Source organism: Rutidosis leptorrhynchoides, chromosome 1 (assembly GCF_046630445.1).
Source record: "Rutidosis leptorrhynchoides isolate AG116_Rl617_1_P2 chromosome 1, CSIRO_AGI_Rlap_v1, whole genome shotgun sequence".
In the NCBI taxonomy this organism is placed as follows: domain Eukaryota; kingdom Viridiplantae; phylum Streptophyta; class Magnoliopsida; order Asterales; family Asteraceae; genus Rutidosis; species Rutidosis leptorrhynchoides.
This window is the reverse complement of record NC_092333.1, coordinates 438,848,482-438,920,570: the sequence shown is the minus strand read 5'-3', so window position 1 is coordinate 438,920,570 and position 72,089 is coordinate 438,848,482. Positions and strand designations below refer to the sequence as shown.

At 35.1% G+C, this 72,089-nt stretch overlaps 2 protein-coding genes across 2 annotated transcripts; both read left to right on the top strand.

Annotated features, from left to right (window-relative positions):
* The first annotated feature begins 28,963 nt into the window (after positions 1-28,963).
* On the top strand, positions 28,964-45,858 carry LOC139902666 (exportin-2-like). Its single transcript, XM_071885274.1, has 2 exons — positions 28,964-29,259; positions 44,457-45,858. Exons 1-2 carry the CDS (start codon positions 28,964-28,966, stop codon positions 45,856-45,858), a joined length of 1,698 nt encoding a protein of 565 aa, XP_071741375.1.
* Positions 45,859-45,890: 32 nt separating this feature from the next.
* Positions 45,891-50,115, top strand: LOC139872742 (exportin-2-like). Its single transcript, XM_071860668.1, has 2 exons — positions 45,891-47,060; positions 49,393-50,115. The coding sequence occupies exon 1, from the start codon at positions 45,933-45,935 to the stop codon at positions 47,040-47,042; it is 1,110 nt and encodes a 369-aa protein (XP_071716769.1). The 5' UTR covers positions 45,891-45,932; the 3' UTR covers positions 47,043-47,060; positions 49,393-50,115.
* The last annotated feature ends 21,974 nt before the right edge of the window (positions 50,116-72,089 follow it).

Sequence of the window (72,089 nt, the reverse complement as noted above, 5' to 3'; positions counted from 1 at the left end):
CTTCCGAAAAAGAAACGTGCTTCTTGATTTAGGTTATGAAGTTGTCGTCCAGACCAGCTGTAGTTTGACGAAAAATCTAGAAAAGTCATCACTAAAATCAGCAGGAAATCCACGGACCTCAGCATTAAACAGGGTCGCCAAGTGGTCAGATTTATCCTAACCATGAGAAGGATTTATCTCGTAAAATGGGGGGGCACCATGCAAATTAGCTGGATAAGACTAATGAATCAGATCCCCAGAAAGGATAATCTCCTTAAAAAGATCAAAAATCAGCTTTTAAGCCTGATATTACTCAATCCTTGAGATTGACCTTAAAGATTGAGAATTACAAACTCATGGAATTCAATGATATCTAAACTCGAGCTTGAACGAGAAAATATTTTGATCAAAATTACAAACCGATTTGTTTTCTGAAAACCCTATTTTCAATGCGTTCATTACCATTGAACGTAAAATCCTAGGAATTCACCTGGAATTCATTAGGTCACCTGAACCAAATCGGGTGTCAACCGTAAGAACGGTGGTTGCATAGCATGGTCAAAGACAGGACCTTGTGCCAGACTGAAAAATCATAAGGGTGAGCTTTACTATTGCTCCTACCAAGGATAGTAATTGCGTCCGACACGTTATAGACCATAATTAAAAGCATGTCAGGGGACATTGCCTTAACAGTTGCTTGTTCAACGCTTTCCTTTACAACCGGACGGTAGTTTACCGAAAGGTAATATACGGGACAAGTAAACTGGACGTGTTGCTTTCCAAATACAAGGTTAGCAAGTGGGTGACACAAAACCATAAGTTTTGAGCTAAAATTTTCAAATCTGAAACCCACCAAACCCACAAAAATATTTTGCAAACACCGGTAAAGGGTTATTCCGGAAAACTTATCTAGGGTAAAAACTAGATTTAATTTTCAAAAGATCAAATGTTTTCATAAAGATCCAATTTCCTTAATGGATCTAAATTTTTATAGTCATGTGGGACTGTAAACCATATCGTTACTACCATTGTTTATACCGCCGTATAGAAATCACTGATGTATAAAGTGTGAAGAACAAAGAAGTGATTCTAGTATTTCAAGACGATATTGCTTGAGGACAAGCAACGCTTAAGTGTGGGAATATTTGATAATGTTAAAAACGAACATATATTTCATAGCATTATTCCTCAAGAAATACAAGCTTTTAGTTGCAATTGTTCTATTTACAAGTAATATTCGTTTAAATAATAAAAGGTGAAGACAAAAGACAGATTCGATGAATTGAAGACGCAAACGACCAAAAAGCTCAAAAGTACAAAATACAATCAAAGAGGTTCCAATTATTGATAAGAAACGTCTCGAAATTACAAGAGTACAAGATTCAAAACGCAAAGTACAAGATATTAAATTGTACGCAAGGACGTTCGAAAATCCGGAACCGGGACCAGAGTCAACTCTCAACGCTCGACGCAACGGACTAAAAATTACAAGTCAACTATGCACATAAATATAATATAATATTTAAATAATTCTTATAATTATTTAATATATTATATTTATTTATAAAACCGTCGGTAAACAAAGAGCCAAACTCGTGTGAGCTGTAAAAGCAAACTCCGCGACTCGCAGAGTTTGAAGGCCAAAAGGGCCGCGAGTCACGGAACCCCAAATTCTGAAAGTCCCTATAAAGCTCGCGCATTCTGATCGTAAAAATCATCCTTTTTCTTCTTCTATCATAAAACGTATTATATATATATATATTATAATTTTAATTTTAATTTTAATTTTAATTCTAATAATAAGGGTATGTTAGCGAATATTGTAAAGGTGTAAGTTGAAATTCTGTCCGTGTAACGCTACGCTATTTTTAATCATTGTAAGTTATGTTCAACCTTTTTATATTAATGTCTCGTAGCTAAGTTATTATTATGCTTATTTAAAACGAAGTAATCATGATGTTGGGCTAATTACTAAAATTGGGTAATTGGGCTTTGTACCATAATTGGGGTTTGGACAAAAGAACGACACTTGTGGAAATTAGACTATGGGCTATTAATGGGTTTTATATTAACTAAACAATACCTTGTTAATTTAATATACAAACTTATAATTTGACGTATTTATATATAACCACATACGCTTGACTGGGTACGGTGGGCGGGATATTTATAAATACCAATAATTATTCATTTTACCGGACACGGAACTGGATTAATAGTTAATAGACTTGTTGAAACAGGGGTGAATTACATTCAAGGGTAATTGGTGTAATTGTTAACAAAGTAGTAAAACCTTGATTTACACGCAGTCGATAACCTGGTGTATTCATTAAACAAAGTATTAAAACCTTGTTACAATTCGAATCCCCAATTAGTTGGAATATTTGACTTCGGGAATAAGAATAATTTGACGAAGGCTTTCGCTCTTTATATTTATGACTGATGGACTATTATGGACAAATCCGTATGGACATATTAAATAATCCAGGACAAAGGACAATTAACCCATGGGCATAAAACTAAAATCAACACGTCAACCATCATGATTACGGAAGTTTAAATAAGCATAATTCTTTTATTTCATATTTAATTTCCTTTATTTTATATTTAATTGCACTTCTAATTATCGCATTTTTATTGTTATTGTATTTAATTGCACTTTTAATTATCGTACTTTTTAATTATCGCAAGTTTATTTTATCGCATTTTTATTATTCGCAATTTCATTATTGTTATTTACTTTACGCTTTAATTTAAGTCTTGTATTTATTATTTTACATTTGGTTTTAACTGCGACTAAAGTTTTAAAATCGACAAACCGGTCATTAAACGGTAAAAACCCCCCTTTATAATAATAATATTACTTATATATATATATATATATATATATATATATATATATATATATATATATATATATATATATATATATATATATATATATTTGTATTTTTATAAAAGTAAACAAATATAGCGTTAAGCTTTTTTTAAAAAGATTCCCTGTGAAACGAACCGGACTTACTAAAAACTACACTACTGTACGATTAGGTACACTGCCTATAAGTGTTGTAGCAAGGTTTAAGTATATCCATTCTCTAAATAAATAAATATCTTGTGTAAAAATGTATCGTATTTAATAGTTTTTCCTGTAAAAATATAAGCTATTTCGTATACTACTCTGCTAGAACATCAAGTATTTTTGGCGCCGCTGCCGGGGAACTCTTAAACGCCGGAAGCGCAACGCTAATATAAAAAAAAAAATTTAGTTTACTTTTATTAAAATTCGTTTTTATAAAAATACGTTTTAAATATTTGAAAATATTAAAAGAAAAACAAAAATATAAATATTTTTAGGAGTTTGATAAATATTTAAGTTTTATAAATTTTCTTTAGTTTGTAAAAATATAAGTTTTATTTAATTTATTTTATAAATATATTTTATAAATATAAAAAACCGAAAAAAAAATAATTATATATAAATCTATTTTTTAGATTGTTATTTATAAAATTATAAAGTATTTTATTTTTATCTTAGTTTTTAAGAAAAGTCTTATTTAACTTATATAAATATATTAATTAAATTAAAAACAGAAAATATAAAATAAATAAAAATAAATAAATAAAAACGCGTCGAATTTTAAACAAGCTGTCATTTGAATTTCTGAACCCCGCGACTCGCGGGGTTTGCTGCTTTAAATACCGCGACTCACGGAGAAACTCTGACACCGACAGAAACCCTAAACTGCATTAATTACGGAGTAATTATTAATTATTATTATTATAAACCCTAATTATTATTATTATTATAATTAGTTTTATTTTAAAGTTTTACTTTTTATTTAATTTATATAATTAGTTAAATTAGTTTAATTAAATTGTAAAATTAATAGTTTTAATAAATAAATAATATAAAAATAATATTTTTATAAAAATTGTATTTTTTTACAACTTTTTGTATATTTTTATATTTTGTCCCTTTTTAATTGTTTTAGCGTAATATTTGTATTTGTAGCTCATATTTAGTTTTAAACTTAGTTTTTGCCATAGTTATTTTTATTTCTAGATTTTTAGGCTTTGCCGTAGAATTCCTTAAGTGATTTTTCTTTAGACTAAGATTTAGGTGCTTTAGAATTTTGCGACGCCTTTTTAAATTTTAGTTTCTTTTTAAGTTATTTCCATTTGGGATTTAGTTTTTCTTGTAAGCTTTAATATTTTTAGACGACTTTTACCTATGTATCAATTATCATTCCAATTAGTAATCTCAATTTGCGATTATAATTTTAAGTTAGTTGTAGTAATAAGGTTAGGTTAGTCAAGTATTTTTAAGTTTTATAAGTTTCTTTTATTTTTCCGTCACCTTTTATTTTTCAACCATTTTTCTTTTTCGACCTTTTTCCGACGAACTCTTTTTCTTTCTTATTTCTCGCTATTCTAGTTTTAGGACATAGATTTTTATTCTACTTCTTATCTAAATTTCTTAAAATTACGAAAATTTATTTTAAGTGGTTAAATTGATAGACATCAAAATTTTCTGGTTCGTAGTAATAGTTGGATTTGTACGTGGACCGGGTTATTGGAGCCAAACAGTCCTCAATTATATTAAGACCAAACGAATCCTGCCCCTCTGCTGCATCTTTTGGCTATTCGAAACGTGGGCAAAATCAGAAAAGTCTATTGATTGGATAACTTATTATAATTTTTCTTTCCTTTTTAAAAACTAATAGGATATTCAGTGAATGCACCGAGCAAGACGTTCACCACCTTTTGTACGTTTACCACCTGTAACTAGATCAAGACATTTAGCAAATATTACTGCCGTTGATTTTTCTTTAGAATCGTCATCCAGTCGACCAAGTACTCCAGTTCAAATTTCCGATAATCCATTTTTTGAACCCGACCTCACAATTGAGAATCCGGAGAATATTCAGGAACAATTCGTAGATCCTGAACCACTAAACTTTCCTCCAGAATCACCAATCATTCAAACAGAGATTGTTGAGGAACGAACCATTAAATCAGAATCCTCTAGTGATTCCGATTCAACAAATTCAATTATGGAGAATCTGGAAGATGACGTTATGGAAGATGACGTTATGGTGACTGCAGTTTCCATTATTTTTGTTACATTATTTCAATATATACCAAACACCTTTTTGTCTAATGATGATGGATTAGTTGGTGTATTCGTTTAATCAAACAATGGGAATATTAAGTGGGCTCCTTTAAACTAAATTAAACTACTTTAACATACCAAAACCACGACTCCTTCTATTATTACTGCTGTTACAATGCTGTTACAGCTTCTGCTTGTCCCTACCTATTATTTCCTGTCACTAGCCTCTTTTTCGTTTTACTTTGTAATTTTTTTTATATATACAGACTCAAAACTCACTTGGGTCGTATTTGTTATTTTGGGCCGAAATACTCTTTCTGTTGGACCGAAGATACATGACAACGATTACAACCCCATCAGTTTTTCTATTTCCTATGAGACTATGAATGATATATAATGACGATGGTGATGTACTGATGATAATGATAAGGATGATGGTGATGATTAACGATAAAGAGGATGATTGTGATTCTGTGATGATAAGTAATGATAATGAAACACGATGAGATGAATGAAGGTGATTACGATGAAGATGACTGATGATACATGATGATACGATAAGGAGGATTAATGATGATGATGATTAATGTTACTGCAATTCTTTTCTTTCCTTTCATTTTGTTCGATCAAACATCCATCTTTACCACTAATTATCCTCGATAACTACTGCTTGAACCATTCCTTTTGCATATAAACCATCTGCTATGACTTCCTTTTAACAACTGAAACCCTATTATGCTACTGTACAACTTCTGCGTGCTTTGATGTTAAGGATTCAACCGAAATCCTTTTTGTGTTGTTAATGGGCTTATGGATACAATTAAAAACATACATGGACTGATTTCTGTGTTGGGCTTCTTTAATATAAATGGGTTTTAAATTGGGCTTTAAGCATCATAATATTAAAAGCATTAAACGTGTGCTTTTATTCAAAAACGAAATTATGGTGCATTGGTTTGGAAAGTGTTTGTCTAAGCAAGAGATTGTGGGTTCGAGCTCGGTCTCAGCCATTTTTTTTGGGGAAAATTCTTTAAGGTACTATTTTCTTATTTCATTATTATTATTATTATTAATATAAATATTATACTCATTATTATTATTATTATCATTAAAATGAGTATTAGGATTGTCATTACTTTTATATTATTATTAATAGTATTATTAAGTATTACCATTAAAACTATCATTTTTAAAATTATTGTTATTAACAAAATTGTTTTTATTAAAAATTAACATTTTTATGAAAATTATCATTTTTAGAATTTTTATTATTACCATTATTATTATTATTATTACTATTAGTATTAACGCCATATTTTAATTATTATTTTAAGCATTATTATTATTATTTTTATTATTATTATTATTTTTAAGCATTATTATTATTATTATTATTATTATTATTATTATTATTATTATTATTTTTTTTCTATTATTATAACTATTAGTTAAAAACAAATAAAATTATATAAAAATATACTTAATACATATAATATAACTATATTAATATTTCAATGAAACATATGATTTCTAAAAAGTTATCACTGATAAAAATATATATATAAATTTGTTCGATTACAATTATATATGTTAATATACATACAAATGATATAGGTTCGTGAATCCGAGATCAACCCTACACTTGTTAAATGACGTCATATGTATTTTTACTACAAAATACAGTATGGTGAGTTCATTTGATCCCTTTTACTCTTTACATTTTTGGGACAGAGAATACATGCGCTACTTTTACAGCTGCTTTATTAAATGCTTTTGAAATACATTTTGAACTGCGAATACATGAAATGCTTTTAGAAATGTTTGACAAGATAGACACAAGCAAAACATTCTTCGAATGAATTATGTGGACGTGATAATTTCCACAATTGATATGAATATTTTTCCCCTGTTTATTATTGCTTGGTAACCTAAGAATTAGGGAACATCACTAATTTTGAGAATTAGTGCACGCCTAATTGACGCGAATCCTAAAGGTAGCTATCGGGTTTAACACCCCCACCCAGAATGTTCACTAGATGGAATGGCTAGTGGGCGTGGTGTTTAGTACTTCGAAGATTAAATGATTATTATACAGACGAGATGTTCTGTTTTGGGGATATTATTTATGCGCATTATATGTTAAGGTCGGTTACCAAGCCAAGTTATGAAAGCAATGAAAAGTGAATGTTATGTATCGAGAGAATGATTTTATACACAGGTTATGTGTATTAGTTTTTGTGCACGAGATATGTGTACGGTTACTAAGACTTATGAAAAATGGATTTCGTACACGAGAAAGGTGTACTGTATTTAAAAGATATCGCATGTACATTACAGGTGGGTATAGGATTCGGGCCCATTTGTACCATGCAGCATTTAAATCTTGTGGTCTATGAAAATGATGAATTTTGTTATTTTATGATAAACTTATGAACTCACCAACCTTTTGGTTGACACTTTAAAGCATGTTTATTCTCAGGTATGAAAGAAATCTTCCGCTGTACATTTGATCACATTACATGGAGTCGTTCATGGCATATAGAGGTCAGAACCTCGGAATGGGACCAACTGTTGAAGACTTCGTCTAGATGGATTAGGACGGGTCACTACATTGGCCATGATTTAGGACTTGGAATTGGGTTTAATCATTAGGTTTGGTGATTATGGAAGTGTTGGAACCCATTTTAGTGTATTTGAAAGACTAATTTTGAATTGAGTCAAAATTAGGGTTAATGGGTGATTTTGAGAATGATAAGTGTTTAACACTTGTGTTTGGGTTTAATTGGCATATTAGGACCATTTTCACTTGTGTTAGTAATTATTGGTTAGTTTGGGCTCGTTTTGTGCTTGGAAGTGCAATTGGTCGAAATTGCACTAAGTGTCGTTTTGAGTTGGTTTGTAAATCCACTCTAAGTGTGTTACTTGTATTGTGATATTGAAATAGGTACATTCTATCGGCGAGTTGCGAATTATTTCGGTAGCATTCATCAAGACGACAAGGTGAGTGTTAATATCCTATGTGCATATGTATGTGTAGGATGGGTGCGGGTCGGGTGAAGTGGTTCTCGATTATAGAGCTCACTTCATATATAGGTGAATTTGATGGACTTGCGTATAGGTCCAATTGGCACGATTGTGCATTTTGGTTGACCACCTTTGGCGAGGTGCTCATTTTGTGTGTACGTTATCACATGTGCTTGTGATGTGGATTATATAACCCCAATGGCGAAGGGTTGGTATTGAGTTGTGATTGGAGAAGTGAATCACGTGTGGATGCGGATTCATGATGACGCCTGTAGTTTCGGTCATCTTATTGAGGTAGTGATCTTGTGTGGTTGCGGATTCACTAAGGCTCGTGTAGTTCGGCCAACCTCGATGTTGTTGTGGTAATGAAGATAGTAGTCTCATGTGGATGCGGATTTACTATGGCTCGTGTAGTTCGGCCAATCTTCATTGTGGTAATTGACTTTTGGTATTGAGTTAAGGGGTTAAACTTGGGCATTGTACGCTTTATTGTAATATAGATCGTTGTATCGTTGTGATGTAGCTAACCCTCCGGGTGTGGCTTGTTGGAGTGGTTCATATCGTCGTTGGTGAACTTACTTGTTGATTATTAGCTTGTTATATAGCGGTTGAATGGTATGCTTAGTTTGCCTTATACGTGGATGCTCCGGTATGTGTTATTTGATTATTTATGTGGCGTGTCCATTTTATGCATATATATGTATGTAGTATATTCTCACTCACTAAGCGTTAGCTTACCCTCTCGTTGTTTACATTTTTTAATAGATTTGCATGGAGGCGTTGGCTCGGGTAAGCGTGGGGACTAGTGGACTAGCGTAGTTGCTTTAGAAGACGTGCTTTTGGATTGATTAGGATTGGGTAGCGTATCCCCAATCGCCATGCTCGGTCTTTATTTTGTGTTAAAAATCATGTGGTCGAAAACTTGTATTTTTGGTACGAAAGTCGTAAAACGACCGATGTGGGCCCGGTGTCGTAAAACTCATTTTATCATTGGAACGTGTTAGTTTTAACTAATATTAAATGTTGTAAAAACCGTTTCGTCTAAAAGTGTCAGGAAGCGATAGATCTTTAACGCAAAAACGTAAAATCCGGACAGAAGCTAAATGGCCTTGTGCGCGCCGCGCACAAGGAGGGTTGCACGCCGCGCACCCTATCTGTATAAAAAAAAATTATTCCGCGTTTTTGGTTGGACAACGGGTTGGTTCGTTACAATTTCGTCGAGAGAAGTACCTGTAGAAACAATATGGTTCCAAACAGTAGCATGCGGGTTACTGCCACTAGAAACAAGGCCACCACATGGACCGTAAAGGCTTCGAATAACTCTCGTCCAAAGGGAATCGGTTTCGATTTTGAACCTCCACCACCATTTCCCTAAGAGAGCAATGTTTTTTCCTTTTAATGACCCAATATTTTAGCCCCCCCATTCCCATAAGTGTTCATAACGTTTTCCCACTTTACCCACGAAATTTTTGAACCCGAGCCCGACCGGCCCAAAAAAATACTCTCCTAAGACTCTCAAGAATTTTGATAACACTCGAAGGAGCACGGAAGAGCGAAAAATAGTACAACGGTAAACTAGATAGGATCGATTTAACTAAGACTAATCTTCCACCAAATGACAACGATCTCGTTTTCCAACCCTAAAGCCTAGCTTTGAATCTATCAATAACCGGGTTCCAATCTTTAACTTTATTCATCTTTGAGCCGATTGGAAGTCCAAGATAAATGAAAGGTAATCTCCCCACTTGACAACCCATACGAGTAGCCACTATATCTACCTCCATCGAATCGACCCCAATACCGAAAACGAAACTTTTTTGAAAATTCACTTTCAACCCCAAAGCATATTCAAAGCATTTAAGAAGGTTTTTTAGATTCATGGTTTTTAGACGACTCCATTCATCGAAGAAAATCGTGTCGTCCGCGTATTGTAGATGAGAGATTAGAATGTTATCCCTTCCTACTTCAATACCTTTGAACAAGCCTTTTCCAACCTCCGCTTTAGTGAGGATATTCAAACCTTTGGCCGCAAGAATAAAAAGAAATGGAGATAGGGGGTCTCCTTGTCTTACGCATCTACCTAACTTGAATTCGTTAGTAGGTGCACCATTGATTAAGATAGAGATGGAGGCCGAGGAGAGACATGCGTGTATCCATTTTCTCCACCTATCGCCAAAACCCATACTTTTCATTACTTCCATGAGGAAATTCCAATTGAGACTATCAAACGTCTTTTTAAAGTCGACTTTGAAAATAATACCTTCTTTGTTAGAGTTTTTTAGATGATCGATCGTTTCATTAACAATGAGAGTACCATCAAGAATAAGACGTCCCTTTAAGAATGCACTTTGCTCTATTCCAACAAGTGAAGGTAGAACTTTCCTCAGCCGGTTAGATAGGATTATGGCCACTATCTTGTAGTAGCTACCGATTAGGCTAATCGGTATATAGTCACCAAGACCCAATGGGCCAGTTTTCTTCGAAATTAGAGTCACGGAGGATGCATTACATCCTCTCGATATTTCGCCCGTCTCCCAAAACCACTTGATCTCCTCGACAAGTTCACTTTTGATCACGTCCCAAAACTTCTTAAAAAATCTCATGTTGAATCCGTCCGGACCGGGCGCTTTAGTACTACCACATTCGTTTAGAGCATTGTGAATTTCCTCTTCTGTAAATTGTACTTCAAGAGCACGGGCCTCTGCATCACTGATCGAAGGGTACACTAAGTCCACCATGGATGGACGCGATGTATCAGGTTCAGTAAACAGGTTTTTGAAGTGTTCGAATGCAGCACACTTAATATCATTTGGATCCTCGTTCCAACACCCATTAATATTGAGACCGCGTATATTATTTTTGTTGTAATTATTCCTTATGATCGAGTGAAAAAATTTAGTACTCTCGTCCCCTTCGATGTTCCACTTGATTCGAGCTTTTTGTTTTAACATACCGGCTTTTGCTCTTTCTCTCTCGATCCACTTTTTCCTCGTATTCTTCCATGTGTCGGCTTCTGTCTCACTTAACAAGGTAGTTTCTACCTTGAGTTGAAGTTTCATTGCCTTATCTTTAAGGACTATGATCTCTTTATCAAGGTTCCCAAACAATTGATTACTCCAAGATCTAAGTGCAGACTTCACGTTTTTTAGCTTGTTCATGAAAAGACAGTCCCTTCTCGCACCTGCAATGACTGGATCAGCCCATGCTTTACTAATGACCGTTTCTACCCCATCCACATCAAGCCATACGTCAAAAATTTTAAAAGGTTTGGGGTCGAAATTTTTCTTTTCATCTTTCAGTAGAATTGGGTAATGATCCGAAGTCAATCTACCTAGAGCAACCACCGAAATGTTACCCCAAGTACGATGGAAGGCATCAGTGACTAGAAATTGATCCAATTTGATATATTTTACCTCATCGTGTAATACCCCGTCAGAATCCACTAACGGAATATTAACTTCTGGTCCCACAGTTTAGCGGTCACGCCCTCTATATGAGACGTTTCCAAAATGTATTCACATTTACCATGAAAACAAAGTCATTTATTAAAGAAAATGTAACTGGAAACATTTGACATCAATGACCATAGTATATGAACCCAAAACATCAGAGAAAACTGTTTAAATGCGAATATTTGTTCTTGAAATAAAAATAGAAATCATGCTGGACGCCGTCCAGTTCTAGCAGCAAACAGCACATAACTTCAAATAAAGCGGAAGCACTAGCTCTATGTACCTGAGATGAAACATGCAAAACGTCAACGAAAACGTTGAGTGAAACTACAGGTTTAGTAAATCATTTCATAAATAAGGCCACAAGATTTTCTTAAAAAAACATCACTGGAAAAGTATACATTATCATGAGCACTTGATTATAAAGCTTTAACCTTTTTTGAGCCGAGCACACGTCTTTAGTTTACCCTATACTGGCGATACACCGATCAAGTGTACGTGTTACAACTACATAAGCACCTGTTTAACGTTGCGGTGAGGTTTGTCAAACCTAACGGTACCGTCCCTATAAGTCGAGCTTACAAAGTAATTAATACAATCAAGCTAAGGGATTTTTGATCTGAACTCATATGTATATTTTTAGTAAGTTACTTGTGCCAAACACGAAAAACATTTGTAAAAAGCATGCATCTCATCCCAGTAAAAACGTAGTAGGGACTGTAGACTCACCTTAGCAAAAGCACTCGTAAAGATCTTAGCAAATCGTACTGTTGTCGAAACTTTCGACTTGAATAACGCAACCTAATAAAGTAAATCATCTTAAGTATACACTAATAGGTCAAAATTAGTCAACCCATAGTGTACGTAAAGTTCTAGTGCTCAGACTGACTCAACAACCAAGTAAAAGTCAACTAATCCAAGCAAACCAACAAAAGTCAACCAAAGTCAAACCAAAAGTCAACTCGGTCAAATAGGTCAACTAAAGTCAAACATCCCAGTAAGTCATGTAAACATAGTCAACGAATCATACTTAAGTCATATAACATGTTATCGCTCGTAATTTAGTAAATCGCATTTCCCGCATCTTAAAGTAAACCTTCGAAAATCATACGTCGTAAAGAGATACACTCATAGCACATAACACATAATTCATAAAATTATGATCAACTCCAGATCATAACTAGACTTAAAATAGATTCCAAAAATTCCGGCAAAAGCCTCATACAATAATTAAAAGTCCAATATCAGAAAGGCTCAAGTTTAGGTTCATTACAAAAAATTCTGCTCGCGCGTCAGTTTTAAAACATTTTTCATAAAATATAGAAAATAGATATTGACGAACGTCCAATTGGTGTCATCTCAAGACATCTCAAAATTTAGGCGATAAAATAACCAGAAACATTACTTTAGCCAATTCGTACAGATTTGCAAAACATTACAGACTCATCAGTTTCTGAACATCAATCGGACATATCATTTAGATGAACATATATCTCATGGCAAATCACGTTCTCTCAAGTTCTCATACAAATGAAACATGTCAATTAACATATAAAATAACATATTCTAGAAGTTCAAAGTCTAAATCAATACCTAGTTCATTCTAGAAATTTTTATGTAAACTTAAAAACAGATTCAGCATTCTTTACGAACCAAAACTTCGTTTGATCATATCGGAAGCTTCATATAACCTTTTAACGCAAATCTTTAGTCTAAATTGCATAACTTTTTACAAGGAATACAGTAGCATAACTTTCATAAGCTAAAACACAAAGCATGCAACTCAGAAAATTCGGATTTCATGCAAAACCTAACGAAAACTTCGATTAAGCACATCTTGATCATACGATAACGAAATCACGCAAAATCGGAGTCTAAAATTAATAAATTTTCGATATATTTCTAATTAAACATATTACAAAGTCAGATTTCATGTAAACTTAATCAGATCATCAATAAATAAATTCGTTTTTCAATCAAACAACGTTAATTACGCAATCAATCAACAATTAACAACACTAGACACCATTAATTGAGCACTAGACTCTAATACACTATGTAATTGATCAAAAAACTGACTTATAGAGATTAGGGTTTACAATTATACCTTTCTAACACAATCAATCAACAATAATAGATGTAGAACGATGTAACGAGCAACTTTGATCTTCAAAACTTGTCCTAATTTTGAGTGATGATGGTGGTTATGGTGGGGGTGATGTCGACGGCCAAAAAGGGGGAGAGGGGAGCAAAATCTCGGCCAAGAAAACAAATGGGGAGGGTTTACAAGTTTCCTTTTCCTTTTATACTTCTAGTTTAGGGCCTTGATCTAATCCACCACTAATCACATAGCCCAAATAAGAAATTAAGAGTCCAAAAGGGGTCCACTAGGGGGGGTCGGCCGAATGGCCTTCTCATGGGGTCTCGGGCTCGGTTTTCGTTAAATCTTGGTACGCGTGTGGTTCGTTTCGAGTGCCGTTAACCGTACCGGGTCTCCGGATCGTTAACTAGTCGTTGAAACGCAATCACCGAGTTTAAATCATTAAACTAATAATAAATTAAAAATAATAATTTCCTTAAAGTCAATAATTATCGAAAATAATTATTGTGTCGTTTTCCTGAGTTCCGTAAACTGATAAGTCTTCTAGGCGATTAACCTTATCGTAACGTTTTCTAATTCTTTCGCTAACCGAAATAAATCGTAAATTAATATAACATATTAATTCAAACATTCTTCTATTAGGTATGTATTTAATTTAATTAAATACACAAAGTTTAAATAATCACCATTAAATACTTAACGGACAAGTAACGATAGTAAACGGAAAAAGTCGGGTTGTTATATTACCCACCTGTTATGAAAAATTTCGTCCCGAAATTTTAGTGGTCATCCGCCGTAGTCGTCTCCTCGGAAAACAGTTTCGGATACTTAAGTCTTATCTGATCTTCACGCTCCCACGTGAATTCCGGTCATCTTCGGGCATTCCATCTAACCTTAACCAATGGAATTCTGCTTTGCTTTAGTTGCTTAATCTCGCGATCCATAATCTCAGCAGGTTCTTCAATGAAATTAAGCTTAGGAGCTACTTGCACTTCATCTAAAGGAATCACCAAACTTTCATCTGATAAACACCTCTTCAAATTGGAAACATGAAAAGTATCGTGAATCTCGCTAAGTTCTTGTGGTAGTTTCAATCTATACGCTACCGGTCCAATTCATTCGGTAATCTCAAACGGTCCAATATACCTCGGACTTAACTTTCCTCTCTTTCCAAAGCGCACTACACCCTTCCAGGGTGACACTTTGAGCATAACCTTGTCTCCAACTTAAAATTCCGAATCTTTCCTTTTAAGATCTGCATTGCTCTTTTGTCGATCTCGTGCTATTTTCATTCTTTCTCGAATCTGCACGATTTTCTCAGTCATCTCATGTGCAATCTTCGGACCAGTTAACTGACTATCTCCTAACTCAGTCCAACATAAAGGTGATCTGCACTTTCTGCCATACAGTGCTTCAAAAGGCGCTGCCTTTATACTTGCGTGATAACTATTGTTGTAGGAAAACTCTACTAACGGTAGATGTATATCCCATCCAATTCCGAAATCAATCACACACGCTCTTAACATGTCTTCTAATGTCTGAATTATCCTCTCACTTTGCCCATCAGTCTGCGGTTGATAGGCTGTACTCATGTCTAAACGAGTTCCCATGGCATCTTGCAAAGCTTGCCAAAATCTAGATGTAAATCTACTGTCTCTGTCGAAAATAATAGATAGTGGCACTCCATGTCGAGAAACTACTTCCTTTAAGTAAATCTGTGCCAACCTCTCCATCTTATTCGTTTCCTTAATCGGTAGAAAATGAGCAGACTTCGTAAGACGATCCACGATAACCCATATCGTGTCATAACCTCCTACCGTTTTAGGTAACTTGGTAATAAAATCCATCGTAATATTCTCCCACTTCCATTGAGGAATCTCGGGTTGTGTCAGCAAACCTGACGGCTTCTGATGCTCTGCCTTAACTTTAGCACAAGTTAAGCATTTACCAACATAGGTAGCGATTTCCGCCTTCATATTAGGCCACCAATACAGTGCCTTAAGATCTTGGTACATCTTGTCGGATCTAGGATGAATAGAATACCTTGTCTTATGTGCCTCTTCTAGCACTAGTTCCCTTAATTCGCCAAAATTCGGTACTCATATTCTGTTGATAAAATACCGGGTTCCATCGTCTCGAGTGACAAACTTCTTATCAATTCCTCGAAGTGATTCGGTAGCAACGTTCTCTTCTTTCAACGCCTCTACCTGTGCATCACGTATCTGAGAAGTAAGGTTCCTTTGAATAGTCAAGTTCAATGCTCTAACTCGAATAGGCTTAACTCTCTCCTTCCTACTCAAAGCATCTGCCACTACATTAGCTTTACCGGTATGATAGCTAATGTCGCAATTGTAATCGTTTAACAATTCGATCCAACGTCTCTGTCTCATATTAAGTTGTTTCTGATCGAAAATATGCTGCAGACTCTTGTGATCAGTGAATACAGTGAACTTCGTACCATACAGATAATGTCTCCACATCTTCACTGCGAAAATTACAGCACCAAGTTCTAGATCATGAGTCGTATAGTTTAACTCGTGTATCTTCAATTGTCAGGATGCATAAGCAATCACATTCGTACGTTGCATCAACACGCAACCATAACCTTGTCGTGAAGCATCGCAGTAAACTACAAAATCCTCGGTTCCTTCGGGTAAAGACAAAATAGTCGCAGTCGTTAACTTCTCCTTTAACAACTAGAATGCAGCTTCATGCAACTTTGTCCATTCATACTTCTTACCCTTGTGAGTCAATGCTGTTAACGGTCGGGCAATAGTAGAAAATCCCTCAATGAATCTCCTATAATAACCCGCAAGACCTAAAAATTGTCGTATCTGTGTTGGCGACTTAGGAGTCTCCCATTGCTTCACTGTCTCTTTCTTCGCAGGATCAACTTGGATACCATTGACTCCTACGATATGACCCAAAAATTGCACTTCTCGCAACCAAAAGTCACATTTCGAAAATTTCGCGTACAACTGCTCCTTCCTGAGCATCTCTAGTAACAAACGGAGATGTTGTTCATGTTCTTACTCACTCTTGGAATACACCAGAATATCATCGATGAACACAATAACAAACTTGTCTAGATATGGCTTACACACACGGTTCATGAGATCCATGAACACAGCCGGTGCGTTCGTCAATCCAAACGGCATTACGGTAAATTCATGATGACCATAGCGTGTCCTAAACGCTGTCTTTGGTATGTCCGCTTCCTTCACTCTCATCTGGTGATAACCTGACCTTAGATCGATCTTTGAATAACATGCTGATCCTTGCAATTGATCAAACAAGTCATCAATCCTCGGCAACGGATATCTATTCTTGATAGTCAATTTATTCAACTGTCTATAATCGATACAGAGTCTCATAGATCCATCCTTATTCTTCACAAACAGTACTGGAGCTCCCCATGGTGACGAGCTCGGTCGAATGAATTCTTTATCTAAAAGCTCTTGCAGTTGACTAGATAACTCTTGCAGTTCAGGTGGTGCAAGTCTATACGGTGCACGCACTACAGGTGCCGCTCCGGGAACTAAATCAATCTGGAATTCTACATCTCTAGGCGGAGGTAATCCGGGTAACTCATCTGGAAAAACATCGGGAATTTCTCTAACAATGGGCACATCTTCAAGTCTCTTACCTTCCGATTCAGTTTTGCTTACGTGAACCAGCATAACAAGACAACCTTTTCTCATGTGTTTCTGCACCTCCAAACAATTAATGAAATGTAACGGCATATTGTTTCGCTCTCCATACACCATTAAAGGTTCACCTTCAGCAACAGGAATGTGAATCGCTTTCTGATGACAAACAATATCGGCTTTATTCTTGGCTAACCAGTCCATTCCAACCACAAGATCGAAACTTCCTAGCTTAATCGGTATAACATCTATCTTAAATGACATTCCAGCCAAAGTCAAAATACAATCACGGTAAACCTTATCAGCACTCATTAGATTACCATTTCCTAGCTCTATAGAATATAAGTTCTCTAAGGACAAAACAGTATTCTTAAGATTATGGCAAAAATCTCTAGACACAAAGCTTCTATCAGCTCCGGAATTGAAAAGTACATAAACACGTTGATTATCGAGAAGAAACATACCCGTGACTAGCTTAGGATCATCACGAGCTTCACTGGAGTTAATGTTGAAAGCTCTTCCTCTCGCAGGTTCATTAGCCTTACTAGCAGTTGGGCAATCCTTCCGGAAATGACCTTCTTTTCCGCACCCATAACACATATTCGTACCAGTTTTACACTCGGCAGCCAAGTGTCCATTCCTCTTGCACTTATCACACTTTTTCAAACAATACCCCGGATGATGCCTATTACACTTAACACACAACAGGAACTTTCCCTTATAACCAGAATTAGCACTTGAGGTTGCAGCATTATTCTTAGCAGTATCTTGTTTCTTAAAGGGCTGTTGATTGTAATTCTTCCTTGAATTATTGTTATTGTTCCATTTCCTCTTATTATCATGAGTTTTAGTCTCATTTGAGGCAGGAGTCTTCCCTCGCTGTTCAACTTGATCAATTAACTCACTAGCCATCTCGACAGCTTCTTGTATAGTTCTCGGCTTCGAAGTAGTCACACCACTTTGAATTTTCACGGTCAAACCGTTCGCATAAAGAGTGATCTTGCGACGTTCGGGAGTAACCATATGTGGACACATGAGAGCAAGCTCAAAGAATCTCTTATTGTAACTAGTCAAATCATTACCCACTAACTTCAGGTTCTGGAGTTCTCGCTCCATCTTAACAGTTTCAGTGTAGGGACAATACTCCGCGATCATTCGTCGTTTCAAATCCTCCCATGTAGCCTCAAAAGCCTGATCCATACCTACTGAGTTTGCATAGGTATTCCACCATGTCAAGGCGCCATCTGATAACTTAGAAGTTGCGAACTTCATTCTATCCGCATCTCTACAACCACTGATACGGAAGACTGACTCGAGCTTCTCAAACCAACGAGTCAAACCAACTGGACCTTTGGTACCATTAAAGGAGCTTGGTTCACAACTCGAGAAGGTCTTGTACGTACACCCTGCTTGTCCATTGTTCTGAGTATTGGTTGTATCCTGGTTTCGCTGATTCGTAGTGTTCACATTGTTGCTGTTGGTTCCATTATGGAGTTCTGCCACGGCCTCGGTCAGTCCTTCAGTAATCCACCGACGAACATCTGCTTGGGAAACTTGCTTGGGTGGCATTATCTTTCTGGTCAAGATAATACATTCGGTTAGTTTCAATGAAATCGATATATAAAATATACTAGCAACGGAATGATGCATATTAACTAATATTAAATCATAGCGATTTTAGTAACACTTAGTAGTATGTAGTAGTGATACATAGTGTTTAGTAGTAGCAGTAGTATGAACAATGTACACTAGTAACCTTATCACTAATTAGCAATAGTATTAGCAACACTAAACATAAATATCCATTAGTAAACCAACACTTAAAGAAATAAACTTTTTGTTCCGAAATTCATGCATAACCAATAAAAGTAATATAATCCTCATGTCATAAGTAAAACCACATAAGTAAAACCACAACTAATAATGTATGTGCGAGCATCATAAAATAAACAATAATAATCAAATAATGTTCAATAGCGTGGAACAAATCTAGTCGAGCGGTCTCTATTTGCGTTTCTGGAGTTCCTTCAACAAATACTCGACCATTCTCTCCAAATTTTCGACTCGCAACGTGAGGTCACTAGGGTTGTTGTCATTAGCAGCAGCAGTAGAGGTATTAGGTTTAGAAGTAGATGTAGAAGCGTCATAGGGATGGTAACGTCGACACATCTTAAGTGACTGGTTATCGTAACGAATACTCTTACAAAAGGGGTTGTTGCCTCGAGCAGGTCCTTTCGGTATCCTACGGTGGCCTCTCGGTCCATAGGGGTTAACATGGTCGGGTTTAACAAAAGGTGGCTGGGGTGAATCGGGTATATCAGGTTCGGATTCGGATTCGGGCTCCGTTTCTTCCTCGGAATCCTCTGCCGGTTCTTTTCCGTTAGGCTCATTCTCATGCTCGGGTTCCGTCTCGGGTTTCGATTCAGTATCATCCACAAATTCTAGTATCGTATTTCCTTGCGCTTGCACGGTTTCCTCAGATTCCGTGTCGGAGTCAGGTAAGCATGATAGGATTGGAAGTAGTCATCTAGCACACAAAGAAAGCACAAAGTTAGTAACTTAGTAATCATATCATATTAGATACCAAGTAATCATAGCAATTTCATCTATTAGGGTTCATGCAACCTAACGAGTCTACGATTACAGTCTAGATGCACTAGTTGTCCTAACGTTCGACTTTCTAATGCAGCCTAGTCCTAGGTAACCAATCTGCTCTGATACCAAATGTAATACCCCGTCAGAATCCACTAACGGAATATTAACTCCTGGTCCCACAGTTTAGCGGTCACGCCCTCTATATGAGACGTTTCCAAAATGTATTCGCATTAACCATGAAAACAAAGTCATTTATTAAAAAAAATGTAACTGGAAACATTTGACATCAATGACCATAGTATATGAACCCAAAACATCAGAGAAAACTGTTTAAATGCGAATATTTGTTCTTGAAATAAAAATAGAAATCATGCTGGACGCCGTCCAGTTCTAGCAGCAAACAACACATAACTTCAAATAAAGCGGAAGCACTAGCTCTATGTACCTGAGATGAAACATGAAAAACGTCAACGAAAACGTTGAGTGAAACTACAGGTTTAGTAAATCATTTCATAAGTAAGGCCACAAGATTTTCTTAAAAAAACATCACTGGAAAAGTATACATTATTATGAGCACTTGATTATAAAGCTTTAACCTTTGCGTGAGCCGAGCACACGTCTTTAGTTTACCCTATACTGGCGATACACCGATCAAGTGTACGTGTTACAACTACATAAGCACCTGTTTAACGTTGCGGTGAGGTTTATCAAACCTAATGGTACCGTCCTTATAAGTCGAGCTTACAAAGTAATTAATACAATCAAGCTAAGGGATTTTTGATCTGAACTCATATGTATGTTCTAAGTAAGTTACTTGTGCCAAACACGTAAAACATTTGTAAAAAAGCATGCATCTCATCCCTGTAAAAACGTAGTAGGGACTGTAGACTCACCTTAGCAAAAGCACTCGTAAAGATCTTAGCAAATCGTACGGTTGTCGAAACTTTCAACTTGAATAACGCAACCTAATAAAGTAAATCATCTTAAGTATACACTAATAGGTCAAAATTAGTCAACCCACAGTGTACGTAAAGTTCTAGTGCTCAGACTGACTCAACAACCAAGTAAAAGTCAACTAATCCAAGCAAACCAACAAAAGTCAACCAAAGTCAAACCAAAAGTCAACTCGGTCAAATAGGTCAACTAAAGTCAAACATCTCAGTAAGTCATGTAAACATAGTCAACGAATCATACTTAAGTCATATAACATGTTATCGCTCGTAATTTAGTAAATCGCATTTCCCGCATCTTAAAGTAAACCTTCGAAAATCATACGTCGTAAAGAGATACACTCATAGCACATAACACATAATTCATAAAATTATGATCAACTCCAGATCATAACTAGACTTAAAATAAATTCCAAAAAGTCCAGCAAAAGCCTCATACGTTAATTAAAAGTCCAATATCAGAAAGGCTCAAGTTCAGGTTCATTACAGAAAATTCTGCTCGCGCGTCAATTTTAAAACATTTTTCATAAAATATATAAAATAGATATTGAAGAACGGCCAATTGGTGTCATCTCAAGACATCTCAAAATTTAAGTGATAAAATAACCAGAAACATTAATTTAGCCAATTCGTACATATTTGCAAAACATTACAGACTCATCAGTTTCTGAACATCAATCGGACATATCATTTAGACGAACATATATCTCATGGCAAATCACGTTCTCTCAAGTTCTCATACAAATGAAACATGTCAATTAACATATAAAATAACATATTCCAGAAGTTCAAAGTCTAAATCAATACCTAGTTCATTCTAGAAATTTTTATGTAAACTTAAAAACAGATTCAGCATTCTTTACGAACCAAAACTTCGTTTGATCATATCGGAAGCTTCATATAACCTTTTAACGCAAATCTTTAGTCTAAATTGCATAAATTTTTACAAGGAATACAGTAGCATAACTTTCATAAGCTAAAACACAAAGCATGCAACTCAGAAAATTCGGATTTCATGCAAAACCTAACGAAAACTTCGATTAAGCACATCTTGATCATACGATAACGAAATCACGCAAAATCGGAGTCTAAAATTAATAAATTTTCGATATCTTTCTAATTAAACATATTACAAAGTCAGATTTCATGTCAACTTAATCAGATCATCAATAAATAAATTCGTTTTTCAATCAAACAACGTTAATTACGCAATCAATCAACAATTAACAACACTAGACACCATTAATTGAGCACTAGACTCTAATACACTATGTAATTGATAAAAAAACTGATTTATAGAGATTAGGGTTTACAATTATACCTTTCTAACACAATCAATCAACAATACTAGATGTAGATGTAACGAGCAACTTTGATCTTCAAAACTTATCCTAATTTTGAGTGATGATGGTGGTTATGGTGGGGGTGATGTCGACAGCCAACAAGGGGGAGAGGGGAGCAAAATCTCGGCCAAGAAAACAAATGGGGAGGGTTTACAAGTTTCCTTTTCCTTTTATACTTCTAGTTTAGGGCCTTAATCTAATCCACCACTAATCACATAGCCCAAATAAGAAATTAAGAGTCCAAAAGGGGTCCACTAGGGGGGGTCGGTCGAATGGCCTTCTCATGGGGTCTCGGGCTCGGTTTTCGTTAACTCTTGGTACGCGCGTGGTTCGTTTCGAGTGCCGTTAACCGTACCGGGTCTCCGGAACGTTAACTAGTCGTTGAAACGCAATCACCGAGTTTAATTCATTAAACTAATAATAAATTAAAAATAATAATTTCCTTAAAGTCAATAATTATCGAAAATAATTATTGTGTCGTTTTCCTGAGTCCCGTAAACTGAAAAGTCTTCTAGGCGATTAACCATATCGTAACGTTTTCTAATTCTTTCGCTAACCGAAATAAATCGTAAATTAATATAACATATTAATTCAAACATTCTTCTATTAGGTATGTATTTAATTTAATTAAATACACAAAGTTTAAATAATCACCGTTAAATACTTAACGGACAAGTAACGATAGTAAACGAAAAAAGTCGGGTTGTTACACATCGTCACTGACTCGAGTAAAAAACCTTCCACCCATTGGGATATCTATAAGATTGGAAGATGTAATAAACGAGTTGAATCTTCTTGCTCTACTATCGACAAAGACACTATTAAAGCGTTCCGAATCATTCCTAACTTCATTGAAATCCCCACAAAGGACCCACGCTTCATTACTATTCTCGATTAACTTTTCCAAACGTTCCCATAATATTTGTTTTTTTCCATCATCGTGTGGTCCATATACATTGATAACGTTGAGATTTGTTTTATTACTTTTCCAAACACCTCGAATACCAATAACAGACTCGAAATTCAAAATATCACGTGCTTCGAAATTGACATTATCCCAAATGAGCAATTGACCTCCCGATTTACCTATCATCTCCTTCTGAATAAAATCACAATTCGGTGAACCCCAAAGAGATTGAATCCAAAGTTGATTCACAGTGTGGAGTTTTGTTTCCTGAAGAGCAAGAAACATTGGTCTTTCTTTCATAATCAGACATTTCGTTGGCCCGAATTTGCTATCAAGCCCCGACCCGAAACCCCTTATATTATAGGACATAATAATCATGAAAATATAAAGAGCGAAAGTATTAAAACTACTGACTTAAAGAGCAGAAGGCTTCTTCTGCCACTTTAGTCCTAGTTTACATCCATATTCATACACACCTTCTGAGTTGAATGAGTTATACGAACATGAACCTCCAATGTTTGCCTTGGACTTGGTAGTTGGTGATGCACGAGTTGATTCTGAAGAAACTGACATCTTATTACTTTTCGAGGAATTCGCCTGCCTGTTACCCATCGCTTAAGTCTTTAAACTCACATAATTATCCAACTAAAGAAGATAATATCATATATGTCTATTTTAAACAATCAAGTAGATCATATATACCCATTCATTCATTAAAATAAGAATCGACTAAATGCGTATCTCATCAAACCTGATTTACACAACAAATTAATGTAGTGACCCGAACTTTTCCATGTTTATATATATATTAATTGAGATTGATATTTACATGATTAAATGTTTCCAACATGTTAAGCAATCAAACTTGTTAAGACTTGATTAATTGAAATATGTTTCATATAGACAATTGACCACCCAAGTTGACCGGTGATTCACGAACGTTAAAACGTGTAAAAACTATATGATGACATATATATGGATATATATATAGTTAACATGATACTATGATAAGTAAACATATCATTAAGTATATTAACAATGAACTACATATGTAAAAACAAGACTACTAACTTAATGATTTTTAAACGAGACATATATGTAACGATTATCGTTGTAAAGACATTTAATGTATATATATCATATTAAGAGATATTCATACATAATAATATCATGATAATATAATAATTTAAAATCTCATTTGATATTATAAACATTGGGTTAACAACATTTAACAAGATCGTTAACCTAAAGGTTTCAAAACAACACTTACATGTAACGACTAACGATGACTTAACGACTCAGTTAAAATGTATATACATGTACTGTTTTAATATGTATTTATACACTTTTTAAAGACTTCAATACACTTATCAAAATACTTCTACTTAACAAAAATGCTTACAATTACATCCTCGTTCAGTTTCATCAACAATTCTACTCGTATGCACCCGTATTCGTACTCGTACAATACACAGCTTTTAGATGTATCTACTATTGGTATATACACTCCAATGATCAGCTCTTAGCAGCCCATGTGAGTCACCTAACACATGTGGGAACCATCATTTGGCAACTAGCATGAAATATCTCATAAGATTACAAAAATATGAGTAATCATTCATGACTTATTTACATGAAAACAAAATTACATATCCTTTATATCTAATCCATACACCAACGACCAAAAACACCTACAAACACTTTCATTCTTCAATTTTCTTCATCTAATTGATCTCTCTCAAGTTCTATCTTCAAGTTCTAAGTGTTCTTCATATATTCTACAAGTTCTAGTTACATAAAATCAAGAATACTTTCAAGTTTGCTAGCTCACTTCCAATCTTGTAAGGTGATCATCCAACCTCAAGAAATCTTTGTTTCTTACAGTAGGTTATCATTCTAATACAAGGTAATAATCATATTCAAACTTTGGTTCAATTTCTATAACTATAACAATCTTATTTCAAGTGATGATCTTACTTGAACTTGTTTTCGTGTCATGATTCTGCTTCAAGAACTTCGAGCCATCCAAGGATCCATTGAAGCTAGATCCATTTTTCTCTTTTCCAGTAGGTTTATCCAAGTAACTTAAGGTAGTAATGATGTTCATAACATCATTCGATTCATACATATAAAGCTATCTTATTCGAAGGTTTAAACTTGTAATCACTAGAACATAGTTTAGTTAATTCTAAACTTGTTCGCAAACAAAAGTTAATCCTTCTAACTTGACTTTTAAAATCAACTAAACACATGTTCTATATCTATATGATATGCTAACTTAATGATTTAAAACCTGGAAACACGAAAAACACCGTAAAACCGGATTTACGCCGTCGTAGTAACACCGCGGGCTGTTTTGGGTTAGTTAATTAAAAACTATGATAAAATTTGATTTAAAAGTTGTTATTCTGAGAAAATGATTTTTATTATGAACATGAAACTATATCCAAAAATTATGGTTAAACTCAAAGTGAAAGTATGTTTTCTAAAATGGTCATCTAGACGTCGTTCTTTCGACTGAAATGACTACCTTTACAAAAACGACTTGTAACTTATTTTTCCGACTATAAACCTATACTTTTTATGTTTAGATTCATAAAATAGAGTTCAATATGAAACCATAGCAATTTGATTCACTCAAAACGGATTTAAAATGAAGAAGTTATGGGTAAAACAAGATTGGATAATTTTTCTCATTTTAGCTACGTGAAAATTGGTAACAAATCTATTCCAACCATAACTTAATCAACTTGTATTGTATATTATGTAATCTTGAGATACCATAGACACGTATACAATGTTTCGACCTATCATGTCGACACATCTATATATATTTCGGAACAACCATAGACACTCTATATGTGAATGTTGGAGTTAGCTATACAGGGTTGAGGTTGATTCCAAAATATATATAGTTTGAGTTGTGATCAATACTGAGATACGTATACACTGGGTCGTGGATTGATTCAAGATAATATTTATCGATTTATTTCTGTACATCTAACTGTGGACAACTAGTTGTAGGTTACTAACGAGGACAGCTGACTTAATAAACTTAAAACATCAAAATATATTAAAAGTGTTGTAAATATATTTTGAACATACTTTGATATATATGTATATATTGTTATAGGTTCGTGAATCAACCAGTGGCCAAGTCTTACTTCCCGACGAAGTAAAAATCTGTGAAAGTGAGTTATAGTCCCACTTTTAAAATCTAATATTTTTGGGATGAGAATACATGCAGGTTTTATAAATGATTTACAAAATAGACACAAGTACGAGAAACTACATTCTATGGTTGAATTATCGAAATCGAATATGCCCCTTTTTATTAAGTCTGGTAATCTAAGAATTAGGGAACAGACACCCTAATTGACGCGAATCCTAAAGATAGATCTATTGGGTTTAACAAACCCCATCCAAAGTACCGGATGCTTTAGTACTTCGAAATTTATATCATATCCGAAGGGTGTCCCGGAATGATGGGGATATTCTTATATATGCATCTTGTTAATGTCGGTTACCAGGTGTTCACCATATGAATGATTTTTATCTCTATGTATGGGATGTGAATTGAAATATGAAATCTTGTGGTCTATTATTATGATTTGATATATATAGGTTAAACCTATAACTCACCAACATTTTTGTTGACGTTTTAAGCATGTTTATTCTCAGGTGATTATTAAGAGCTTCCGCTGTCGCATACTTAAATAAGGACGAGATATGGAGTCCATGCTTGTATGATATTGTGTAAAAACTGCATTCAAGAAACTTATTTTGTTGTAACATATTTGTATTGTAAACCATTATGTAATGGTCGTGTGTAAACAGGATATTTTAGATTATCATTATTTGATAATCTACGTAAAGCTTTTTAAACCTTTATTGATGAATTAAAGGTTATGGTTTGTTTTAAAATGAATGCAGTCTTTGAAAAACGTCTCATATAGAGGTCAAAACCTCGCAACGAAATCAATTAATATGGAACGTTTTTAATCAATAAGAACGGTACATTTCAATTAACACCCCTGGCAACCTACAAATAAAACAATGAGTGTAACTTACATTTAGCGTATAAGCACTCCATCATTCCCTTCTCCAAGTCCAACTACATCAAACAAAATAAATTAAATGAATAAATATAATAATTCAATTCCAAATGATAAAAAGTAAGCATATATACAACTTCTGAATTACCATATAGCGTGAAAAGCATATTAAGCACTGAAATTTGCAGCTATCTTTGTGTGTTAATAAAAACTTACTTTATTTTGGATTGAGAAATTGATGAAGACGGTCCAACTGCCGTATTGTACGAAAAGAACATAGCAGACAGTGACGGAGCCAGGAAATTTTTTTACTGGGGGCGAATTTTTTTAGTAAGTCGTAGGGATTTTTTTGGGCAAAATACGAAGGTTTTGGGTCAAAATATGGAGGTTTTGTGACAAAATATGAAGGATTTGGGGCAAAAAAAAATTCCACTGAGGGCAAAATTAAAAGCCGAAAAAACTGGCAATAAAAATTGCAAATCGGGCACCCTGCCCCTTCTTTGGTCCGTCCATGATAGCAGAAGATACATATGGTCTAAATACCACAAATCACAAATCAAACAACGATATAAATACAACAATACAGACACATGTTAGTTTCCATGTGCCTCCTCCTGAAGCAGGTATCAAATGAAGAGTCTGATGAGGTTGATATTGAAGATTATCTTGTACTTTCTTTCAATTCATTTTTTTCATTTTTTTCACTTAATCACAATTATCGCATAAGTGGAATGCAGGAAACTTCGATTTTAAATGTTGAACTTCTTTAAAATACTAACTTCAAAGTAGTTGTAATAAATAAATTAGAATTATTAAAAAAATGAATTTACTAACTGTTAGTTTATTAAATGGGTATAATAATATATATATATATATATATATATATATATATATATATATATATATATATATATATATATATATATATATATATATATATATATATATATATGATGGTTTAAATGTTTAAAATGAACATATATTATATATATGATTTCTTTTAGTGGGAAAATATTCGAGTTTAAAGGTTAAAAATGAACATATATGATATTATACTATTTAGGCCTTCTCTAACGGGAGCGTGCTCCCCCAAGTGTTGGTCCAACACGCCATTAGCACACTACTAACAAGGCGTGTTGGTGTGTGTGTTGGCCGGCGTGTGTGTTTCAAGCACGTGATTAAATTATGGGGTGCTGAATTTTAATTGGTAGATTTTGTTTTCTTTTTTAATTTTTATTCACTTTTTCACCAAACTTTAATCAAATTTTAACACATCACTCAACAGTTCAACCCATTATTTCTCAGTTTACTAGCACACTCATAAAGCACCTCATCCCTAACCAGCAAAACAACACACTCTTAGGGTTAAAATGGTCTTATGCGGGTAACTGTGATTTTGAAGGTAAGAAGGACGTTTTTGAACTTTTTAGCAAATTTTTAATGGGCTCTCGGTCCAATACTCGTTGATCCCTCCTTTACTCGCATTTAAATTCTCACACACACGCTCACCCCAGTCTTATTTCTTCGTTCAATACTCGTTGATCCCTCCTTTACTCGCATTTAAATTCTCACACACACGCTCACCCCAGTCTTATTTCTTCGTTCATCGTCGTCTTCTGTAACTCAAACTAATTCCTTCTTTCAAACTCAGGTACGTTGTTTTTTTTTCCCCACTATTTTAACCCTAGAGATTATAACTTCAATCAATCTTCAAATCCATAACCAATTAGGTATATATAGCATATATATACGTACATCCTATTTCATAAATCTCTCATTAAATCCCTAGCTATAGACATGGAATGGAATCCACAAACCCTACAGTTTCTCTCCCAATGTTTCTCCGATACACTTTCAACTCAACCTGAACCTCGCCGCCGTGCCGAGAAAAATCTCTCCGACGCCGCCGATAACCCTAACTACGGACTCGCCGTTCTCCTCCTTGTTTCCGAACCTGCCGTCGATGAACAGATCCGTCAATGTGCTGCCGTTAACTTCAAAAATCATCTCAAATCACGGTGGATGCAATCGTCTGCTACACCGATTCCCGATGCTGAAAAGGAACAGATTAAACAGTTGATTGTTCCATTGATGTTATCTTGTAACACCCCAGCTTAACATGACCACAATATTGTCCGCTTTGCCCGCAGGCGCACGGCTTTTTTTTGGCAACCACACACGGGAAGCACTTTCCCAGGAGGTCACCCATCCTGGTAGTGCTCTTGGTCGAGCACGCTTAACCACAACGTACTCGCACATCCGCTCTGCCTGTGGTCCCAAAACGCGTTGTGTCATTTAAGCGTGAGTATTACCTTATAATCCCATGATCACTCATGTGTCGTTGGGGGTGGTGGGGCAAACCTCATCGAGGACGATGAGTCCTTGAGGGGGGGTGAATGTAACACCCTAGGCAAATCCCACATCGCCCACGGACATGAGTGATCATGGGATTATAAGGTAATACTCACGCTTAAATGACACAACGCGTTTTGGGATCACAGGCTGAGTAGAAATGTGAGTACCACCATGTTGAGTGGCGTAATAAGTGACATTGGGTAATATGGAACCCAAAGACCGAGCTCCTAAACCTCGGTATATGGTGAGAGAGCACATAATTCTAGGACAGGTGCCTTTTATGCCTGCTCATGTATTTTTCGATTCCGATGATAATGTAGTCATTATTGTGTTTAAACGGGTCAGAATTAAGGGACAAAGGGGCTGTCCAGATTTGGTTAAATGGGTAAAAAGTGATTAAAGTGTTGTTGTTTGGAAATTTGGACTTGGTACAAGTGTCAATAACTTTAGGGTGTTATTGGACTTGAATTACCACATGCAGTGGTGATGGGTCGAATCCTTTTTGGGTCAAGTGTAATAGGCGTTAAAATTGTACTTGTTTGTGGGCTAGAATTACCACCCTTAGTGGTAATTTGGTTGTGTCCATTTAAATGTCTAAATGGGAGGATTTTGGTGAGCAAGGTGGAAACCCTAGGCTAAGAGATGATGGTGTCGGATTCTCTTTTAGAGAATGCGTGTTTATGTGTTTATATTGAAATGTCCCGTTCTTATTGATTAAAAACGTTCCATATTAATTGATTTCGTTGCGAGGTTTTGACCTCTATATGAGACGTTTTTCAAAGACTGCATTCATTTTTAAAACAAACCATAACCTTTATGTCATAAATAAAGGTTTAAAAAGCTTTACGTAGATTATCAAATAATGATAATCTAAAATATCCTGTTTACACACGACCATTACATAATGGTTTACAATACAAATATGTTACATCGAAATCAGTTTCTTGAATGCAGTTTTTACACAATATCATACAAACATGGACTCCAAATCTTGTCCTTATTTTAGTATGCAACAGCGGAAGCTCTTAATATTCACCTGAGAATAAACATGCTTTAAACGTCAACAAAAATGTTGGTGAGTTATAGGTTTAACCTATATATATCAAATCGTAACAATAGACCACAAGATTTCATATTTCAATACACATCTCATACATAGAGATAAAAATCATTCATATGGTGAACACCTGGTAACCGACAATAACAAGATGCATATATAAGAATATCCCCATCATTCCGGGACACCCTTCGGATATGATATAAATTTCGAAGTACTAAAGCATCCGGTACTTTGGATGAGGTTTGTTAGGCCCAATAGATCTATCTTTAGGATTCGCGTCAATTAGGGTGTCTGTTCCCTAATTCTTAGATTACCAGACTTAATAAAAAGGGGCATATTCGATTTCGATAATTCAACCATAGAATGTAGTTTCACATACTTGTGTCTATTTTGTAAATCATTTATAAAACCTGCATGTATTCTCATCCCAAAAATATTAGATTTTAAAAGTGGGACTATAACTCACTTTCACAGATTTTTACTTCGTCGGGAAGTAAGACTTGGCCACTGGTTGATTCACGAACCTATAACAATATATACATATATATCAAAGTATGTTCAAAATATATTTACAACACTTTTAATATATTTTGATGTTTTAAGTTTATTAAGTCAGCTGTCTTCGTTAGTAACCTACAACTAGTTGTCCACAATTAGATGTACAGAAATAAATCGATAAATATTATCTTGAATCAATCCACGACCCAGTGTATACGTATCTCAGTATTGATCACAACTCAAACTATATATATTTTGGAATCAACCTCAACCCTGTATAGCTAACTCCAACATTCACATATAGAGTGTCTATGGTTGTTCCGAAATATATATAGATGTGTCGACATGATAGGTCGAAACATTGTATACGTGTCTATGGTATCTCAAGATTACATAATATACAATACAAGTTGATTAAGTTATGGTTGGAATAGATTTGTTACCAATTTTCACGTAGCTAAAATGAGAAAAATTATCCAATCTTGTTTTACCCATAACTTCTTCATTTTAAATCCGTTTTGAGTGAATCAAATTGCTATGGTTTCATATTGAACTCTATTTTATGAATCTAAACAGAAAAAGTATAGGTTTATAGTCGGAAAAATAAGTTACAAGTCGTTTTTGTAAAGGTAGTCATTTCAGTCGAAAGAACGACGTCTAGATGACCATTTTAGAAAACATACTTCCACTTTGAGTTTAACCATAATTTTTGGATATAGTTTCATGCTCATAATAAAAATCATTTTCTCAGAATAACAACTTTTAAATAAAAGTTTATCATAGTTTTTAATTAACTAACCCAAAACAGCCCGCGGTGTTACTACGACGGCGTAAATCCGGTTTTACGGTGTTTTTCGTGTTTCCAGGTTTTAAATCATTAAGTTAGCATATCATATAGATATAGAACATGTGTTTAGTTGATTTTAAAAGTCAAGTTAGAAGGATTAACTTTTGTTTGCGAACAAGTTTAGAATTAACTAAACTATGTTCTAGTGATTACAAGTTTAAACCTTCGAATAAGATAGCTTTATATGTATGAATCGAATGATGTTATGAACATCATTACTACCTTAATTTCCTTGGATAAACCTACTGGAAAAGAGAAAAATGGATCTAGCTTCAATGGATCCTTGGATGGCTCGAAGTTCTTGAAGCAGAATCATGACACGAAAACAAGTTCAAGTAAGATCATCACTTGAAATAAGATTGTTATAGTTATAGAAATTGAACCAAAGTTTGAATATGATTATTACCTTGTATTAGAATGATAACCTACTGTAAGAAACAAAGATTTCTTGAGGTTGGATGATCACCTTACAAGATTGGAAGTGAGCTAGCAAACTTGAAAGTATTCTTGATTTTATGAAACTAGAACTTTTGGAATTTATGAAGAACACTTAGAACTTGAAGATAGAACTTGAGAGAGATCAATTAGATGAAGAAAATTGAAGAATGAAAGTGTTTGTAGGTGTTTTTGGTCGTTGGTGTATGGATTAGATATAAAGGATATGTAATTTTGTTTTCATGTAAATAAGTCATGAATGATTACTCATATTTTTGTAATTTTATGAGATATTTCATGCTAGTTGCCAAATGATGGTTCCCACATGTGTTAGGTGACTCACATGGGCTGCTAAGAGCTGATCATTGGAGTGTATATACCAATAGTACATACATCTAAAAGCTGTGTATTGTACGAGTACGAATACGGGTGCATACGAGTAGAATTGTTGATGAAACTGAACGAGGATGTAATTGTAAGCATTTTTGTTAAGTAGAAGTATTTTGATAAGTGTATTGAAGTCTTTCAAAAGTGTATAAATACATATTAAAACACTACATGTATATACATTTTAACTGAGTCGTTAAGTCATCGTTAGTCGTTACATGTAAGTGTTGTTTTGAAACCTTTAGGTTAACGATCTTGTTAAATGTTGTTAACCCAATGTTTATAATATCAAATGAGATTTTAAATTATTATATTATCATGATATTATCATGTATGAATATATCTTAATATGATATATATACATTAAATGTCTTTACAACGATAATCGTTACATATATGTCTTGTTTAAAAATCATTAAGTTAGTAGTCTTGTTTTTACATATGTAGTTCATTGTTAATATACTTAATGATATGTTTACTTATCATAGTATCATGTTAACTATATATATATCCATATATATGTCATCATATAGTTTTTACAAGTTTTAACGTTCGTGAATCACCGGTCAACTTGGGTGGTCAATTGTCTATATGAAACATATTTCAATTAATCAAGTCTTAACAAGTTTGATTGCTTAACATGTTGGAAACATTTAATCATGTAAATATCAATCTCAATTAATATATATAAACATGGAAAAGTTCGGGTCACTACAGTACCTACCCGTTAAATAAATTTCGTCCCGAAATTTTAAGCTGTTGAAGGTGTTGACGAATCTTCTGGAAATAGATGCGGGTATTTCTTCTTCATCTGATCTTCACGCTCCCAGGTGAACTCGGGTCCTCTACGAGCATTCCATCGAACCTTAACAATTGGTATCTTGTTTTGCTTAAGTCTTTTAACCTCACGATCCATTATTTCGACGGGTTCTTCGATGAATTGAAGTTTTTCGTTGATTTGGATTTCATCTAACGGAATAGTGAGATCTTCTTTAGCAAAACATTTCTTTAAATTCGAGACGTGGAAAGTGTTATGTACAGCCACGAGTTGTTGAGGTAACTCTAGTCGGTAAGCTACTGGTCCGACACGATCAATAATCTTGAATGGTCCAATATACCTTGGATTTAATTTCCCTCGTTTACCAAATCGAACAACGCCTTTCCAAGGTGCAACTTTAAGCATGACCATCTCTCCAATTTCAAATTCTATATCTTTTCTTTTAATGTCAGCGTAGCTCTTTTGTCGACTTTGGGCGGTTTTCAACCGTTGTTGAATTTGGATGATCTTCTCGGTAGTTTCTTGTATAATCTCCGGACCCGTAATCTGTCTATCCCCCACTTCACTCCAACAAATCGGAGACCTGCACTTTCTACCATAAAGTGCTTCAAACGGCGCCATCTCAATGCTTGAATGGTAGCTGTTGTTGTAGGAAAATTCTGCTAACGGTAGATGTCGATCCCAACTATTTCCGAAATCAATAACACATGCTCGTAGCATGTCTTCAAGCGTTTGTATCGTCCTTTCGCTCTGCCCATCAGTTTGTGGATGATAGGCAGTACTCATGTCTAGACGAGTTCCTAATGCTTGCTGTAATGTCTGCCAGAATCTTGAAATAAATCTGCCATCCCTATCAGAGATAATAGAGATTGGTATTCCATGTCTGGAGACGACTTCCTTCAAATACAGTCGTGCTAACTTCTCCATCTTGTCATCTTCTCTTATTGGTAGGAAGTGTGCTGATTTGGTGAGACGATCAACTATTACCCAAATAGTATCAAAACCACTTGCAGTCCTTGGCAATTTAGTGATGAAATCCATGGTAATGTTTTCCCATTTCCATTCCGGGATTTCGGGTTGTTGAAGTAGACCTGATGGTTTCTGATGCTCAGCTTTGACCTTAGAACACGTCAAACATTCTCCTACGTATTTAGCAACATCGGCTTTCATACCCGGCCACCAAAAATGTTTCTTGAGATCCTTGTACATCTTCCCCGTTCCAGGATGTATTGAGTATCTGGTTTTATGAGCTTCTCTAAGTACCATTTCTCTCATATCTCCAAATTTTGGTACCCAAATCCTTTCAGCCCTATACCGGGTTCCGTCTTCCCGAATATTAAGATGCTTCTCCGATCCTTTGGGTATTTCATTCTTTAAATTTCCCTCTTTTAAAACTCCTTGTTGCGCCTCCTTTATTTGAGTAGTAATGTTATTATGAATCATTATATTCATAGATTTTACTCGAATGGGTTCTCTGTCCTTCCTGCTCAAGGCATCGGCTACCACATTTGCCTTCCCCGGGTGGTAACGAATCTCAAAGTCGTAATCATTCAATAATTCAATCCACCTACGCTGCCTCATATTCAGTTGTTTCTGATTAAATATGTGTTGAAGACTTTTGTGGTCGGTATATATAATACTTTTGACCCCATATAAGTAGTGCCTCCAAGTCTTTAATGCAAAAACAACCGCACCTAATTCCAAATCATGCGTCGTATAATTTTGTTCGTGAATCTTCAATTGTCTAGACGCATAAGCAATCACCTTCGTTCGTTGCATTAATACACAACCGAGACCTTGCTTTGATGCATCACAATAAATCACAAAATCATCATTCCCTTCAGGCAATGACAATATAGGTGCCGTAGTTAGCTTTTTCTTCAATAACTGAAACGCTTTCTCTTGTTCATCCTTCCATTCAAATTTCTTCCCTTTATGCGTTAATGCAGTCAAGGGTTTTGCTATTCTGGAAAAGTCTTGGATGAACCTTCTGTAGTAACCAGCTAGTCCTAAAAACTGGCGTATGTGTTTCGGAGTTTTCGGGGTTTCCCACTTTTCAACAGTTTCTATCTTTGCCGGATCCACCTTAATACCTTCTTTGTTCACTATGTGACCGAGGAATTGAACTTCTTCCAACCAAAATGCACACTTTGAAAACTTAGCGTACAATTCTTCCTTCCTCAATACTTCTAACACCTTTCTCAAATGTTCACCGTGTTCTTGGTCATTCTTTGAGTAAATAAGTATGTCATCAATGAAAACAATGACAAACTTGTCAAGGTATGGTCCACACACTCGGTTCATAAGGTCCATGAACACAGCTGGTGCATTAGTTAAACCAAACGGCATGACCATAAACTCGTAATGACCGTAACGTGTTCTGAAAGCAGTCTTTGGAATATCATCTTCTTTCACCCGCATTTGATGATACCCGGAACGTAAGTCAATCTTTGAATAAACAGACGAGCCTTGTAGTTGATCAAATAAGTCGTCGATTCTCGGTAGTGGGTAGCGGTTCTTGATGGTAAGTTTGTTCAACTCTCGGTAGTCGATACACAACCTGAATGTACCATCTTTCTTCTTGACAAACAAAACAGGAGCTCCCCACGGTGATGTGCTTGGTCGAATGAAACCACGCTCTAAAAGTTCTTGTAATTGGCTTTGCAGTTCTTTCATCTCGCTGGGTGCGAGTCTGTAAGGAGCACGAGCTATTGGTGCAGCTCCTGGTACAAGATCTATTTGAAATTCAACGGATCGATGTGGGGGTAATCCCGGTAATTCTTTCGGAAATACATCGGGAAATTCTTTTGCAATGGGAACATCATTGATGCTCTTTTCTTCAGTTTGTACTTTCTCGACGTGTGCTAGAACAGCATAGCAACCTTTTCTTATTAGTTTTTGTGCCTTCAAATTACTAATAAGATGTAGCTTCGTGTTGCCCTTTTCTCCGTACACCATTAAGGGTTTTCCTTTTTCTCGTATAATGCGAATTGCATTTTTGTAACAAACGATCTCCGCTTTCACTTCTTTCAACCAGTCCATACCGATTATCACATCAAAACTCCCTAACTCTACTGGTATCAAATCAATCTTAAATGTTTCGCTAACCAGTTTAATTTCTCGATTCCGACATATATTATCTGCTGAAATTAATTTACCATTTGCTAATTCGAGTAAAAATTTACTATCCAAAGGCGTCAATGGACAACTTAATTTAGCACAAAAATCTCTACTCATATAGCTTCTATCCGCACCCGAATCAAATAAAACGTAAGCAGATTTATTGTCAATAAGAAACGTACCCGTAACAAGCTCCGGGTCTTCCTGTGCCTCTACCGCATTAATATTGAAAACTCTTCCACGGCCTTGTCCATTCGTGTTCTCCTGGTTCGGGCAATTTCTAATAATGTGGCCTGGTTTTCCACATTTATAACAAACTACATTGGCATAACTTGCTCCGACACTACTTGCTCCGCCATTACTCGTTCCGACACCATTTGTTCCTTTCGTTCTATTAACCCCTGGTCCATAGACCTCACACTTCGCCGCGCTATGACCATTTCTTTTACACTTGTTGCAAAATTTGGTGCAGAACCCCGAGTGATTCTTTTCACACCTTTGCCATAGCTGCTTCTGATTGTTGTTGTTGTTGCGGTTATTATTGTTGTTGGGATGATTGTTGTAGTTGCTGTTGTTGTTGTTGTTGTTGTTGGGCCGTTTGTTGTAGTTGCGATTGATGTTGCGATTGTTGGGATAATTGTTGCGATCATTGTTGTAATTGCTGTTGTTGTTGTATTGGTGATTCTTATCATCGTTTTCCTCCCACTTTCTTTTGACTTGCTTCACATTGGCCTCTTCAGCAGTCTGTTCTTTAATTCTTTCTTCAATCTGGTTTACTAGTTTGTGAGCCATTCTACATGCCTGTTGTATGGAGGCGGGCTCGTGTGAACTTATATCTTCTTGGATTCTTTCCGGTAATCCTTTCACAAACGCGTCGATCTTCTCTTCCTCATCTTCGAATGCTCCCGGACACAATAGGCACAATTCTGTGAATCGTCTTTCGTACGTGGTAATATCAAATCCTTGGGTTCGTAACCCTCTAAGTTCTGTCTTGAGCTTATTGATCTCGGTTCTGGGACGGTACTTCTCGTTCATCAAGTGCTTGAATGCTGACCACGGTAGTGCGTACGCATCATCTTGTCCCACTTGCTCTAGATAGGTATTCCACCATGTTAACGCAGAACCTGTGAAGGTATGCGTAGCGTACTTCACTTTGTCCTCTTCAGTACACTTACTTATGGCAAACACCGATTCAACCTTCTCGGTCCACCGTTTCAATCCGATCGGTCCTTCGGTTCCATCAAATTCCAAAGGTTTGCAGGCAGTGAATTCTTTGTAGGTGCATCCTACACGATTTCCTGTACTGCTAGATCCAAGGTTATTGTTGGTATGTAGCGCAGCCTGTACTGCGGCTATGTTTGAAGCTAGAAAAGTACGGAATTCCTCTTCATTCATATTCACGGTGTGTCGAGTAGTCGGTGCCATTTCCTTCAAAATAGTTAAATGGAACAAGTTAATCATACAGAATATTAAGAGTAGTTAATAGTATTTCGTAGCATAATATGAACTCATTTATAAAAGCTTTTTCTTCATATTAGCGTTTTATAAGTTTAAATTCGGGTAGTACCTACCCGTTAAGTTCATACTTAGTAGCTAATATACAATTCAACTACTACAATTCTATATGAAAAACTGATTATAATAATATTTCGCGTTCAAACTTTTATACAATATTTTACAAACTTACAATACCGCTTATTTTACATAAAGCATGAAATATAGCACACAATAACTTTGATACAAGATAGTTGTGAAGACAATTCTAGCTAGTACACAAGTCGTTCAGCAAAGGCAATAAAGACACGTAATTCATACGTCCAGAAACAAGTCATGCATTCTGGTTTTACTAGGACTACTTCCCATCCTTGGTCTTGTGCAACATAACCGTTATGGCCGTTGATAAGACAGCGTGTTGTAACGTCATCAAAGGGACGAGGGTTACGTAATGTCCAACAGTCCCGTAATAATCTAAAAACCTCATTTCTTACCCCAATTACCGACTCCGTAACTTGTGGAAACGTTTTGTTTAATAGTTGTAGCCCGATGTTCTTGTTCTCACTTTGGTGAGAAGCGAACATTACTAATCCGTAAGCATAACATGCTTCTTTATGTTGCATGTTAGCCGCTTTTTCTAAATCACGAAGTCCAATATTCGGATATATTGAGTCAAAATAATTTCTTAACCCGTTGCGTAAAATAGCATTTGGGTTCCCCGCAATATATGCGTCAAAGTAAACACATCGTAACTTATGGGTTTCCCAATGTGATATCCCCCATCTTTCAAACGAAAGTCTCTTATAAACCAAGACATTCTTGGAACGTTCTTCGAATGTCTTACAAACTGATCTCGCCTTAAATAGTTGTGCCGAAGAATTCTGGCCGACTCTAGACAAGATTTCATCAATCATGTCTCCGGGTAGGTCTCTTAAAATATTGGGTTGTCTATCCATTTTGTGTTTTTAAACTGTAAAATAGACAAGAGTTAGTTTCATAAAAAAATACTTATTAATACAAGCAATTTTTACATATATCATAAAGCATAAGAACACTATATTACATATATTACACCACACGAATACAACTATCTTATTCCGACTCGCTCATTTCTTCTTCTTCGGTTTTGGTTCGTTTTGCCAAGTTTCTAGGGATATATGATGTTCCCCTAATATGAGCCATCGTTGTCCACATTGGTTTAGAAAAACCTGGTGGTTTAGAGGTTCCCGGGTCATTGTTACAACTTAAGGACTTCGGGGGTTGACGATACATATAAAGTTCATCGGGGTTGGAATTAGATTTCTCTATTTTTATGCCCTTTCCCTTATTATTTTCTTTTGCCTTTTTAAATTCAGTTGGGGTAATTTCTATAACATCATCGGAATTCTCGTCGGAATCCGATTCATCGGAGAATTGGTAATCCTCCCAATATTTTGCTTCCTTGGCGGAAACACCATTGACCATAATTAACTTTGGTAGGTTGGTTGAGGATTTTCTTTTACTTAACCGTTTTATTATTTCCCCCACCGGTTCTATTTCTTCATCCGGTTCCGATTCTTCTTCCGGTTCCGATTCTTCTTCCGGTTCCGACTCTTCTTCCGGTTCCTCTTCGGGAACTTGTGAATCAGTCCACAAATCATTCCAATTTACATTTGACTCTTCATTATTATTAGGTGAGTCAATGGGACTTGTTCTAGAGGTAGACATCTATCACATAATATCAAACACGTTAAGAGATTAATATATCACATAATATTCATATGTTAAAAATATATAGTTTCCAACAAAAATGTTAAGCAATCATTTTTAAAGAAAACACGGTCGAAGTCCAGACTCACTAATGCATCCTAACAAACTCGATAAGACACACTAATGCAAATTTTCTGGTTCTCTAAGACCAACGCTCGGATACCAACTGAAATGTCCCGTTCTTATTGATTAAAAACGTTCCATATTAATTGATTTCGTTGCGAGGTTTTGACCTCTATATGAGACGTTTTTCAAAGACTGCATTCATTTTTAAAACAAACCATAACCTTTATGTCATAAATAAAGGTTTAAAAAGCTTTACGTAGATTATCAAATAATGATAATCTAAAATATCCTGTTTACACACGACCATTACATAATGGTTTACAATACAAATATGTTACATCGAAATCAGTTTCTTGAATGCAGTTTTTACACAATATCATACAAACATGGACTCCAAATCTTGTCCTTATTTTAGTATGCAACAGCGGAAGCTCTTAATATTCACCTGAGAATAAACATGCTTTAAACGTCAACAAAAATGTTGGTGAGTTATAGGTTTAACCTATATATATCAAATCGTAACAATAGACCACAAGATTTCATATTTCAATACACATCTCATACATAGAGATAAAAATCATTCATATGGTGAACACCTGGTAACCGACAATAACAAGATGCATATATAAGAATATCCCCATCATTCCGGGACACCCTTCGGATATGATATAAATTTCGAAGTACTAAAGCATCCGGTACTTTGGATGGGGTTTGTTAGGCCCAATAGATCTATCTTTAGGATTCGCGTCAATTAGGGTGTCTGTTCCCTAATTCTTAGATTACCAGACTTAATAAAAAGGGGCATATTCGATTTCGATAATTCAACCATAGAATGTAGTTTCACATACTTGTGTCTATTTTGTAAATCATTTATAAAACCTGCATGTATTCTCATCCCAAAAATATTAGATTTTAAAAGTGGGACTATAACTCACTTTCACAGATTTTTACTTCGTCGGGAAGTAAGACTTGGCCACTGGTTGATTCACGAACCTATAACAATATATACATATATATCAAAGTATGTTCAAAATATATTTACAACACTTTTAATATATTTTGATGTTTTAAGTTTATTAAGTCAGCTGTCTTCGTTAGTAACCTACAACTAGTTGTCCACAATTAGATGTACAGAAATAAATCGATAAATATTATCTTGAATCAATCCACGACCCAGTGTATACGTATCTCAGTATTGATCACAACTCAAACTATATATATTTTGGAATCAACCTCAACCCTGTATAGCTAACTCCAACATTCACATATAGAGTGTCTATGGTTGTTCCGAAATATATATAGATGTGTCGACATGATAGGTCGAAACATTGTATACGTGTCTATGGTATCTCAAGATTACATAATATACAATACAAGTTGATTAAGTTATGGTTGGAATAGATTTGTTACCAATTTTCACGTAGCTAAAATGAGAAAAATTATCCAATCTTGTTTTACCCATAACTTCTTCATTTTAAATCCGTTTTGAGTGAATCAAATTGCTATGGTTTCATATTGAACTCTATTTTATGAATCTAAACAGAAAAAGTATAGGTTTATAGTCGGAAAAATAAGTTACAAGTCGTTTTTGTAAAGGTAGTCATTTCAGTCGAAAGAACGACGTCTAGATGACCATTTTAGAAAACATACTTCCACTTTGAGTTTAACCATAATTTTTGGATATAGTTTCATGCTCATAATAAAAATCATTTTCTCAGAATAACAACTTTTAAATAAAAGTTTATCATAGTTTTTAATTAACTAACCCAAAACAGCCCGCGGTGTTACTACGACGGCGTAAATCCGGTTTTACGGTGTTTTTCGTGTTTCCAGGTTTTAAATCATTAAGTTAGCATATCATATAGATATAGAACATGTGTTTAGTTGATTTTAAAAGTCAAGTTAGAAGGATTAACTTTTGTTTGCGAACAAGTTTAGAATTAACTAAACTATGTTCTAGTGATTACAAGTTTAAACCTTCGAATAAGATAGCTTTATATGTATGAATCGAATGATGTTATGAACATCATTACTACCTTAATTTCCTTGGATAAACCTACTGGAAAAGAGAAAAATGGATCTAGCTTCAATGGATCCTTGGATGGCTCGAAGTTCTTGAAGCAGAATCATGACACGAAAACAAGTTCAAGTAAGATCATCACTTGAAATAAGATTGTTATAGTTATAGAAATTGAACCAAAGTTTGAATATGATTATTACCTTGTATTAGAATGATAACCTACTGTAAGAAACAAAGATTTCTTGAGGTTGGATGATCACCTTACAAGATTGGAAGTGAGCTAGCAAACTTGAAAGTATTCTTGATTTTATGAAACTAGAACTTTTGGAATTTATGAAGAACACTTAGAACTTGAAGATAGAACTTGAGAGAGATCAATTAGATGAAGAAAATTGAAGAATGAAAGTGTTTGTAGGTGTTTTTGGTCGTTGGTGTATGGATTAGATATAAAGGATATGTAATTTTGTTTTCATGTAAATAAGTCATGAATGATTACTCATATTTTTGTAATTTTATGAGATATTTCATGCTAGTTGCCAAATGATGGTTCCCACATGTGTTAGGTGACTCACATGGGCTGCTAAGAGCTGATCATTGGAGTGTATATACCAATAGTACATACATCTAAAAGCTGTGTATTGTACGAGTACGAATACGGGTGCATACGAGTAGAATTGTTGATGAAACTGAACGAGGATGTAATTGTAAGCATTTTTGTTAAGTAGAAGTATTTTGATAAGTGTATTGAAGTCTTTCAAAAGTGTATAAATACATATTAAAACACTACATGTATATACATTTTAACTGAGTCGTTAAGTCATCGTTAGTCGTTACATGTAAGTGTTGTTTTGAAACCTTTAGGTTAACGATCTTGTTAAATGTTGTTAACCCAATGTTTATAATATCAAATGAGATTTTAAATTATTATATTATCATGATATTATCATGTATGAATATATCTTAATATGATATATATACATTAAATGTCTTTACAACGATAATCGTTACATATATGTCTTGTTTAAAAATCATTAAGTTAGTAGTCTTGTTTTTACATATGTAGTTCATTGTTAATATACTTAATGATATGTTTACTTATCATAGTATCATGTTAACTATATATATATCCATATATATGTCATCATATAGTTTTTACAAGTTTTAACGTTCGTGAATCACCGGTCAACTTGGGTGGTCAATTGTCTATATGAAACATATTTCAATTAATCAAGTCTTAACAAGTTTGATTGCTTAACATGTTGGAAACATTTAATCATGTAAATATCAATCTCAATTAATATATATAAACATGGAAAAGTTCGGGTCACTACATATATGTCTATGTGTTGTATAGGTAAATACTTGCTCGGATGTGTTGATGGCGGTTGTGCTTCCAAGTTACTTGTTGCGCGTTATCAAGGTGAGTATTACCTTATAATCCCATGATCACTCATGTCCGTAGGCGATGTGGGATTTGCCTAGGGTGTTACATTGTTAGGAATCGAGGAGAGTTGGATGAACGTGACATTGTTAGGAAATATTTGGTGGTGATTTAGGAGTCAGGTAATGGTTCCTAGAGTGCGTTCCTAGAGTGCGTTGGTCTAAGGTGTTGTGTTTGTTATCACCTTAGGAGTATAGTGAATCGAGGAGAGTTATGGTAAACATAGACATTTATGGCGAGTACGTATACTTGTGAGATTGGTGCATTCGTAGTCACCCTAAGTAGCGGGTGCAATGTCGAGATTGATATGATGAGAGTCTTCTACCGTAACTAGGATGACCGTGGTGGGTGTGTGGCGTAGACTTGGGATCCGGTACTGGGATCCAACAAGTCTCGTGGGATGCAACAAGTCTCGTGATAGTAGTAAGTGTTATAACCTGGCTCTGATACCATTCTGTAACACTCCAGCTTAACATGATCACAATATTGTCCGCTTTACCCGCACGCGCACGGCTTTTTCTTGGCGACCACACACGAGAAACACTTTCCCAGGAGGTCACCCATCCTGGTAGTGCTCTCGCCCGAGCACGCTTAACTGCAGCGTACTCACACATCTGCTCAGCCTGTGGTCCCAAAACGCGTTGTGTCATTTAAGCGTGAGTATTACCTTATAATCCCATGATCACTCATGTGTCGTTGGGGGTGGTGGGGCAAACCTCATCGAGGACGATGAGTCCCTGAGGGGGGGTGAATGTAACACCCTAGGCAAATCCCACATCGCCTACGAACATGAGTGATCATGGGATTATAAGGTAATACTCACGCTTAAATGACACAACGCGTTTTGGGACCACAGGCTGAGCAGATGTGTGAGTACGCTGCAGTTAAGCGTGCTCGAGCGAGAGCACTACCAGGATGGGTGACCTCCTGGGAAAGTGTTTCTCGTGTGTGGTCGCCAAGAAAAAGCCGTGCGCGTGCGGGTAAAGCGGACAATATTGTGGTCATGTTAAGCTGGGGTGTTACATATCTGCTACACCTAGGATACAGGCACAGCTTAGCGAAGCGCTAGCCGTGATTGGAAACCATGATTTTCCTAAGTTATGGCCCGCTTTGCTTCCTGAACTTAGGTCTAGTCTTGAGAGAGCTATCAATGGTAATGATTTTGCTTCTGTTAATGGTATTCTTGCCACTGTTAACTCACTGTTTAAGAAATTTAGGTATTTGTATAAGAGTGATCCTGTTTTGCTTGATGTGAAATATTGTTTGGATAATTTTGCTGCACCATTGTTGAGTACCGTTGAGAGTATTTCGGGGAGGATAAGTGCTGCTGCGGTGAGTCCTGCAACGCTTCGTCAGTTGATTGGAGCTCAAAGGCTTTGTTGCAGAATATTCTATTCTTTGAACAAAATGGATTTGCCTGCGTTTTTTGAGGATAATGCTGATAAGTGGATGAGTGAGTTCATGAATTATCTTACTGTTAGGCATCCGGTTGTTGAAGATAGTGGTGCTGATGGTGTTGCGCTTGTTGATGGGCTGCGTGCAGCTGTTTGTGATAACATTAGTCATTACATGGAGCATGAGGAAGAGTTGTTTCAGAAGTATTTGAGTGCGTTTGTGAAAGCTGTTTGGAGTCTTCTCGTAGTTGTTTCTGCGTCTCCAAGTCGTGTACGATTGACTGTGACTGCTATCAAGTTTTTGACTATTGTCAGTACGAGTGTTCACCATGCGTCGTTTTCCGGGGATGAGATATTGCAGCAGATTACGCAGAGTATTGTAATTCCTAATGTAATGTTAAGGGATGAGGATGAGGAGCTGTTTGAAATGAACTATGTTGAGTTTATAAGACGAGATATGGAAGGAAGTGATATTGATACAAGGCGAAGGATTGCATGTGAACTTCTTAAGGGCATTGCAGGAAATTACAAAGTAAAAATCACTGAAAGGGTTTCAGCACAGATTAGTAGCTGTTTGGCGTTGTTTGCTGAAAACCCCACTGCTAATTGGAAGTACAAAGATTGTGCCATTTACTTGGTTGTTTCTCTTGCGACAAAAAAGGCAGGTGGTGCTTCAGTCTTAACTGATCTTGTAGATGTTGAAAGTTTTTTCAGATCAGTTATTGTGCCAGAGTTACAAGGGCAAGATGTCAATGCGTTTCCTATGTTGAAGGCAGGTGCATTGAAGTTTTTCACTACGTTTAGGGTCCTGATTCCGAAACCAATTGCAATGGCCCTTCTAGGTGACGTGGTTCGTTTCCTTGGTTCGGATAATAATGTTGTTCATTCTTATGCTGCTAGTTGTATCGAAAAGCTTTTGCTCGTCAAGGATAACGGTGTACAAGCAAGATATACTGCACAGGACATTGGCCCGATTTTGCCAGCACTGATGACAAATCTTTTTAGTGCTTTGGAGAAACCCGAGTCTGAGGAAAATAGTATATTATGAGGTGCATAATGCGTGTTCTTCAGATTGCTGATATATCACCTGAGCTAGCTTCACCTAGCATTACTGGGCTTACAATGGTTCTAAATAGGGTTTGTGAGAATCCTAAAAACCCTGTTTTTAACCATTTTCTATTTGAGGCAGTTGCTGCAATTGTGCGAAGAGCATGTGAAAGAAACCCTTCTCTTGTACCGGCTTTTGAAGCATGCCTTTTACCCAGTCTCCAAATGATACTGGCTAAAGAAGTAACAGAGTTTTTTCCATATGCCTTCCAATTGTTAGCTCAACTTGTGGATTTGAATAGACCTCCAGTTCCCCCGCACTACATGCAGATATTCGATATCTTATTAACGCCTGATTTGTGGAAGAAGAGTGCTAACGTGCCCGCCCTTGTACGTTTGCTTCAGTCGTTCCTTCAACGGGCATCAAACGAGCTACAAAGGGAAGGTCGATTAGTACAGGTTATTGGGATATTTAACCAACTTGTTTCCTCACCGAGCACAGAAGAACAAGGGTTTCATATTCTCAACCCACTTATCGAGAACCTTCGGTACGATGTCATAGCTGAATACATGAATCATGTCTGGGCTTCCCTGTTTACTCGCCTCCAAAATAGTAAAACACCAAGGCTTGTTAGATGCCTCATTATATTCATGTCGCTTTTCTTGGTCAAACACGGTATACAAACTCACGTGGACTCGATAAATTCTGTTCAGCCGAATCTGTTCCATGCGATATTGAGTCAGTTTTGGATACCTGATCTCAAGACCATTACTGGCAACATAGAGGTTAAACTGAGTGCTGTTGCATCAAGTAAACTACTGTGTGAATCACAATCACTTTTAGACCCTGCTGCAGAGGAACTTTGGGGCAAGTTACTGGATGCAATTGTTACGCTTCTTTCACAGCCCGAGGAGCAACGAGTTGAGGATGAATCCGAAGTTCCAGATTTTGGTGAGGCGACTGGTTATCAAGCTGTGTTTGTTCGTCTTCATAATGCTGGTAAACGGGAGGAGGATCCATTGAAGGAAATTCAGGATCCAAAGAACTACACAGTAGCTTTATTGGCAAATCTTTCTTTACAATTTCGTGGTAGATTCCCTCCTGTTATAACTAGAGATCTTTCTCAAGCTAATCAAGCTGCACTTCTTCAGCTCTGCAACTCCTACAATCTTGCCATAGCTTGAAACAAGAATCGTGTTGAGGTAATATTCTTATACTATGTTGTGTGTTATGATTCATGCTGTTTCCGTGTTGATTTTTAAGATCTTAACAGTGCTTTTGTTTGTGATATTCTTGTCTAATTTCATATGTTAATTGATGGATTTCACTAATATCTAGTTTTAAGTACAGGTATATCTAAATTACATTTCAACTTACCATACTGAAGTTTCTGTTTTATCTGATCAGTTCAGTTATATGCGCTGCTGATTCTTTTTTACAATTTGAGCAACAAATGACAATGAATAAGGATAGGGATAGGATTTCACTTTAGGCTCACCGCCTATCTTTTATGTGAAGATATCATGTTAATGTATCTTAGTTGCCCTTATCCATTTCTCTAGTTTGTATTTACTAACTGGTCAAGATCTTTGTGTTAACCTATGTTATGTACCAGAAAGTCTTTTTCATAGCTATCTAATTACATTTTTCTAACTCAACCGTCTTCGTTGTGTGAACTTGATGTGGATATGGAGACTTTGTAGTTAAACTTGCTATTTGCTACATTCTTACCTAAAAACTGATTGAGGTTTGTGTTTAGCTTACAGCTAACATGCATTAGAGTTGATGAAAATCAACATCTAACTTTGGTCTAAACAAATTGACTGTGAAATGTTAGGGGATGTATAATAGTAGTCTACAAGCTCTTCGTCAACTGATACTATTGTTATCAACAACCTTGTTTCTGACCAAAAAGTCCGAAGATGAATTTGCAGATCGTTACAACATAGCTTTTGAGGATACTAGATTCTATATGTTAGGAGTACATGATCAAATAGGATGCTTTTTATAGTTTAGCTACTTATGTTTATGATGGGGTCTTTATTTATGATTTTTGTGTATTTATCATTTCAATGATTTCCTTGAACACTTTGGGTGTTGATATTTGAAAATTTCACTTTGTACCTTTTATTTTGTAGTACTCCCCAATGTATATTGTTATGATTTATTGATGTTATCCTTTAAATAAATAATAATATATATGTATATAATATATACTAGACTTGGCAATTGTGACCCATACACTCAAATTCGGGTCAAATGGGTCAAACTTTCAGGTCAATTGGGTCTTGAGAAAAATTAAGCCTAAAAATGTAAATTAAAACTAAAAAAAGATCTAAATGAGTTTTTCTCCAACCTATTGAGTCCTATAAAAAAAATGAAGGAACAGGTCTAATGGGTATCAATACTCAAAAATCAATAAATAGAAATGGGTCAAACGGATTTTGTGAATGGGTCAAATGGGTCGAGCACAAAAAGTTTCATTCGTAAAAAATTTATGAAAGCATTCATGGTTATATCATTTATTATGTTTATTAACTAGAAAAAATTCGACCGCGCGTTGCTGCGGTTATATTCGACGCGCGGTCGAATTTGGATATACGTTGTTTGGTACCTAATATATCTAGTAGGTTGGGTTGTTTGTTGGACATGTATGTATATGTATGTAAAGCTTTTTTAACGATGTCCGTTTCGCGTATAGTTAGTCGCGTTGTGTTCGTAAAATTATTTCGAGTTGAACGGTGGTCTCGGAAAAATTTAACTCGCACCGAGCGAGAATATAGGGCCCGTTATTTAGCGTTTTTTAACGATGTCCGTTTCGCGTGTAGTTAGTCCCGTTGGGTTCTTGAGATTTTTTAGAGCTGAACGGTGTTCTCGAAAAAATTTAACTCGCACCGAGCGGGAAGATATGCCTCTCTGAAAAACCGGGTGGAGTTTATTAATTAAAATAAGAATTTGACATTTTGTACCCCTGTTTTGGAGGGTGAAGTTGCATCATGTTAAAACTTGGGGGGTAAAAGTTGTTTTTTCTATTTGTTTTTTTTTTGCCGTCTGTATTTGTTTCTTGGTCCAAAACGACCGGATTTACGGTGGCTGTTAGTATATATTGAAATAGTTCTTATGTATATATAATAAATAATAATAACTAAAATAATGGAATAAATGTAAAAAAAAAAAAAAGCGATGTAACCCATTTGACCCAACTGACCCGTGACCCGTTTCGACCCGTTACCCAAACCGACCCAACCTGACCCATTTTGACCCGTTTAAAAAATTGACCCGTTTGACCTATGACCCATTTTGACCCGTTACCCAAACCGACCCAACCTGACCCGTTTGCCAGCATAATATATACTTATGTATATCATTGTAGTTTGTTAAGCTATGGATTCCTCATGTAACTTTGATGTCATGCTTCAAAACATGCAGACTATGTTCTGTTTACCCATTTGTTTGTAGCATAATACACAACCATATATATATATGTAGTTCTTATCTTGTGCGTTCCGATTGACATAAGATTTTTTTTTTCAGGACATCTTCAAGTCTACAACAGAATATGTAAGGTGTTTGTGTCGGATACGTCAGTTGAGTCAAGTCAATCTTCAAGTCTACAACATAATATGCAAGGTCTTTGTGTCAAATACATCAGTGGAGTCAAGTCAAGGGTTTTGGGTTTAGCTGAGTCGGCTTATGGTGGATGTTTTTGCAGTTGGATTCTGTACAGTTCTGATGATGTGGTGTCGGGGTGATATTCTTTCAGGATGTACGTATATCTCATCATTTGCTAAGTCAACATTTTGGTAAGAGGTTCTTCCGAGTTGTGTGCAGCAAGTGTGTGTTGTTTTCAGTCACACTCATTTTGAGATATAATGGATGCTAAGGTCTTCGTCTGAAAATTTAATGACAAGTTGTGATAAAAGATCAAGTTTTCCATGTCTCCGTCAAACCATTAATATATACCTGGCAAACGGGTCGAGTTGGATCGGATTGAGTAACGGGTCGAAACAGGTTTAGGTCAAAACGGGTCAGGGGTCAAATGAGTCAGATTTTTAAACGGGTCCAAACAGGTGGTGTCTAAACTGGCCGAGTCAGGTTGAGTCTGGTCAAGCCCATTTTTCTCTTAAAAGCTTTCAAGTTCCAGTTTTACAATACAGTTTTTTGTTTCCCTTGTGGTACGCGTATGATTGCGCTTTAGGTTTACACTTCACATTATATGTTTGCAAACGTATTACATTAACTTCACGTTTTCTGTTATATGTTTGCTTTTATAATTTTTATGTTTACCTTTAACTGTTTTAAAATGACTTAGGTTGTGTTTCATAAAATTGAATAATTTAGCACTGAATGGTTCATAATTTGAATGATTCAGAGTCTCTCAATTCTACATTGGCATACTTAATTGACTCGTTTGGACCCACTCATATATTTACACACACTTAGACTATTTTTAACCTTGTCTTTGACATGAAGGAAGTTTTAGTACTTTTTGACCAAAAAGTGCAAATCTGTTTGTTACGTGGCAATGTTAGAATTTGACCTTGTTTAACTCAAAAGTTCAAATTTTGTTGTCAAATTTCTATAGAGCTTGTCAGTTTTTGATTTCATATTTTTTGAATAAATATAATAAAATGAATACATCAAATCAATAAAAGACATTAAATATATATAAAAAGACAAACTAATATTTGTTAAAAATTCACCATTTCATAAAATTTAACGGTTACATTGTAATACCCCGTCAAAATGTGGCATTGACGTGCTGTATTACCAGAGGTCAAAGTCTAATCGATGCAAGCTATATGCAACGTTTCAAAAGCAATAGTGACATTTTATTCAAAAACCAAGCGTTTACAATACTTAAAGAAAACCAACAAAGTACTAATCAAAATCAAATGTATTTAAAATTAAAAGACATAATGCCACTATCAAAGTTTAAACAAATCTTCATTCCAAATGCATGACCTCTACTGCCTTACTAACTAGAGCGGAAGCATTTCCTAATTACCTGAGAATAAACATGTAAAACCGTCAACACAAAGGTTGAGTGAATCATAGGTTTAAGTAGTATAAAGTGTAGAGTATAGACAACAAGATTTCGTTTGCATGCTTTGTCGGCATCGTTAAAAATATAAAACGATTCTATAAGTTTGAGCATCCGTGATGTGCGTAGAGGTGTATACGAAATAGTTATATTTTTACTACGAAATACTATTAAATACGATACAATTTTACACAAGTTATTTATTTATTTATAGAGTGGATATACCTAAACCTTGCTACAACACTTATAGGCAGTGTACCTAATCGTACAGTAGTGTAGTTTTTGGTAAGTCCGGTTCGTCCACAGGGAACTAGCTAAGTTTAACGCTATATTTTTAAAAACTATATTTGTATAAATATATATATAAATATAAGTAGTATTATTATTATTATAAAAAGGGATTTTTACCGTTTAATGACCTGTTTGTCGATTTTATGTCTTAAGTCGCAGTTAAAACCTAATGTAAAGTATTAAAAATAAATACAACTTAATTTAAAGCGTAAAGTAAATGACAATAATTAAAATGCGATAAATAAAATTGCGATAATAAAGTACGATAATTAAAAATACAATAAATAAAATGACAGTAAATAAAAGTGCGATAAAATATGAAATAAAGGAATTATGCTTATTTAAACTTCCGTAATCATGATGTTTGACGTGTTGATTTTAGTTTAGTACCATGGGTTAATTGTCCTTTGTCCTGGATTATTCGATATGTTCATACAGTTTTGTCTATAATAGTCCATCAGTCATAAATATAAAGTGCGAGAGTCTTCTTCAAATTATCTTTATACCCGAAGTCAAATATTCCAACTAATTGAGGATTCGAATTGTAACAAGGTCTTAATACTTTATTTAATGAATACACCAGGTTATCGACTGCGTGTAATCCAAGGTTTTATTACTTTGTTAACAATTACACCAATTACTCTTGTATGTAATTCACCCCTGTTTCAACAAGTCTATTGATTATTAATCCATCCCCGTGTCCGGTCAAATGAATAATTATTGGTATTTATAGATATCCCGCCCACCGTACCCAGTCAAGCGTATGTGGTTATATATAAATACGTCAAATTATAAGTATATATATTAAATTAACGAGATATCATTTAGTTAATATAAAACCCATTAATAGTCCATAGTCTAATTTCTACAAGTGTCGTTCTTTTATCCAAACCCAAATTATGGTCCAAAGCCCAATTACCCCGTCTTTAATATTTTAGCCCAACATCACGATTACTTCGGTTTAAATAAGCATAATAATAACTTAGCTACGAGACATTAATTTAAAAAGGTTGAACATAACTTACAATGATTAATAATAGCGTAGCGTTACACGGACAGAATTTCGACTTACACACTTACAACATTCGCTAACATACCCTTATTATTATTAATCTTAAATTAAAATTATAATATATATATATATATATATATATATATATATATATATATATATATATATATATATATATATATATATATATATATATATATATATATATATATATATATATATATATATATATATATATATATATATATATATATATATATATATTTGTGAGAGAGAAATTGATGAATGGTATATGAAATTCGGCCAGAACTCGTTCCAATTTATAGATGTGGCCAGACATTTGCTCCCATGCGATCGCATGAAAAACCTTCTTCCTGGCCATGCGATCGCATGGCCACTTTTTACAGCTCAGGATCTTTTGTTTTTTATTTGCCGACGGTTTTATTAAATAATATAATATGTATATATAATTTTAAGAATTAATTATATATTATATTATATTCATGTGCATAGTTGACTTGTAATTTTTAGTCCGTTGCGTCGAGCGTTGAGAGTTGACTCTGGTCCCGGTTCCGGATTTTCGAACGTCCTTTCGTACTATTTAATATCTTGTATTTTGCGTTTTGCGGCTCGTACTCTTGTAATTTTTAGACGTTTCTCATCAATAATTTGAACCATTTTGATTGTACTTTGTACTTTTTAGCTTTTTGGTCGTTTGCGTCTTCAATTCGTCGAATCTGTCTTTTGTCTTCACCTTTTATTATTTAAACGAATATCACTTGTAAATAGAACAATTGCAACTAAAATCTTGTCTTTCTTGAAGGATAATGCTATGAAATATATGTTCGTTTTTAGCATTATCAAATATTCCCACACTTGAGCGTTGCTTGTCCTCAAGCAATATAGAACTTGAATATAACTTTACTAGAATCACTTCTTTATTCTTCACACTTTGTACATCAGTGATTTTAATACGGCGGTATGAACAATGGTAGTAACGATGTGGTTTACAGTCCCACATGACTATAAAAATTTAGATCCTTTAGGAAATTGGATCTTTATGAAAACATTTGATCTTTTTGAAAATTCAATCTAGCTTTTACCCTAGATAAGTTTTCCGGAATAACCCTTCACCGGTGTTTGCAAATTATTTTTGTGGGTTTTGTGGGTTTCAGATTTGAAAATTTTAGCTCAAAACTTATGGTTTTGTGTCACCCACTTGCTAACCTTGTATTGGGAAAGCAACACGTCCAGTATACTAGCTCCGTATATTACCTTTCGGTAAACTACCGTCCGGTTGTAAAGGAAAGCGTTGAACAAGCAACTGTTAAGGCAATGTCCCGTGACATGCTTTTAATTATGGTCTATAACGTGTCGGATGCAATTACTATCCTTTGTAGGAGCAATAGTAAAGATCACCCTATAGTTTTTCGGTCTGGCACAAGGTCCTGTCTTTGACCATGCTATGCAACCACCGTTCTTACGGTTGACACCCGATTTGGTTCAGGTGACCTAATGAATTTCGGGTGAATTCCTTGGATTTTATGTTCAATGGTAATGAACGCATTAATAATGGGTTTTCAGAAAACAAATCGGTTTGTAATTTTGATCAAAATATTTTCTCGTTCAAGCTCGAGTTTAGATATCATCGAATTCCATGAGTTTGAATTCTCAATCGTTAAGATCAATCTCAAGGATTGAGTAATATCAGTCTTAAAAGCTGATTTTTGATCTTTAAGGAGATTATCCTTTCTGAGAATCTGATTCATTAGTCTTATAAGCTAATTTGCACGGTGCCCCCATTGTACGAGACAGATCCTCTCATGGTTAGGATAAGTCTGACCACTTGGCGACCCTGTTTGATGCTGAGGTCCGTGGATTTCCAGCTGATTTTCGAGAAAACTTTTCAAGGTTTTTCGTAGACTCTACAACTGGTCTGGACGACAACTTCCTGACCTAAATCAAGAAGCGCGTGTCTTTTTCGGAAGACTTTACTTTCTTTTAATGATGGAATTGATTCATCGTGTAGATCCATCTTTCTTTCAAATATATTATAAGAAATTGGGTAAAACTGATAAAATTGTCCAAAACAAAAGTATCTTCAATTATTTGTACAAAAATATGTGATATATGTTCTAAATAATTTGGTAAATTTTTCTCACACTTGGCTTTTATTTTCCTTTATTCCATTTTAAATGAATTCTAACATTTTAGGTTGTTTCTCAATTTATGTCCTTTCCGAGGTAACAATAATTTCGGTGTTAACACCTAGTTTTATTGTTCATAAATATGTATAAACATGATTTTGAATTCATTTATTTGAAAACTTTGAAAATTTTTACTAGAATTGGTAGTCAGTATATAAGACTAGGGCTGTTCTTTATTATCAGAGAGCACTAGATTCTAATACAACTACTGCGTTACTAGTATTTTTAATGGTAACCAAATGTATAAGTCAAAAATTTTAAAAATCCGAAAGAATTTAACCCCTTCCCACACTTAAGATCTTGCAATGCCCTCATTTGCAAGAAATCAGTAACAATTTAAATTATTGAGGTGATTAGCGTAGAAAAATGATTAAATTTTACCAAAGTTTCCAAACATATTGGCGTTTGTTTGTTGAATGATAAATGGTGCACTTCATTTGTTCATTCCGTCTGTTGTTACATCACATTTGTTTTTCGTTTTGTCGTCAAAATAAGTAGCTTTTGCTGAACTTAATGTCAGTCTTTGAAAGTTCGCTGTTTTACCCTGTTGTGTACAATTGACAATATACATACATACAAATAATAACATGCATGGTAATTTGAAATGGGACTTAACATCCCACTTTCAAATCAAATATGAAATATTAGTACAACATAATAAAAAAAAAATTAAAACTTACATTAAAGTATCGCAATATTATATGTTTTAAACATAAGTAAATAAAAATAATAAAAGATAAAAATCACTAATGGGAACTATATCAATCTGGATAGGGGTTCCAGTTCATGTCGTCGGGCGGGTTCCATGGTTGGTTATAGGTGTACTGATAGGCCTGGTTAGGGTTGTAGAGAGTAAATGGTGGTCGCATATCGGGCTGGTGTGAAGGATAGTAAGCAGGTCGGGTCGGTACGTAGTTATTTGGTACCTGAGGTGATAGCTGGCTCCAAGGTTGTAAAACTCGCGACTCGGGGAGTACTCGGCCGGAGGTTTTTGAGGAGTAATCGGCGACTCGGGGAGAACTCGGAAGAGTACTCGGATGTTGACTTTTGTTGACTTTTCTAATATAAATAAATATTTTAATATATTATAGATATATAATAGATATATAATATATATATTAGCTATAACCAAGTATTTTATAAATATATATGTTAAATACATAAAGTTTAGTTACATCTAAATATTTGTTTTAATTGAAAGGGTTAGAGTTGTATTTATTTGATAATGAAATTGAAAGAAAAACTGAACTTGAACTCTTGAAGTGTTGAAATCTATAACACCAAATGTAAATTAAAAATAATAATATACTCCTTCTGGATGTGAAGAGAGATAGATACACGCTCCATTTCTCTTTTTTAAAAGTAAGTCTATCTCTCTCTCCTCCCTTAAAAAGAAAGAAGATAAACAAGTTTCATTTGGTTTTTAAATCGTTCAGATCTACAAGGGTCTGGTTTCAAATCATTCAGATCGACACGAGCTACTGGAATCGTTCAGATCGACGTTAACAACACAAATCCGGAGTTCGAAGATTCCGATGGGAAACAACGATTCGCCGGTTTAGAAACCATACAAATCCGCAGTCGCCTCCTGTTTTCCTTCCTCATCTTTTCACGTTTCAGGCAAGATCTTAGTTTTCCGACGCCGTTGACCACCGTTAGACCGGCATTGACCGGCGTTGACCGGGTAATTGGACGAGTTAGACACCGATTACTCGTTTTGTTCTTCCAACTGAGTAATCGCCGATTACTCGGCCGAGTTGGCCGAGTTTTACAACCATGGCTGGCTCATGAGCTGATGCTGATGATAGTGCCATCTATCATGCTGTCGTTGCCTGGAATGCTCATACACATTCTCGGCGTACCACTGCTCGTACCGACTATGTCTATCCTCGTTTGTCATTTCTACCTCATCTATACGCTGGTAGACGTCAGTCATAGCCTCCCTAATGACATCCCTAATGTCATCCGGTTCCTCATTTCTTCATCTGAACCTCTCTCTACCTGTGGATGACGACCATCATATGGTACTGCTTGATTGCGTCTGCTCTTTAATACCTTAGCACCTTGATAGACCTTCAATCCTAAAGTGTCAACATGTTCCCTACACACCATCAGTGGACCCCCTTGATCCCTATCTACACCCAAATACTCTCCAATGAGAGTAACAAAAATACCTCCTCCTATTATTCTCCCGTTCTGTATTCCTGTCACTATTTTGGATAGATAAAAATCAACGCATTAGGGGATATTAACAAAGCTTCTAGTGTTTCGAATACATTTAAGGTAAAATAAGTCGTGTAAGGTCATCTCCTCCTTGTTTTTACCTCTTTGTGTAATCGAATTAGCTAAAAATCTACGTATAATACGTAGCTCTGCTTTGTTAATATCTAAATAGGAGTGTCTTCCTTCCAGCGAAAAAACATTATAATTTGACATACGCCTCCAGACGGCGTCCGCGTCAAAATTCCTATCTACCCGCTCCCCATGATAAATCAAATTTGTACAATCGGGTAGTAGTAATTCACCAGGAGTGTAAATCTGTAAGGCCCTGGCCATGTCCAGCATGGACATCCTGTACATCCTACGGCCAAGTAAAAATCTAAGAAAACTTCTATCATCTAACCTAACCACATCCGCATTAAGTGATATAGTACTCATAAGCTCAACACACCATTCCTTATATACAGGCCTACGAATGGTGAATAAACGTTCCCAATCGGGAAAAGAAGAGCTGCCATACCTTTGGATCAGATGCTGTCTACCTGAGTTAACTAGTTGGACCCTTTCCAAAGGCTCCCAATCAATTACCCTCGGTACTTCTACATTTTTCGTTACCAGTTTAAATTTGTTACTTTGGTACGTTGGGTAATCTCTCCAGCTTCGATCAAATCTCAAATTAGGATGCAACTGTTCTTCATGAATCGTTGGGTGTTCTATTATCGGATGAATCGGAAATTGTACGTAGGCATTAACATATTCTTGTTGCGGATCATAATATGGTACGTGTTGATCAGGTTGTTGTTGTTGTTCCTGTTGTTGCTCCGGTTCATATTGCATTTCTGGTTCAGGTTCTGGAACAGGTTGTCTAGATGATGACGATGCACCATCAGTATCGGTATATCTCTGCAAAACACATTAAACACAAAATTTGTGCATCCAAATATGCATTAGTGTTAGCAAAATAACAAATTAAAACAATTACAATAACATGTTTAATCTATATTAAACTCATGCTCATTTTCACATTTTTATCAATTCTACACTTTTTCAAATAAGCATATATGAAAATGTTTACAAAGTTCATAAGCATTCTACTCAAATAACATGTCAAAATAATCATTACTAGCAATTAAACAAGTTTCAAATGGCATTTACATCAATTTAATCAAGTTCATGAATTTTAGACCTAAAAAGTCCACTTTAATTCTCAAAAATCATGTTTAGGATCAAAGTTTGGATCATTTAGCTACCTAAACATGTTACACTACTTAATTTAGCAATAATTCATGACAAAAATTGGCCATAACCTATTTATATCAAAAAGCCCCACATTGCTCAAGAACACAAACCCTAGATTTCTAAAAATTTTGAAGTTTTTGGCTTCAAATCATGTTAAATAGCATCAATCTAGGTTATACATGCATAATATACTAACAATTTAACTCTAATTACACTAGAAATTAACAAAATCAAATTAGGTAAATTATAGCTCAAGAACACTAAAAATCAAATTTAAAGAGGTTTAGGGGTGAAATCTTTACCTTCCTGCTTAAAAATCCGAACCTAGGCATGATTAGAGTGGATTATTGTGAGAGATTTGGTGAAATTTGGGTGAAAAATGGTGATTTGAAGAGTGTATGTGTGTATGTGTTCGTGTGTTGTGTGTGGAGTGAGACAGAAGCAGAAGGCTCGCTGCCTTTTGTTCCTGACCAGTTTTTCTTGGCCATGCGATCGCATGGTTCTGAAGGCAAAACCCCATGCGATCGCATGGGGTATTTTTATTTTTTTTAAATGTTTTTGGCATACTTTAATTCAATAAGATTAAAAATAATGATAATAAAAGTTCTCGTCCCGCCCTCGGGTAAAGCAATTTCGGTTCAACGGCCTATTTTTCAACTCACGACGAATTTTGAATATCACATTTTTAACTTAATGAAATAAAGTAAATTTTTGTTTTTAAATTCACACCAAACTTAAATTTAAAATGCATAAAATTAAAAATTCATTTTATTAATATTTTTATACATACAAACTTAAAAATATTAATTTTTAAAATACTTAAAAACTTAAATATATTGATTTTAAAAATTTACATTAATAATTTAATATTTATATATTAATTTTAAAAACATGGTAAAAATTAAAATTAAAAATCTTTTTGATCTTTTTATCCCACTTTAATCAATCAAATATTATCAAAAATATACGCCCCTCTTTTCGGTAAAGTAATTTCGGTTCCGTAACCTAGTTTTACTCCTGACGAATTTTTGAAATATTTTGGGTTGATTGATTAAAGATATTTATACCTTAAGAATAAACGGTAAATTTCGCAGTGATGTAATAAATTTTTGTATGATATCAATAATTTCGGTTACGCATACCTAATTTTATTGAATACCAATTTAATACTTTATAGCGAACGATTCAGCATTTATTATCAAAAGGTTAAAAGCAATAAATAAATAAAAAAATAAAAACTGTACATACTTACCTGTGAGAAAGAATTCTCAGAGACCTCCTTTAGCCGACTCATAGGAGAGTCGTGTGATTTGGTTCTCCATAGCTACGTAAGCGTAACCTCGATTCTTCAATATCTTTTCTTCTAAACATATGAACGGTCCTTCTCTGCATAGAGTAACAAATTCGGTATTTGAATATGTTTGACTGTTCGGACATTTACCTTCGTGTGACCATTTTCCGCATTTATAACATCTTTCAAGGTGTCGTGCTCTTATTTTTGTTGCGGACTTTGATTTGCCTTTACCAAAATGTATCTTATGATGATCTTTTCTGAGTTCTTTTCTTACTCCGTCCATTTTGCCTCTTATGAATGATACCAGTTCACTCGGAAGTGTGTCATTATTACGTTTAGTAATCATAGCGTGTAGTAGTAGACCATGGTTCAGATCAAAGGAATTCTTCATCTCGTAAAACCTAAAAAAAATAAAAATTCAGAATGGAGGGAGAAGACTAGTTCTTTAGGGTCTGCTAGGGAAAGACCATTCGGATTCCATTCTCGAGAACTACACGAAAACAGAATATCTAACTCTAAAAGAAATATATATTACCCTAAAAAGATTTGAACCTTCCCACACTTAGTTAGCTGTGGTGTCGAAATTGTGATTAACTTCATCTTCAACTTCCATTGGATTATCTATGTAATGTTTAACTCTGTGACCATTAACCTTAAATTCAATTCCATTTGAATTTATTAATTCTACTGTTCCATATGGGAAAACTCTTTTGACTATGAATGGTCCAGACCATCTTGATTTCAATTTTCCAGGAAATAGCTTGAATCGTGAATTGAAAAGAAGAACTCTGTCTCCTTCTTTAAATTCTTTTGAACTTCTAATTCTTTTATCATGCCATTTCTGAAATGTCCCGTTCTTATTGATTAAAAACGTTCCATATTAATTGATTTCGTTGCGAGGTTTTGACCTCTATATGAGACATTTTTCAAAGACTGCATTCATTTTTGAAACAAACCATAACCTTTATTTCATAAATAAAGGTTTAAAAAGCTTTACGTAGATTATCAAATAATGATAATCTAAAATATCCTGTTTACACACGACCATTACATAATGGTTTACAATACAAATATGTTACATCGAAATTAGTTTCTTGAATGCAGTTTTTACACAATATCATACAAACATGGACTCTAAATCTTGTCCTTATTTTAGTATGCAACAGCGGAAGCTCTTAATATTCACCTGAGAATAAACATGCTTTAAACGTCAACAAAAATGTTGGTGAGTTATAGGTTTAACCTATATATATATCAAATCGTAACAATAGACCACAAGATTTCATATTTCAATACGCATCCCATACATAGAGATAAAAATCATTCATATGGTGAACACCTGGTAACCGACATTAACAAGATGCATATATAAGAATATCCCCATCATTCCGGGACACCCTTCGGATATGATATAAATTTCGAAGTACTAAAGCATCCGGTACTTTGGATGGGGTTTGTTAGGCCCAATAGATCTATCTTTAGGATTCGCGTCAATTAGGGTGTCTGTTCCCTAATTCTTAGATTACCAGACTTAATAAAAAGGGGCATATTCGATTTCGATAATTCAACCATAGAATGTAGTTTCACGTACTTGTGTCTATTTTGTAAATCATTTATAAAACCTGCATGTATTCTCATCCCAAAAATATTAGATTTTAAAAGTGGGACTATAGCTCACTTTCACAGATTTTTACTTCGTCGAGAAGTAAGACTTGGCCACTGTTGATTCACGAACCTATAACAATATATACATATATATTAAAGTATGTTCAAAATATATTTACAACACTTTTAATATATTTTGATGTTTTAAGTTTATTAAGTCAGCTGTCCTCGTTAGTAACCTACAACTAGTTGTCCACAGTTAGATGTACAGAAATAAATCGATAAATATTATCTTGAATCAATCCACGACCCAGTGTATACGTATCTCAGTATTGATCACAACTCAAACTATATATATTTTGGAATCAACCTCAACCCTGTATAGTTAACTCCAACATTCACATATAGAGTGTCTATGGTTGTTCCGAAATATATATAGATGTGTCGACATGATAGGTCGAAACATTGTATACGTGTCTATGGTATCTCAAGATTACATAATATACAATACAAGTTGATTAAGTTATGGTTGGAATAGATTTGTTACCAATTTTCACGTAGCTAAAATGAGAAAAATTATCCAATCTTGTTTTACCCATAACTTCTTCATTTTAAATCCGTTTTGAGTGAATCAAATTGCTATGGTTTCATATTGAACTCTATTTTATGAATCTAAACAGAAAAAGTATAGGTTTATAGTCGAAAAAATAAGTTACAAGTCGTTTTTGTAAAGGTAGTCATTTCAGTCGAAAGAACGACGTCTAGATGACCATTTTAGAAAACATACTTCCACTTTGAGTTTAACCATAATTTTTGGATATAGTTTCATGTTCATAATAAAAATCATTTTCTCAGAATAACAACTTTTAAATTAAAGTTTATCATAGTTTTTAATTAACTAACCCAAAACAGCCCGCGGTGTTACTACGACGGCGTAAATCCGGTTTTACGGTGTTTTTCGTGTTTCCAGGTTTTAAATCATTAAGTTAGCATATCATATAGATATAGAACATGTGTGTAGTTAATTTTAAAAGACAAGTTAGAAGGATTAACTTTTGTTTGCGAACAAGTTTAGAATTAACTAAACTATGTTCTAGTGATTACGAGTTTAAACCTTCGAATAAGATAGTTTTATATATTTGAATCGAATGATGTTATGAACATCATTACTACCTCAATTTTAGTAGGTAAACCTACTGGAAGTGACAAGAAATGATCTAGCTTCAAAGGATCTTGGATGGCTTGAAAGTTCTTGAAGTAGGATCATGACACAAAAACAAGTTCAAGTAAGATTTTTACTCGAATTAAGATAGTTTATAGTTATAGAAATTGAATCAAAGTTTGAATATGAATATTACCTTGAATAAGAAAGATAACATACTGTATATAACAAAGGTTTCTTGATCTTAGATGATTACTTGGAATGGATTAGAAAGCTTGGAAGTAAATTAGTAAACTTGAAGGGATTTTTGAAGTGTTCTTGAAGTGTTCTTCCTATGATGATTATAGCTTGATTCTTGAAGTTATTTTTGATGAAGATGATGATTAACTACTGGAAAAATACGTTCATAATAGTGTGTGTGTGTTGAGAGAGAATTAGAAAGAGAATTGGAAGTGAAATGGAGTGAATGATGAGTGGTAATTGGTGAGTGGTGAGTGGGGTTAAAAGGAGTTCTAGTTAGTTGAATAGCTCATGGTAGAAGTTAAAATTGATTAGTCATACATGACATAATCAAGATTGGAATCCCATGCTAGTTCCTATTGGTATATACCCATAGTAAGTACGTTTTGAAGCTGTGTATAATACGGGTAAGAATACGACTAGAATTCTTGATGAAAGAAAAGAATGGGAAAGTAACTGTAACCATTTTCGTTAAGTATGAGTGTTTTGATATATGTCTTGAAGTCTTCCAAAAGTATTTTAATACATCTAAATACACTACATGTATATACATTTTAACTGAGTCGTTAAGTCATCGTTAGTCGTTACATGTAAGTGTTGCTTTGAAACCTTTAAGTTAACGATCTCAATTAATGTTGTTAACCCATTGTTTATTATATCTAATGAGATGTTAAATTATTATATTATCATGATATTATGATATATTAATATATCTTAATATGATATATATACATTTAAATGTCGTTACAACGATAATCGTTACATATATGTCTCGTTTCGAAATCCTTAAGTTAGTAGTCTTGTTTATATGTATATAACTCATTGTTAATATACTTATGGAGATACTTACTTATCATAATCTCATGTTAACCATATGTATATCCATATATATATATCGTCATGTCGTTTTTACAAGTTTTAACGTTCGTGAATCGCCGGTCAACTTGGGTGGTCAATTGTCTATATGAAACATATTTCAATTAATCAAGTCTTAACAAGTTTGATTGCTTAACATGTTGGAAACATTTAATCATGTAAATATCAATCTCAATTAATATATATAAACATGGAAAAGTTCGGGTCACTACAGTACCTACCCGTTAAATAAATTTCGTCCCGAAATTTTAAGCTGTTGAAGGTGTTGACGAATCTTCTGGAAATAGATGCGGGTATTTCTTCTTCATCTGATCTTCACGCTCCCAGGTGAACTCGGGTCCTCTACGAGCATTCCATTGAACCTTAACAATTGGTATCTTGTTTTGCTTAAGTCTTTTAACCTCACGATCCATTATTTCGACGGGTTCTTCGATGAATTGGAGTTTTTCTTTGATTTGGATTTCATCTAACGGAATAATGAGATCTTCTTTAGCAAAACATTTCTTCAAATTCGAGACGTGGAAAGTGTTATGTACAGCCGCGCGTTGTTGAGGTAACTCAAGTCGGTAAGCTACTGGTCCGATACGATCAATAATCTTGAATGGTCTAATATACCTTGGATTTAATTTCCCTCGTTTACCAAATCGAACAACGCCTTTCCAAGGTGCAAATTTAAGCATGACCATCTCTCCAATTTCAAATTCTATATCTTTTCTTTTAATGTCAGCGTAGCTCTTTTGTCGACTTTGGGCGGTTTTCAACCGTTGTTGAATTTGGATGATCTTTTCGGTAGTTTCTTGTATAATCTCCGGACCCGTAATCTGTCTATCCCCCACTTCACTCCAACAAATCGGAGACCTGCACTTTCTACCATAAAGTGCTTCAAACGGCGCCATCTCAATGCTTGAATGGTAGCTGTTGTTGTAGAAAAATTCTGCTAACGGTAGATGTCGATCCCAACTGTTTTCGAAATCAATAACACATGCTCGTAGCATGTCTTCAAGCGTTTGTATCGTCCTTTCGCTCTGCCCATAAGTTTGTGGATGATAGGTAGTACTCATGTCTAAACGAGTTCCTAATGCTTGCTGTAATGTCTGTCAGAATCTTGAAATAAATCTGCCATCCCTATCAGAGATAATAGAGATTTGTATTCCATGTCTGGAGACGACTTCCTTCAAATACAGTCGTGCTAACTTCTCCATCTTGTCATCTTCTCTTATTGGCAGGAAGTGTGCTGATTTGGTGAGACGATCAACTATTACCCAAATAGTATCAAAACCACTTGCAGTCCTTGGCAATTTAGTGATGAAATCCATGGTAATGTTTTCCCATTTCCATTCTGGGATTTCGGGTTGTTGAAGTAGACCTGATGGTTTCTGATGCTCAGCTTTGACCTTAGAACACGTCAAACATTCTCCTACGTATTTAGCAACATCGGCTTTCATACCCGGCCACCAAAAATGTTTCTTGAGATCCTTGTACATCTTCCCCGTTCCAGGATGTATTGAGTATCTGGTTTTATGAGCTTCTCTAAGTACCATTTCTCTCATATCTCCAAATTTTGGTACCCAAATCCTTTCAGCCCTATACCGGGTTCCGTCTTCCCAAATATTAAGATGCTTCTCCGATCCTTTGGGTATTTCATCCTTTAAATTTCCCTCTTTTAAAACTCCTTGTTGCGCCTCCTTTATTTGAGTAGTAAGGTTATTATGAATCATTATATTCATAGATTTTACTCGAATGAGTTCTCTGTCCTTCCTGCTCAAGGCATCGGCTACCACATTTGCCTTTCCCGGGTGGTAACGAATCTCAAAGTCGTAATCATTCAATAATTCAATCCACCTACGCTGCCTCATATTCAGTTGTTTCTGATTAAATATGTGTTGAAGACTTTTGTGGTCGGTATATATAATACTTTTGACCCCATATAAGTAGTGCCTCCAAGTCTTTAATGCAAAAACAACCGCGCCTAATTCCAAATCATGCGTCGTATAATTTTGTTCGTGAATCTTCAATTGTCTAGACGCATAAGCAATCACCTTCGTTCTTTGCATTAATACACAACCGAGACCTTGCTTTGATGCGTCACAATAAATCACAAAATCATCATTCCCTTCAGGCAATGACAATATAGGTGCCGTAGTTAGCTTTTTCTTCAATAACTGAAACGCTTTCTCTTGTTCATCATTCCATTCAAATTTCTTCCCTTTATGCGTTAATGCAGTCAAGGGTTTTGCTATTCTGGAAAAGTCTTGGATGAACCTTCTGTAGTAACCAGCTAGTCCTAAAAACTGGCGTATGTGTTTCGGAGTTTTCGGGGTTTCCCACTTTTCAACAGTTTCTATCTTTGCCGGATCCACCTTAATACCTTCTTTGTTCACTATGTGACCGAGGAATTGAACTTCTTCCAACCAAAATGCACACTTTGAAAACTTAGCGTACAATTCTTCCTTCCTCAATACTTCTAACACCTTTCTCAAATGTTCACCGTGTTCTTGGTCATTCTTTGAGTAAATAAGTATGTCATCAATGAAAACAATGACAAACTTGTCAAGGTATGGTCCATACACTCGGTTCATAAGGTCCATGAACACAGCTGGTGCATTAGTTAAACCAAATGGCATGACCATAAACTCGTAATGACCTTAACTTGTTCTGAAAGCAGTCTTTGGAATATCATCTTCTTTCACCCGCATTTGATGATACCCGGAACGTAAGTCAATCTTTGAATAAACAGACGAGCCTTGTAGTTGATCAAATAAGTCGTCGATTCTCGGTAGTGGGTAGCAGTTCTTGATGGTAAGTTTGTTCAACTCTCGGTAGTCGATACACAACCTGAATGTACCATCTTTCTTCTTGACAAACAAAACAGGAGCTCCCCACGGTGATGTGCTTGGTCGAATGAAACCACGCTCTAAAAGTTCTTGTAATTGGCTTTACAGTTCTTTCATCTCGCTGGGTGCGAGTCTGTAAGGAGCACGAGCTATTGGTGCAGCTCCTGGTACAAGATCTATTTGAAATTCAACGGATCGATGTGGGGGTAATCCCGGTAATTCTTTCAGAAATACATCGGGAAATTCTTTTGCGACGGGAACATCATTGATGCTCTTTTCTTCAGTTTGTACTTTCTCGACGTGTGCTAGAACAGCATAGCAACCTTTTCTTATTAGTTTTTGTGCCTTCAAATTACTAATAAGATGTAGCTTCGTGTTGCCCTTTTCTCCGTACACCATTAAGGGTTTTCCTTTTTCTCGTATAATGCGAATTGCATTTATGTAACAAACGATCTCTGCTTTCACTTCTTTCAAGCAGTCCATACCGATTATCACATCAAAACTCCCTAACTCTACTGGTATCAAGTCAATCTTAAATGTTTCGCTAACCAGTTTAATTTCTCGATTCCGACATATATTATCTGCTGAAATTAATTTACCATTTGCTAATTCGAGTAAAAATTTACTATCCAAAGGCGTCAATGGACAACTTAATTTAGCACAAAAATCTCTACTCATATAGCTTCTATCCGCACCCGAATCAAATAAAACGTAAGCAGATTTATTGTCAATAAGAAACGTACCCGTAACAAGCTCCGGGTCTTCCTGTGCCTCTGCCGCATTAATATTGAAAACTCTTTCGCGGCCTTGTCCATTCGTGTTCTCCTTCGGGCAATTTCTAATAATGTGGCCCGGTTTTCCACATTTATAACAAACTACATTGGCATAACTTGCTCCGACACTACTTGCTCCGCCATTACTCGTTCCGACACCATTTGTTCCTTTCGTTCTATTAACCCCTGGTCCGTAGACCTCACACTTTGCCGCGCTATGACCATTTCTTTTACACTTGTTGCAAAATTTGGTGCAGAACCCCGAGTGATACTTTTCACACTTTTGGCATAGCTGCTTCTGATTGTTGTTGTTGTTGCGGTTATTATTGTTGTTGGGATGATTGTTGTAGTTGCTGTTGTTGTTGTTGTTGTTGTTGGGCCGTTTGTTGTAGTTGCGATTGATGTTGCGATTGTTGGGATAATTGTTGCGATTATTGTTGTAATTGCTGTTGTTGTTGTATTGGTGATTCTTATCACCGTTTTCCTCCCACTTTCTTTTGACTTGCTTCACATTGGCCTCTTCAGCAGTCTGTTCTTTAATTCTTTCTTCAATCTGGTTCACTAGTTTGTGAGCCATTCTACATGCCTGTTGTATGGAGGCGGGCTCGTGTGAACTTATATCTTCTTGGATTCTTTCCGGTAATCCTTTCACAAACGCGTCGATCTTCTCTTCCTCATCTTCGAATGCTCCCGGACACAATAGGCACAATTCTGTGAATCGTCTTTCGTACGTGGTAATATCAAATCCTTGGGTTCGTAACCCTCTAAGTTCTGTCTTGAGCTTATTGACCTCGGTTCTGGGACGGTACTTCTCGTTCATCAAGTGCTTGAATGCTGACCACGGTAGTGCGTACGCATCGTCTTGTCCCACTTGCTCCAGATAGGTATTCCACCATGTTAACACAGAACCTGTGAAGGTATGCGTAGCGTACTTTACTTTGTCCTCTTCAGTACACTTACTTATGGCAAACACCGATTCGACCTTCTCGGTCCACCGTTTCAATCCGATCGGTCCTTCGGTTCCATCAAATTCCAAAGGTTTGCAGACAGTGAATTCTTTGTAGGTGCATCCTACACGATTTTCTGTACTGCTAGATCCAAGGTTATTGTTGGTATGTAGCGCAGCCTGTACTGCGGCTATGTTTGAAGCTAGAAAAGTAAGGAATTCCTCTTCATTCATATTCACGGTGTGTCGAGTAGTCGGTGCCATTTCCTTCAAAATAGTCAAATGGAACAAGTTAATCATACAGAATATTAAGAGTAGTTAATAGTATTTCGTAGCATAATATGAACTTATTTATAAAAGCTTTTTCTTCATATTAGCGTTTTATAAGTTTAAATTCGGGTAGTACCTACCCGTTAAGTTCATACTTAGTAGCTAATATACAATTCAACTACTACAATTCTATATGAAAAACTGATTATAATAATATTTCGCGTTCAAACTTTTACACAATATTTTACAAACTTACAATACCGCTTATATAGCATGAAATATAGCACACAATAAATTTGATACAAGATGGTTGTGAAGATAATTCTAGCTAGTACACAAGTCGTTCAGCAAAGGTAATAAAGACACGTAATTCATACGTCCAGAAACAAGTCATGCATTCTGGTTTTACTAGGATTACTTCTCATCCTTGGTCTTGTGGAACATAACCGTTATGGCCGTTGATAAGACAACGTGTTGTAACGTCGTCAAAGGGACGAGGGTTACGTAATGTCCAACAGTCCCGTAACAATCTAAAAACCTCATTTCTTACCCTAATTACCGACTCCGTCACTTGTGGGAACGTTTTGTTTAATAGTTGTAGGCCGATTTTCTTGTTCTCACTTTGGTGAGAAGCGAACATTACTAATCCGTAAGCATAACATGCTTCTTTATGTTGCATGTTAGCCGCTTTTTCTAAATCACGAAGTCCAATATTCGGATATATTGAGTCAAAATAATTTCTTAACCCATTGCGTAAAATAGCATTTGGGTTCCCCGCAATATATGCGTCAAAGTAAACACATCGTAACTTATGGATTTCCCAATGTGATATCCCCCATCTTTCGAACGAAATCCTTTTATAAATCAAGGCATTCTTGGAACGTTCTTCGAATGTCTTACAAACTGATCTCGCCTTAAATAGTTGTGCCGAAGAATTCTGACCGACTCTAGACAAGATTTCATCAATCATGTCTCCGGGTAGGTCTCTTAAAATATTGGGTTGTCTATCCATTTTGTGTTTTTATACTGTAAAATAGACAAGAGTTAGATTCATAAAAAAAAAAATACTTATTAATACAAGCAATTTTTACATATATCATAAAGCATAAGCACACTATATTACATATATTACACCACACGAATACAACTATCTTATTCCGACTCGATTGTTTCTTCTTCTTCGGTTTTGGTTCGTTTTGCCAAGTTTCTAGGGATATATGATGTTCCCCTAATATGAGCCGTCGTTTTCCACATTGGTTTAGAAAAACCTGGTGGTTTAGAGGTTCCCGGGTCATTGTTACAACTTAAGGACTTCGGGGGTTGACGATACATATAAAGTTCATCGGGGTTGGAATTAGATTTCTCTATTTTTATGCCCTTTCCCTTATTATTTTCTTTTGCCTTTTTAAATTCATTTGGGGTAATTTCTATAACATCATCGGAATTCTCGTCGGAATCCGATTCATCAGAGAATTGGTAATCCTCCCAATATTTTGCTTCCTTGGCGGAAACACCATTGACCATAATTAACCTTGGTCGGTTGGTTGAGGATTTTCTTTTACTTAACCGTTTTATTATTTCCCCCACCGGTTCTATTTCTTCATCCGGTTCCGATTCTTCTTCCGGTTCCGATTCTTCTTCCGGTTCCGACTCTTCTTTCGGTTCCTCTTCGAGAACTTGTGAATCAGTCCACGAATCATTCCAATTTACATTTGACTCTTCATTATTATTAGGTGAGTCAATGGGACTTGTTCTAGAGGTAGACATCTATCACATAATATCAAACGCATTAAGAGATTAATATATCACATAATATTCACATGTAAAGAATATATAGTTTTCAACAAAATTTGTTAAGCAATCATTTTTCAAGTAAACACAGTCGAAGTCCAGACTCACTAATGCATCCTAACAAACTCGATAAGACACACTAATGCAAAATTCTGGTTCTCTAAGACCAACGCTCTGATACCAACTGAAATGTCCCGTTCTTATTGATTAAAAACGTTCCATATTAATTGATTTCGTTGCGAGGTTTTGACCTCTATATGAGACGTTTTTCAAAGACTGCATTCATTTTTAAAACAAACCATAACCTTTATTTCATAAATAAAGGTTTAAAAAGCTTTACGTAGATTATCAAATAATGATAATCTAAAATATCCTGTTTACACACGACCATTACATAATGGTTTACACTACAAATATGTTACATCGAAATCAGTTTCTTGAATGCAGTTTTTACACAATATCATACAAACATGGACTCCAAATCTTGTCCTTATTTTAGTATGCAACAGCGGAAGCTCTTAATATTCACCTGAGAATAAACATGCTTTAAACGTCAACAAAAATGTTGGTGAGTTATAGGTTTAACCTATATATATCAAATCGTAACAATAGACCGCAAGATTTCATATTTCAATACGCATCCCATACATAGAGATAAAAATCATTCATATGGTGAACACCTGGTAACCGACATTAACAAGATGCATATATAAGAATATCCCCATCATTCCGGGACACCCTTCGGATATGATATAAATTTCGAAGTACTAAAGCATCCGGTACTTTGGATGGGGTTTGTTAGGCCCAATAGATCTATCTTTAGGATTCGCATCAATTAGGGTGTCTGTTCCCTAATTCTTAGATTACCAGACTTAATAAAAAGGGGCATATTCGATTTCGATAATTCAACCATAGAATGTAGTTTCACGTACTTGTGTCTATTTTGTAAATCATTTATAAAACTTGCATGTATTCTCATCCCAAAAATATTATATTTTAAAAGTGGGACTATAACTCACTTTCACAGATTTTTACTTCGTCGAGAAGTAAGACTTGGCCACTGTTGATTCACGAACCTATAACAATATATACATATATATTAAAGTATGTTCAAAATATATTTACAACACTTTTAATATATTTTGATGTTTTAAGTTTATTAAGTCAGCTGTCCTCGTTAGTAACCTACAACTAGTTGTCCACAGTTAGATGTACAGAAATAAATCGATAAATATTACCTTGAATCAATCCACGACCCAGTGTATACGTATCTCAGTATTGATCACAACTCAAACTATATATATTTTGGAATCAACCTCAACCCTTTATAGCTAACTCCAACATTCACATATAGAGTGTCTATGGTTGTTCCGAAATATATATAGATGTGTCGACATGATAGGTCGAAACATTGTATACGTGTCTATGGTATCTCAAGATTACATAATATACAATACAAGTTGATTAAGTTATGGTTGGAATAGATTTGTTACCAATTTTCACGTAGCTAAAATGAGAAAAATTATCCAATCTTGTTTTACCCATAACTTCTTCATTTTAAATCCGTTTTGAGTGAATCAAATTGCTATGGTTTCATATTAAACTCTATTTTATGAATCTAAACAGAAAAAGTATAGGTTTGTAGTCGGAAAAATAAGTTACAAGTCGTTTTTGTAAAGGTAGTCATTTCAGTCGAAAGAACGACGTCTAGATGACCATTTTAGAAAACATACTTCCACTTTGAGTTTAACCATAATTTTTGGATATAGTTTCATGTTCATAATAAAAATCATTTTCTCAGAATAACAACTTTTAAATTAAAGTTTATCATAGTTTTTAATTAACTAACCCAAAACAGCCCGCGGTGTTACTACGACGGCGTAAATCCGGTTTTACGGTGTTTTTCGTGTTTCCAGGTTTTAAATCATTAAGTTAGCATATCATATAGATATAGAACATGTGTGTAGTTAATTTTAAAAGTCAAGTTAGAAGGATTAACTTTTGTTTGCGAACAAGTTTAGAATTAACTAAACTATGTTCTAGTGATTACGAGTTTAAACCTTCGAATAAGATAGTTTTATATATTTGAATCGAATGATGTTATGAACATCATTACTACCTCAAGTTTAGTAGGTAAACCTATTGGAAGTGACAAGAAATGATCTAGCTTCAAAGGATCTTGGATGGCTTGAAAGTTCTTGAAGTAGGATCATGACACAAAAACAAGTTCAAGTAAGATTTTTACTCGAATTAAGATAGTTTATAGTTATAGAAATTGAATCAAAGTTTGAATATGAATATTACCTTGAATAAGAAAGATAACATACTGTATATAACAAAGGTTTCTTGATCTTAGATGATTACTTGGAATGGATTAGAAAGCTTGGAAGTAAATTAGTAAACTTGAAGGGATTTTTGAAGTGTTCT

Coding starts and splice junctions, on each gene's coding strand:
- LOC139902666 (XM_071885274.1), top strand. CDS start 28,964: ATGGAATGGAATCCACAAACCCTACAGTTTCTCTCCCAATGTTTCTCC. Junction 29,260..44,456: donor CAGTTGATTGTTCCATTGAT/GTTATCTTGTAA, acceptor TGCTACACCTAG/GATACAGGCACAGCTTAGCG.
- LOC139872742 (XM_071860668.1), top strand. CDS start 45,933: ATGGTTCTAAATAGGGTTTGTGAGAATCCTAAAAACCCTGTTTTTAAC.